The following is a 72,089-nucleotide window of genomic DNA, read 5'->3' on the forward strand; positions in this document are numbered from 1 at the left end:
CTTGGAATTCTCACCGTCGGACCGTGATGACGCCGAACATTTTACTTACTAGGCAAGGCAACGCTAGAATAACTTATTCATTTTAATAGTTTAGATTAAATAAAGAGAAGAACTAAAATAACTGCAAAAATCCAAAGTAAAATGCAGAAGCTAAAACCGCCAAACGTCTGCTAAAATTCCTGGACCAAGGGTCATAAGTGCACGAGCTACTAGAGTACATACAAGGATCTGAAATAAATATAAAGTTGTCTAAAGGAAAATACACAACTAAATAAAAGGGAGGAGGACTCCAGGAGATGCGGATGCTGACCAATTGTACCTCAATTCTCTGCAAAGTTGATCGGTCCAAACACACTAATAGTCGTCGATGGGACCGACTCCAAAATCTGCACAAGAAATACAGAGTGTAGTATGAGTACAACCGACTCCATGTACTCTGTAAGTGCCGAGCCTAACCCCGACGAAGTAGTGACGAGGCTAAGGCAGGTCACCTACTCTACAACATGTACGTAGTATATAGTAATGACAGAAAAGGAAATATGGAACGAAATAAGACAGTCAACTGAAAATAATAGCTGCAACCTCAAGAATTAAGTCAGTGTCGTTCAGAATTACCAATCCTTAGAGTTTCAAATGAAAACACCGAAAACCAGCACAACTCAAGAAAATAGAAATACATAGGTTGTTGTGGCGCGCAACCCGATCCCATTGTACAACACAAATTCCTCCCTTATTTCACCGTAAAAATATATATATATATATATATATATATATATATATATATATATATATATATATATATATATATATATATATATATATATATATATATATATATATATATATATATATATATATATATATATATATATATATATATAAACCCGATCCCACCATATATCAATATCAGTATCATAATTCACTCTTATTTCACCGTATCAATCCACCCTTATTCCACCTGTTGCGGCGTGCAACCCGATCCCACCGTATCAGTACAAATTTACCCTTATGCCACCATATCAATCCACCATTATTTCACCTGTTGCGGCGTGCCCGATTCCACCATATCAATACCAAATACTCATTGTGCACAGTCAAATCAATAATTCAAATCACATGAACCTCTACGATCAATGAATACAACGCTGAACCAGAAAGGAAACCTTGTACAACATGGGAATTCACATAGGTAATACTACACAGCAAGACAAGTCCCGTAATTGACAATTAAAAGGTGCAAGTAAGTGAGTTAAGGCAAGTAGCAGCGTATCATGAAAATATGAAAGGATCTAGCATTAATAACAGAAGTAAACACTGATTAACAGGTAGAAAATAAGCATGGAAGTCATTTAGAGCATATAACATTTAAGACAGGGAAGTAGTTAATTAAGAAAAAACGAAAAATCAGGAAAAACAAGTAATTCGGCGGCGTATAAGCACTCGTCACGTCGCATATACGCCGCAACACATGAAATTCACATAGCACATAGTCCGAGGGTTCCTAATTCCCTCAAGTCAAGGCTAAACTCAACACTTATCTCACTCCGCAGTCAATTTAGAGCTCTACCGGGGCCTTTCCCCTAGAATCCGCCTCCAAATTACTCGTATCTAGCCACAATTGACTCAATAATATCAAAATTTGAGGAATCAATTACAATGCATAAATTTAGAATTTCTAAACTTTTCCTCGAAAAGTCGAAAATAGAGCCCAGATCTACTTGGTCAAAACCCGATGTACAGACCAAAATCCATACACCCTCGAGCCCGATTATGTAATTAGTTTCAAAATTCGACCTCAAATTGAGGTCTAAATCCCCAATTTGCAACCCCCCCCCCCCAAAAAAAAATTCTTCCTAAATCCTTAGTTTTCTACCATGGAAGAACAAAGATTAGGGCTAGAAATTAATGGGTGGTGTTTAAAATAGAAGAAAATAAGTTAAAGTGTATAAACCTATGAATTGGTGTTGCGTTTTCTCTTCAAAATCGCTCCTAGGTCGAGCTCTAGTGGAAGGTTTATAAATAATGGGAGAACTACCGTTTTTGAAATGTTTAAAGGTTTGAGCGTCAAGTGTTCTTCTCGTTCGTGAAGGGCCTGCCACATTCACGATGTGCAGCAGCCCAAGTGGCTTTCGCGTTCGCGAGTCCTCTTCGTGTTCGCAAAGGCTGCTCTCCCTTGGCTTTCGCGTTCATGAGCCAGTGCTTGCGTTCGCGTAGAAAAAACGATTGTCCCCTCCCCCAGGTCGTTAAAGCTACGCGTTCGCGAGAAGCTGGTCACGTTCGTGAAGGGTTAGGCCCCCATTTCTTCGCGGTCGCGACCAAGCTATCGCGTTCACGATGAAGAAAATCCACCCAGCCCTAGTTCACTCTTCACGTTCGGGAGAGACCTTGGCGAATGCGAAGAAGGAAACCAGATGATAGCTGAAGCTGAGTAAAAATCAAATTTTCTAAGTCCAAAATCATCCGTAGCCTATCCGAAATTCACCCGAGTCCTCGGGGCTCCAAACTAATTATGCACACAAGTGTAAAAACCTCATACGAACTCGCGCGATCAAAATGCCAAAACAATGCCTAGAACTACGAATCAGACACCAAATCAAATGAAATGTTGAAGAAAATTTTAAAACTTCTATTTTAACAATCGAACGTCCGAATTACGTCAAACCAACTCTGTTTCTCACCAAATTTGATAGACAAGTCATAAATATAGTAATGGCCTTGTACCGGGCTCCAGAGCTAAAATACGGACCCAGTATCAACAAAATCAAACATCGGTCAATTCTTAAAAATCATTAAACCTTTAAACTTCCAATTTTCGATAAAAATCAATAACTCGAGCTAGGGACCTCCGAATTCGATTTCGAACATACGCCCAGGTCCCAAATCACGATACGGACCCATCGGGACTATCAAAACAGGGAGCCAGATCCGTTTGCTCAAAATATTGACTGAAGTCAACTCAAATGAATATTTAAGGTAAAATTCTTATTTTTACCAAGTTTTAACATAAAATCCTTCCGAAAAAATAATCGGACTATGCACGCAAATCGAGAAAAATTTAAAGAAGCTATTGGAGACTTCAAAACACAGAATTAGATTTTAAAACTATAGATGACCGATCGAGTCATCACATTAATCTTGTTTCTTTATTATTTTTTGGTTCAAATCAATTCGCTTGTCTATAAACCACGTAACAAATTTAACCGTACCATTTTACGGATAAACAATTTGGCACCCAATGTGAGGCTTAGACATTTTCATAATTGCTTTGATCCTTACGTTTATTACTAATTATTTTGATTCTTCCTTTAGTGAAAAAAGATATAGCAGCTAATGATGTCAACATCACACACAACGTTGAGGGGCACGAAGAATTATCCCAACATGATGACTCAATTAGTGAAACTCGCAACGAAGGGGATGAGGCGACACCGCTTCGAGATGGGCAATATCCTTGGCATGTGCGAGAACCGACTCTCAATGATGCGGAAGAGGAACATGTCGGGGAAGTTAAAATCCTGATAGAACAACAGAGCAATCATGAAACACCTCTCAAGGCAGGATCGAGCGATGACAGAGGTACCTCCAATAACGCGAACGGAAGGGGCCCAGTTCCTCCTAGTATTCCTTCAAATCAAACGGCTCAGAGTGTCGATAACAATACCCTAAGGGATGAAGCTGGTTTCGACGAAGCCGGAGGAACTGGTAGCGGATCTGGGAATAACAACGAGAATGAACCCTTCAAAATCGAGCTCATGAGGTTTATGAGGGAAATGAACGAACGAATAGATCAAAATGCGAAGGAGTTTCATGCTCGGATGACTCAGATTCAACGCGCGCCACCAATACTAAAAGGCCCAGATTCGAAAAAATACATGCAATTGCCGTTTCAACCGAGCGTAACACCAGAACTAATTCCAAAGAGGTTTGAGATGCCGGACATATCAAAATACGATGGGACTTCGGATCCGCAGGAATACATCACAGCCTACACCACGACCGTAAAAGGGAATAATTTAGCTCAACATGAGATCGAGTCGGTCATTCTGAAGAAGTTTGGTGAAACCCTCACAAACGGAGCCCTAACATGATATTCTCGCTTACTCAAGCATTCAATTGACTATTTCGAGATGCTTGGAGACTCGTTCATTAAGGCCTATGCCGGAGCAAGGAAAGTTCAAGCCAGAAAGGCAGACATATTAAGGATTGCGCAGGGCAAGTTCGAATTGGTACGAGAATTCGTGATCCGGTTCCAGAAAAAGAGGATGTTGTTACCGGCGGTGCCAGATGAGTGGGCAGCGGAGCTCCGACGCCTCCCGAAAGCTGAAGTAAAGCCTGCTCGAGTTTCAAGCAACCACATGGGTGGATGTCCATAACCGTTATGAGTCAAAAATAAGGATAGAAGACGATCAACTCGGGTTCCCGGTATCAACCACATGGGCGGATGTTCATCCCGAAAGCTGAAGAAAAGCCTGCATAATTTACGCATATGTCTATATTCACCATTCAGAGAAAATGCAATGTCTGTACAGTCGTAACAAAAGATCCTCCCCAACATGGTTGCTGACCTCGATGCAAAGGCGAGGTCATGAGTTTTTAGGAATTTTTCGGCCATGTTTGGGGAGTATACTATTACTGTGAGAACGTGGTGTGGTAGTCCTTTTGTTAAGTGGTGTACACTACCAATAATAGGTAACCTCCAAGGTTCAGGAGGCAATTTCGTGTTAACACTTCATTCTGAATTCCTCCATTTCTGAATTACAAGAAAGAGGAAGGAGAAAGGTCTGTCATTATAGTTGAATACGATTGCCTTAAACTTTTATGAGGCAAAATTGATAAGAAAGTGTCGCCAACTGTCTCGGCCGCAGAGGCGGATGGAGATTAGAATTTATGGGTTCGGCCAAACTCAGTAGTTTTGGTGCAAATTATGTATTTGTCTTAAAAAAATTCTTAAATATATACAAATTATTAATTTAAAACCCAGTAACTTAAAAAATTTGAAATCGTGAACTCATACATTTTAAATCCTGGCTCCACCTCTGATCTTGACGTGATTTATTCAAGTTTGGCCGAATCGCTTACGATAATAAAAAACTTTAGTCTTCGCTCAAGTGATAGAGTTAAAAGTTTAATTAAAAAGTGTCAAGATATAAAAAGTAAAGACACTAAAAAACTAAGATGATTATATAGGATATATACACAAAAATAAAACTTTTACCTAATTACATAATATAATTTTCTGACGAAGAGATGTCCGTTGCCGCTTCCTTCATTCTCGTTTTCTTGACCACTCTTCTCATGTTTCTCTCATTGGATAGGATAAAGACATTTTCTAGAAGACAATAAATATGAGTTTTCATCAATTAATTTTGTTGAAATTTCTCCTTATGAGGAGTAGTGGAATCTTTGCATATCAATGTTATGAAGATTAAATATATTGTACATTTACCTTCTAAAAAATATTTTACAAATACTACTCCCTTTCCCTAAGTAATTGAGACGATTCAGAGTACAATTTAATTATCAGTGTGAATTTGAACATAGAATCTTTAAGTATTTAAAAATAAAATTTACCTATTTAAAAACTACATAAAAATTACTAGTCACAATAATTAATAGTTTAAATTTTTTAAAAAACATATGGAAATATCACGATAAAAATTTGTTTGACTCTCTAAATGGTAATTGTTGTATACATAAGGTGGGATAGAGGGAGTATTCAGTATGTTGTCTGACCAGTGATACAGTTTAAACAATTGAAATGCTAATTAGCTTTTAATATGATCAACTAATTTTTTTATTTTATTTTCAAATATATTATTTATGTGAGACCACAAATCCTAACACTCGTATGGTACTCACTTAAATCTTCTTTTAAACCAACAATATTTGTGGTGGAATGATAAGTACTCATTTATCCTTGGCCAAAGGTCTCAGGATCGAACTATGGGTATGAACTCGCCTTTGTTAGGGAGCGTTTTATCCACAATGTGAGATTTCTTGGCGCGAATTCGAATTTAGTCGGACTCCAATATGAGTATCACAGTGGGAAATAGAGGCGAACTTAGAATTTTAATGCGACAGGGCACATTATTCTGCTCAACCAGTGCTCGCTAAAGATTTTGTTCAGGGTGTCAACTGCTTTAAATTAACCATTTTCAAAGTATACAAAATTTCATCCGAACTTTATGGGGTTCGGTGACCCCTCGTCCATACACATGGGTCCGTTTCCGGTGGGAAACCAAAAAATATCTTCTTCCATCGAAACACTGTATTTTTTATTTATTTTTTTTGCTTTTCAAATCACACTCTATTCTATTAATTAAAAAAAAATGTTCAACGTCCTCAAGCAAAGTTCCTTGCCCTCTAAATAAGCGACTTGCATCTCGTTTACTCAAATATTCTCTCTTCATCTCCTTAACTTCCTTCTTTGTAATTGTCCTTAAATCTTGAAGATCGTTAAGATTATCATTAGTATCCACTGCAATTTCTTGAATTGTGAATTACCCATTAAAGTTTTTCAACCTTGCATCTGATTTTTTTCCCCTCAAAAATCAAATCTTTAGGTCAAGAAAAGAAATGGGAGTTGGAATATCAGTGCTAATAGGCCTAAAGGCAGCAACTTTATTCTTATTATTTGCAACTTTCAAGAATTATGGCTACACATTATTGTCAATACCATGCTTATATGCATCATTAGTATCATTCTTAGTAGCATTAGCTGCTAATCCATCAATTAATCTTCCAATTCTATTAGGAAAAAACTCAGATGGGTCTTTTCCAATATGGTCATTAATTATGTTCAGTCCATATTTGTATTTTGTTAGAGGGTTTTCAGCATTAAGAAGGTTGGAAAGTGGTGAACCTCCATATAGTGAGATTTTTGAAGGGTTATATGTTGGAGGTTGGCCTTCTGAAATTAAGAAATTGCCACCTGGAAATCCTGCTATTATTGATTGTACTTGTGAGTTGCCTAGGATGTTGGAATTTACAGGGAATCATGCATTTTTGTGTATTCCAACTTGGGATACAAGGTCACCTCAGCCAAGTGATATTGAAGTTGCTGTTAAGTGGGCTTGTAGAAAAAGAGCTCAGAATATACCTGTTTTCATCCATTGTGCATATGGTATGATTCTTGAATTTTAGAACTTTGTTTCAGATCAATCTTTTTGTATTCATCAAGTCATAATTGTTTCCCTTAGATATTATAGTTGCTAACTTGCTTCACTTTCATTAGTGTCTGGTTTCAGGGGCGGAGTGAGAGTATTAGTTATTCAGACGAACCTAGTAGCTTTTGCTTAGATCCTGTATTTGTATTAAAAAATTTATTATATATATAGAGAGAGATACGCGAACCCAGTAACTATGAGATCGGTGGGAAATTCAGAAACTATGAACTTTATATTCTTGTTTCCGCCTCTGGTTTGATTATGGTATACTGTCAAGGGCGGAGCCAGTTTGAAGGGGGGGGGTCAATTGCATTCACTTTGTTGAAAAATCATTCTGTGCAAATAGGGAAAAAACTTGTTATTTTTGGTTATATATAATGTTGAATCACCTTGACATAGGGGAAAGTTCTAGTAAAGTGGCAAAGGGGCTTCAAATAAATCCTAGGTGTGACGTTTTCAATCCCCTCGTTTATATTCCTGGTTCCTTGAAGGTTTGCTATTGGGTTCATGTTTTTGGCTCACCTATTATATTATCACAATGAAAATTATAGGACTTATGAACAGTGTTGTCAAAGGCGCGCTTAAAGCGCTCTTATGCCCGAAAGCGAGGCTCAAAACATGTTGAGCGCTTCTCCTCGCTTAGCGGACACTTCAGTATTGTCATCAAGGCTCTAAGACATACTTTTCCTTGCCAATGAGCATAATTCTGAAAAGGCAAACCTAAACAATTGATATTCCACTTTATTGTAAAAAAAATTCAATTTCCTTATCCATATATTTATTATTCATGCTTCTAATTATTAGTCTTGGACTACACATATATATTTGTATTTTTTCTCCATTTGCTCCTTTCTTCATTAAAACCCAGATGTACCTTAGAGTTTTTTTTGTGCTTTTCACCTTGGATAACACTGCTCATGAACTGATATTTATTAGGAAGAAAGCTAAGAATCAATTTTCATCCTTGGTAGAAGATACCTCCTTTTGGTACCACCCCTATTATACAGGAACTTCAATGACATTGGCGTGCTGTGTGAGCAATCGATCCTGACTTGATATCTTTGTGATGAAAATAGTATTAAAAATATCAGCTGTCGGGCCTGATTGACTAACCTAACTCAACAGTAAGGAGGCTTATCCATAGATGAGTGCTCCTAGTTACAAAATGCTACTGAAGTCAGACTGATAAGGTTGCACCTCTTCGCTTTCATAGACAGTACAATTGGTAGTTTGCTTGCTGTATGCAAATGTCATCAGTTGCTTACATGTGTCATGTATGGAGGTGTCCGAAAGAAAGGATGAAGAGAAACAGACTGATAGGTCGTTAATACATTTATGTGAACATATGATACTTTGTTATTTACTGCAACTTCTTGGATAAATCAGAAAGTCTAGGAAAAATCATATGAAAGCACCTAAAGTTTATCTTATCAATATTTCATTCAAAAAATAGTTTGTCTTTTCAGTATATACCGGAAAAGAAATTGACCTTATTCCTAAAACTGTATATAGACATTGGTACAACAGGAGGCTCGGGAGACTTGAGCGCAATATGCACTACTATCGAAGAGACTTTAGCCACATCTTGATCCAAGAATGAGGCGATCAAGAAAGTCATGGGCCTCGTAGTACTCGCATACGACAGCTTTGTCGAGCTTTTTGGGTCGAAAACTTGTTCGATGTTAGAACCGATCTCAAAACCCTAATATCACCCTCTGAAGAGAAAGGGCTTTCTCTATATCTATATCTATGCAACTAGTTCATTTATAATCGTGAATACACTATTTCACGAAGAGTGATGGTAATGCATTTGGTAACCAAACTATGAGTGAGAGATGCACCTACCTTTGTCGGTTCAGTAAAATGTTGATACTGTTCTTTTTTGGCACCCTATTGGATTTGTTACTATGAAACCACACATTACGAAGAAACACTATAGGATTTCTAAAGTGATGTTTATTAAGGAGAAAGCTAGCATTTTTCTGGTATGGTAGACAATGCTGAATGGCATGAAGGTGTGTAATAGATATATATTTAAGGAAAATTGTCGCAGGCATTTAAAGAGAGGTCAAAAAGAAGTTGTAAATCACAGATGTTGCAACCCCTGTTACTGGAATTAGATGAAACCAGCATAATCATAAAAGTATAACTTGCTTTGGCTGCACTAAGAAAATGGGGACTCTTATTAGCAGCAAGTATAGCTCCAAAATTTTTGTTGGAATATGCCCCATGTTCCTTGGAATTGGCGCCTTTGTTCTGTATGAGCAATGTTAGTTTTGCAGATTACCAACATGATTTTCATGTTAAACTGTCTTATTGTTTTTTCATTGCTCTGGAGTTTAATGTGCTTCGCTTAAGATGCATCATTTATTGATATAACGACTACAATGATGAACTGTTCCTTATCAAAAAAGAAAAAGCAAATAGAGGACTACATGATGGACTTTCCTCAACTTCTTAGCTGGTACATGGATTGGTCCTAAGGTGCCATCCGTGGCACCCACTGTCAGTAGGGCTTTGAGTGAGTTCTCTGAGCGACCGTTGCTAATCATCCAGACATTGCTCCTCCATATGCCGCTTCTAGTCTTGAAGAGGTAGAGTGAGACGGAGTCTGCCCTGACACACAAATCACTATGATCATTGAGTACGCTGAAGCAACATATAGAAGAGGAAATGATATAATAGTAGTGAACGATCTCACAATTCTCCCGTATCGTGCCTTTACATCCCGCCCGATGTGTTTACCCTGCAAATTCATCGTAGATACGGTTGTCGCCTAAGTCACATACCCGAGCATGTATATCTCCTGAAATCAAGGTATTCCTTTTTATGCAGGTGTCAATATATGCTGATCTGCTGAAGGCCTAAGATCCAATTACTCAACTCCTCCTGCTATGTTGCCTAACGCTGACTCTTAGTACTCCTTTATGTCCTTCTGACCCCTCTCTTATATCAGTTTGATTTTTGCTGGGAAGGGCTCTTTTAAGCATACGGTTTTATGTGTTCCTCCTCTACGTGTTGTGTGCTTTTTCTTCCTTCTGCATGCAATTTCTTGCTTTTTCTACTTTCTTTCTCTTTCTCTCTCTTTTCTTCTCCTTGTCGCTCATGCTATCCCCCAAGTTGTTTGACAAGAAGGATGAGGCTCTTTATATAGCCTGTCGTTCTACTTAATACTAACTGGCGACCATTACGCAAGTGGTTGTAATTGTTCTTCAGAGGTAATGGATGCTCAACCACTCATTTTATCCATAGTGATTGGATAATCGATCATTGTTCATTGAATTTTCATGTCTTCGAGCCTTCCCTTGGGTTCTTCTTTGAATCTGTGGGCCAAGTGGATCATGGGCGTCTTCGTCCCATATATATCTTTTTCTTTAGGATGCTTCTAGATATCTTGAGCTGGTTCATTGGGTGTCCTTGAGACTGCCTATAAGGTACTATACCAATTATAGATTTCCAACTTAGTTGCTCGGACTCGGGTGCGGATATGCGATACAAGGACGGATCCGGGTATCGGATTCGGAAAAATCTAAATTTTAAGATTCGGGGGTGCGGACCCGGATATGGATACAGGTGCGGGGATTCGGCTAATAAAAAATAGAGCTATAAAAATATTGTAAATTTTGAGAGATATTCTGTGAAAAACTTACATGAATATTGTAGAATTCAATCTTTCATTCTCCAAGATGGACATTATTCTTTTATTGTCCTAAATCTATTTTATTTTTTATTTTTAGAAATCAAAATCTCAATTTTTCTCCTAAATTTGTCGATGGACCCCGGTCAAAGTATCCGAAGTCAGTTGACCGAATCTGGGACGTATCCCGTTTCCATCTTATATCGGGATGGGACGGCACCAAAATCGAAGAGTCCGCGCAACTTAGATTTCCTGGCAAATATAGGACTACTACTAGCGACACGTTCATGGTGGATGGGTGATCTGTGTTGAGAGTTAAAAGGTTGATGAAACAAATTGTTCTTAGCTCACAGTTACCTAAGAAATATCAATCCAATATTGAGACGTAACATTCCTATTGACTCTAGTTATAAAAGTTGAAAGCAATTGCAACTGGTATTTTATGTTAGTATAGCGAGAGTTTGGAAACGGATTACAGTTCCCAAATCTAGGATTTGGTGGGTACTGATCACCATCCAGCCTTGTGTTTTTCAAGTGCTCGTTACTGCCAAAGAACCTGATGATTACCTGGGACTTCTGTCCTAATGAGATCACAGGCTTCTGATTTCCTAAACGGAATACAGTTCCCAAATGTGTTCTCTTGCATGTAGTGAGAAGTTATGTACTTAAACTGCACCAATTAACTGCAATGTCTGTGTGGAGACTGTTTAGCTTAACTTCTTTGTTTTTTTTCCCTATGTTTTATTGGTTTAACTGCAGTCAACTGAGAACTTGTCACTGATATTTCGTTGTAAATTCTTGTACTGTTTCCGCTAGGTCATGGAAGGAGTGTTGCAGTCATGTGTGCACTGTTAGTAGCTCTGGGTCTAGCAGAAGATTGGAAAAATGCTGAGAAGTTGATCAAAGAAAAGCGGCCATATATACGAATGAATGCTCTGCATCGTAAAGCCTTAGAGGAATGGTCTAAGGATCGACTTTCTTCTCCAAAAAGAAATGAAGTTGGAGTCAGTTCTGTAATTCTGTCGAGTGCTAATGACCGTTCCTGATCAACTGACTGCATTGGCATGGACAATTGACGGTCTCCTTGTGGCAGTATATCAACAATAGATGATTGATTGTGTGTCCAAACTTTGTTTGCAGATAGGACTTACTGTTTGAGTGTTTTATGATTTTCTTTTTATTCAGTAGAAACTTTCTTCCCTGATACTGATGTCAAGAATAGCATGCACTAGATGCATGGCAGCTCGATACATAAGTTCTAGCTATTTGTGAGGTCTCGGAAAGAAATGGACTATATTGTGACTTTTGGGAGAAATTCAAAAAAAAAACTAGATTTACAAGTGGTCATTCAAAAATAGCCATAGTTTCAAAAGTAATCGAAATTTAGCCACTTTTCATATAAAGCTAAATCTAAACGAAAACAGTGTTCAAAATTCGGAAAATACTTCACCATAATATACTGAAGTTCCAGCATAAGTAAAATGGAACTTTAACATATTATAATGGAGTTCTAGCATAAGTATACTGGAACTCCAGCATAAACAGTATAATATACCGGTCCAGCATAATATGCAGGAAGTTCATACACAGGTGCTCCAATCTCCAGTATATTATGCTGGAACTTTTCGCGTGTTGGAGTTCCAACATAATATGCTGGAAGTTCATACACAGATGCACCGATCTCCAGTATATTATGCTGGACCAGTCCCTATTGTAGCAAAATAGTGGTTATTTTTCAATGACTTTGCAAATGCTGGCTATTTTTGAATGAAGAGTTCGAAAACTGGCTAGCCCGTGCTATTTTTACCTATTGTATGTAGTCTTATCTTGCATTTCTACGTGAGCTTATTTCCACCGATTATTTGCACAAATATGGCCTTCTCGGAGAATATATGTGTGTGTGTGTGTGTTTTGTATATATTTGTATTATATACATATTTATACACTTTTAGGCTAGAGAATGCAATTAGTTTCGATCAACTTGACAATTTTGTATTATATACAAGATTCTTCATACCAAGGACTAAAACTCATACCCCTGACTAATAAGGGAGAAGGATCCTTTCATGACACATTCCTAAGAGGTAGTCCATTAAGCTATCTGCTAATTTGCACTTCTTAATAAATTCTAAATTTTACATGCTAAATATGCGTGATCGTGAAACTTGACCTTTATAGTAATCTATATTATTTCACTAAGTGCAACATTTTATTATCCAACATTCTCATAATCCATACTAATGTAGATATTATTTGATATTCATTTTGAGAGAACATTTTCATATTTTCTTCTCGTCTTTTTTTCGCTTTTAATCAGCTTATTTCTGCATGTTATTAGGACAAATTCTTGTAGCTTCTAAAGATTAGATAATGAAGAGATTTTTCCCAGGAATAATTCACAGTGATTGCAATTACCAAATGAAGATTGTATTAATAAACACTGACTATTAATTTAATCCAAAAAATTAATGAAAAGAAAACATGGTATTTGCAGCCTTGCCTCGTACGATATTGAAAGGGCAAGGATGTAAATTAAGTCACGTGCTGTGCCCCAATCTGATCACGTGATGACGACAGCATTTTTGTTTCTTGCCTCACTTTTTTGCCACATCGACAGTTGGAAGTGAATGAGATTTCTTTCTGTTTTTGTTTGTTTATTCCAATTCAGACTATATATTATACATACATATATCTAGAACTAGGAAGAAGTGTGTAACCGAACAGAAATTGCAACTAAGCTCTTCATTTTTTGTTGAATTCAGCTCCTCAGATTATCATCTTCAAAAGGTTCATATCTTCTACTACTTCTTTAAGTACTAATCAATATTTTGAGTTTCGTCTATGGAATCATTTTTCTGTTGTTAAATACTAGCTGTGGTGCAATAATTATACCAACATATCTGTATCTCTAAGAAAATAAGGATATAACATCTTGAGTCATTAATAATAATCATTTATCTTCTGAAATATCTAACACTCATTCTCTATAACAATATTTCATTGTAGCGAATTAGCGACCAAGCTTTTTTGGAATCAGTTTTTCATGTTATATTATAACATAGTTTTCTATAATAGCATTTTACTATAGCAGCCAAAAAATTGTTGGAACAAACGAGACTGTTATAGAGATGTTTGACTCTAATAAATACAGACTTGACGGAAGAAAAATACTTTTTTTTATTACTTCGAAAGCAGAAAAGGAAGAGGAAAATGAATTTTATTAATTTACTCGCACCTAGTGTTTACAACAAACTGTATTAATTTAGCATGATTAAGTCACAAATTAAGATAACAATGGGTATTAATTAACTATGGTTTTCATGATAAGAGTGTATGTGAAGATATACTCCCTCCGTTCACTTTTGCTTGTCCACTATGAGACTTTATACACCCTTTAAGAAATAATAAATGAAGTGCTTAATTTACCATGATACTCATATTAATTGATGCATATTGTTAATGGAATTGAGAAAATGATTTGAAATGAGTAATTAATACTATGAGTATAACATGAAAAAAGAAATTGTATTCTCTTGATATACTAAAAGTGACAAGTAAAAGTGAAAATCTATTTTTAGAATACTGGACAAGAGTATGTCATTTATTCATCTAGCTTGTTTGGGGTAAGGTAACTTTAATTGTGCATTAAGATCTTGTTTTTCTTTTAACGAAAATGAAGAAAAGAAGTAAGTGAGTTTATTTATATTCTTTCCTGGCGCAATTTGATGAGAAAACGGCCTTTATCTTCGACTGTGTGGAATAAGAGCGGGTGCCTTTCATTTATCGAGACTATGATTGCCGGGCTTTTTAGGATTAAGCGAATCTCTCATTCCAAAAATATAATGCCAATTTTATTAGGTGAAAACATTCTTAAATCTTGATTAATGATGTTAAGAGGTTGATTTAGCTTATTGATTAAGTTGTTCTATGTATCGCAGGTGCAAGCATGTCAACTGTTAATGTTCCTTCGTCTAGCTTGCTCAAAGGTGCACCATCAATGCAATCCTCTACTTTCACTAGGCCGCGACGTGCTTTAACTTGTGTAAAGAGCATTTCCAAAGCATTCGGCTTGAAATCTTTCTCCAATTTCAAATTCTCAGCAATGGCAACGTACAGGGTGAAACTAGTCGGGCCTGATGGTAATGAAAATGAAGTCGAAATCCCTGATGATCAATACATACTTGATACTGCAGAAAATGCTGGAATGGAATTGCCTTATTCATGTAGGGCCGGTACTTGTGGAACATGTGCAGGACAGTTGGTTTCTGGATCAGTAGACCAATCCGAGGGCTCGTTCCTCGATGAGAATCTAATCGACAAGGGCTACGTATTGACATGTATTTCGTACCCTAGAGCTGACTCTGTTATTCATACACACAAGCAAGAGGAACTCATGAGTTAATATGTTTGTATGTGATTAGTCACTTTTTGATTTTCAGTGAACCTGAAAAAGTGAATGATGCAACGTTTGACTGTTTAATACTAACATATTTTTTCCCTCACTAACTCTGGTTCACTTCGAAATAGTAGTTATCTTGTACTAAATATAAATCTATTAGTAATCATTGTCCTTAAGGAATAGGTAGTGAACTAGTTGTTAGAAAAATAATAGAATGAAATAATTTGGCTTCGATAATGTAATTGTTGGGAAGAAATTCCCCACCGTAATAATATTCACGGTAATAAAAACGAAACAATAATGCAGTAATGAGACTCAAGGGTATGTCTCCAAACCTCTAACTTCTCGCTGACGCCGCGTCGTGTCTCGTCGATTAGGACTATGTCATCAACAAATAGCATGCACCATGGCACCTCCCCTTGAATATGATGCGTTATAGCATCCATCACCAGGGCAAATAGGAAAGGGCTGAACGCAGACCCTTGGTGCAACCCCGTAATAACCGGAAAATAATCGGAATCGCCTCCTGCTGTCCTAACCCGAGTCTTAGCTCCATCATACATGTCCTTAATCGCCCTAATGTAGGCAACCGGGACCCCTTTAGCCTCTAAGCATCTCCATAAGACCTCCCTAGGAACCCTGTCGTACGCTTTCTCTAGATCGATAAACACCATGTGGAGATCCTTCTTCTTATCCCTGTATTGTTCCACCATCCTCCTAATAAGGTGGATAGCTTTTGTGGTAGATCGCCCCGGCATGAACCCGAACTGGTTGTCTGAAATAGACACCGTCCTTCGCACTCTCATTTCTACCACTCTCTCCCAGACTTTCATGGTATGACTTAGTAATTTAATACCCCTATAGTTGTTACAGATCTGAATATCGCCTTTGTTCTTATACAACGGGACCATTGTACTCCACCTCCACTCTTCGGGCATCCTATTAGTCTTGGATATAACATTAAGCAACTTAGTAAGCCATTCCAAGCCTGCTCTACCCACACACCTCCAAAGCTCAACCGGAATTTCATCTGGTCCGGTAGCTCTGCCCCTTCTCATCTTACGCATTGCCTCCATGACCTCATCGACCTCAATGTCCCGACAATCACTTAGTTCATGGGGGTTGTCGGCATTCCTCAATTCACCTAGTACAATATCCTGATCCCCTTCCTCATTTAGAAGTTTATGAAAGTAGGTCTGTCATCTCCTCTTAATCTGGTCATCCCCCAACAAAACTTTGCCGTCCTCATCTTTTATGCACCTCACTTGGTCCAAATCCCGAGCCGTCCTTTCTCTCACCTTAGCGAGTCGGAGTAACTTCTTCTCCCCGCCTTTGTTCCCAAGTTCCTCATACAAACGAGCAAAAGCTGTCGTCTTTGCCTCCGTCACTGCCATCTTTGCCTCCTTCCTAGCTACCTTATATCTCGCAATGTTCGCTCTCTTCTCCTCCTCTCCAGTGCTCCCCACTAACCGCAGGTAAGCCACCTTCTTCGCTTCCACTTTACCTTGTACAACTGCATTCCACCACCAGTCTCCTTTGTGGCCACCGGTGCGGCCTGAAGATACCCCTAACACCTCTCTTGCCGCCTTCCTTATATAGTCCGCCGTCGTCGACCACATAGTGTTTGCGTCCCCACTACTTCTCCAAGCTCCCATTGCCGACAACCTTCCTTCCAACTCCTGGGCTTTAACCTTAGTCAAGGTGCCCCACCTAATCCTCGGGCGGCCTCGTACTGACCTCTGTTTCCTTCTTATCATAATAATAACGTCCATCACCAAGAGCCTATGTTGCTTTGCAAGGGTCTCACCTGGGATAACTTTGCAATCCTCGCACAACCTTCTGTCGCATCTCCTGAGAAGGAGATAATCAATTTGAGTCTTCGCCACCGAACTTTGGTAAGTAACCAAATGCTCCTCTCGCTTCGGAAAACTCGAGTTTGCAATCACTAGATCGAATGCCTTGGCAAAATCCAGCAGTGAGGTGCCCCCTCCGTTCCGTTCCCCGAAACCAAAGCTGCCATGCACCTCAGTATAACCACCTGCAGACGACCCAATATGACCATTGAAATCCCCTCCTATGAATAACCTCTCGGAAGGTGGAATACTATGAACAATGTCATCCAACCCTTCCCAAAAATGCCTTTTAATCTCCTCATCACAACCTACTTGCGGTGCGTACGCGCTAACGACGTTTAAAGTACACTCACCCACCACCAATTTAATAGTCATTAGTCTATCATTCACACGCCTGACCTCTACCACCGACTCCCTAAGATGGCTATCTACTAGGATACCCACTCCATTCTTACCCCTCACGACTCCAGAGTACCACAACTTATACCCATCCGCTTTTCTCGCCCTCGATCCGACCCACCTAGTCTCCTGGACACACGCTATATTAATCTTCCTCTTCTGAAGGATCTTCGCCAACTCTATAGACTTACTCGTTAGCGAACCTATGTTCCATGACCCGATTCTCAACCTATAGGCTCCCTTGCCCCCTCTACCTCCCCTGCCTCCCGACCCACCCCCTGACCCCGGGCCCACTCTTTGCCCCACACTCTGCCCCACCTGAGGACAAGCCTTTAATCTATCATCCCAGACTGCCGCCACTACACCTACGACAGATCTACAAAAGACTCGCTAGTGCACAACGGACAACGAATCAAACTAAAAGGAAACAAGTGACTACTTGTACACCTATTGAATGATTTAACTATTGTGAACTAAAGTAACATCAATTTAGCTAACACCAAAAGTAAAACAGTAGAACGGGAGGTACCAATTCCCGAGAACCAAACCTATGTTGATTTGCAGCCCTCGATATACTTGCAAGCTCACGCACCGCTTCCCACCGCCCTTTGCTGACGCTCGTCCAGGTTGCTCTCCTTTGCTAGTGCTCATGCACCCAACTTGTCTCCAACAACTTTGAGATTTTCCCTGAAAACACAGAAAACACCACGACCCAAAGACCAAAAAGGGCTATCACCGCTACCACTGGTGTAGCACCGAAAGTAACTAGCAGCCGAAATTAACTGAAGAAAAACAACAAGCAAGCTTCTAAAATAGGCGAGGAGATCCGGCAACATAACAACAACAAACCGGTGACCAAACGAGTGCAACTCGATAGCAATGGACAGCGATTGAATCCGCCAAATTCCAGAAATTCTTAAGCTAAAATCTATCTTTGTCTAATTTAAATGAATTTCTAGTGGTAGGGGTACAACCTCTTTCCTAAAGCAATGTAAGGAATAGAAAAGGTTCTTTTCTGCTATTCTTTCTACTTCCAGCGATTCATATGGTGTTTTATCATATAATCCTATTAACTCCTGTTTAGATTAATAATGATGAAGGATGATTTACTCTTTTACAAAAGTTTCATTCACTGTAAATACGTAAACTTTACCTAGTATTGTCACTAATTTTACTTTCTTTTATCACTAAGACTACAAGGACCTAAAATGAGCCCAAAATTGGAATAGCTTTAGATCTATTGGTTTTTGGAAAGAGATGATTAGGAGAAAAACGGCGACCAAAAGCGAAACAGAGTAGCCGCACCCACCAACTCAGTCGTATAATATTACTCCACCAACTCAGTCGTACAAAATTCGATTTTAAGCAAAACCCAGATGCTAAAATGTGATTTAGAATAAAACCAAGATAATGAATTGGAGCTTACCGGGTTTTTCAGGCTTCGATAGTGAACCAGATTTAGAAGAGAGGGAATATAATAAATGTTGTTAGAGCTATAAGGTCCCCCAAATGGAGTAGATGGCATATTGTAAAATTCCCCACAGTAATAATATTCACGGTAATAAAAATGAAACAATAATGCAGTAATGAGATACGGTAATCAACAAGAATAAAACAGTGACAACGACACCAAAGTTTTACATGGAAAACCCTTCTGAATAAGGGAAAAAACCACGACCCCGAGAGGAGCAACTGATATCACTATAATAAGGAATTTTTCACTTTGTAGGCCCGAGTAAAATACTACAAAGATCACTACAACACTCAAAAGAAATAACCCTCTTTTGATATATTTCCACCTCACTCAAATATCGCTCACACTCTCTATTTTCCTCACAGACTATTTTCTTATACCCTGTCTGTGATGCCTCATTCTTTTTTTCTCTCTTTGTTGGTGTGTTCAAAGAAGTGAAAGAGCTCTCATTTTATAGGAGAAAATACGTAGCATCCAAGAATGCTACAGGAGAATTGTTAATTCTCCTCCACAAATTTAGCCGTTGGCGCCAAGTCTCTTTGCCAACCTATCTATAGGCACATTTCTATTTCATTTGTTCTTTATTTGTTTTAACAACGCGTTGGACCCCACAATCTCCCCCTCCAGACCCATTCACCAGAAGGAGGTAATACCGGGGTTGCTAGTTTGAGTGCATGCCGATAAGTGCTTTGCATAGCTCGAACTTGTCTCTTGCTCTTGGTACCACCTTGGTAAGCATATCCGAAGGATTCTCACTTGTATGGATCTTCTTGTCCTGCATAGATCCATCCTCTATCCTTTCTCAAATTCAGTGATATCTCACGTCGATATACTTCGTCCTTGCATGATACATGATGTTTTTGCTCAAGTCTATTACACTTTGACTGTCGCAATAGACTGTATATTCCTTTTGGTGCAATCCAAATTCTTGAAGAAACCGTTTTAGCCATACCATCTCCTTGCCAACTTTAGTAGCGGCAATATACTCTACTTCAGTTATAGAGAGTGCGACACACTTCTGCAACTTCGACTGCCAGGATTAGCTCCCCCTGAAAATGTGATCAAGTATCCAGAAGATTTACGATTATCAAGATCACCTGCCATATCAGCATCCGTATTGCCCTTCAAGATTGGATTAGATCATCCAAAACACAAGCAATCTCCCGCGGTACCTCTTAGGTACCTGAGTATCCACTTGACTACTTCCCAATATTTTTTTCCTGGATTTACAAGGAACCCGCTAACAACACCAACGGCATGAGCAATATCAGGTCTGGTACATACCATTGCATACATCAAGCTTCTGACGGCTAAAGAATAAGGAACTCTAGCCATGTTCCCTTTCTCCTCCACTGTTGTAGGACACATCTTCTTGCTCAACTTCAGATGACCAGTAAGAGGTGTGCTGACTGGTTTAGCACTTTTCATGTTGAAGTGTTCCAGTACACGTTCAATGTATTTCTCCTCAGATACCCACGACTTTCTGCTTGTTCGCTCTCCAACTATCTTCATCCCCAAAATTTGTTGTGTTGGGCCCAAGTCTTTCATGTCAAATGACTTGGACAAATCTCTCTTCACCGTTGCAATCAACTCCTTGTCTTGTCCTACAATCAATATGTCATCCACATACACAACAACTTATTCATGTTTGACTTTTCATGAATGAGTCAAACTTCATATACCACTGCTTTGGTGCCTGCTTCAACCCATAAAGACTCTTATTCAATTTGCACACCATGTGTTTCATTCCAGCTACTTCAAATCCTTCTACCTGCTCCATATAAATCTCCTCTTCCAAATCTCCATGAAGAAATGCAGTTTTCACATCCAACTGGTCTACTTCAAGATCTAGGCTAGCTGTTAAGCTCAAGTTTGTACGAATAAAAGTAATTTTGACAACAGGTGAGCAAATTTCATCAAAATCAATACCTTTCTTCTTTTTGAAGCCTTTAACTACCAATCGAGCTTTGTATCTAACTAGCTTGCCATTTCCATCTTTCTTGAGTTTAAAGACCCACTTACATTTGAGTGGTCTTTTACCCTTTGGAAGTTCAATCAACTTGTACGTGCCATTTTTCTGTAAAGATTCCATCTCTTCTTGCATAGCTTTCATCTACTGGTTCTTTTCTGGATAGGACAGCACCTCCTTAAGACTTTCTGGCTCCCCCTCATCACTGATGAGTACATACTCTGTGGAAGGGTACCTCCATGAATCTACCCTTGGCCTTTCTAATCTCCTCAGAGGTTGAGGTTCTTCTTCTCCCTGAGTGGGGTGCTTCACTTGCTCGACATCATCATTAAGTTTCTCCCCCTGCTCAGCAACCTCGCCGGCTCTACTTTTTGCACTTGTGGGATTATTAGAAATAGAAGGAATGGTAACAAGATTAGGGATTATACTATTCTTGGACTTCTCTGACTCATTATCTACAACCCCAATTTCACTTTCTCGGAAGATTACATCTCTATTTCTGATGACCTTCTTCTTTACAGGATCCCATAATTTGTACCCAAACTCTTCATCTCCATATTCGATGAATATGCAGGGAACGGATTTATCATCTAGCTTTATTCTCTGCTCTTTTAGTACATGTGCAAAAGCTCTGCAACCGAACACCTTCAGATGCGAGTAGGACACCTCCTTGTTGGTCCAAACTCTCTTTGGGATGTCAAACGCCAACAGAACTGATGGACTCCTATTGATCAGGTAACAGGCTGTCTGAACTGCTTCACCCCAGAATGACTTAGGCAGTTTAGCCATTCTAAGCATGCTTCTCACCTTCTCCACAATGGTGCGGTTCATCCTCTCGGCTATGCCATTGTGCTGTGGGGTTCCAGGAACTATATTTTCATGTCTGATACCATGACTTGAACAGTACTCTTCAAATTCCCTTGAAGTGTACTCACCTCCATTATCACTTCGGAGACGTTTTAGCTTTCGACCTGTCTCCTTTTCTACTAGAGCATGAAACTTCTGGAAAACTTGAAACACCTGATCTTTGATTTTCAAGATGTAAACCCACAACTTACGCGAAGAATCATCAATAAAAGTAATAAAATATTTGTTACCACCCATCGATTTAATTTTCATTGGACCACAAACATCATAATATACTAAATCAAACATATTCAATTTTCTTTCAGGCGATGTCTGAATGAGACTCTATGCTGCTTACCAAATAAACAGTAGTCACAAGGTTTTACTGTTGTACCTTTGGCAAAAGAGATGAGTGATTTCCTGGCAAGAATATGCAATCCCTTCTCGCTCATATGACCCATTCTTTTGTGCCACAAATCTGCAGAAATCTCATTTTATGCCGCGTTAAATTTACCTTGGCATATTCCTGCATTTGTCCGGTACAACGTGCCACGAGCAACTCCTTTTTCAATCACCAATGGTCCCTTAGCGAGTCTCCAGTTTTGATTTGCAAAATAATTTTCGTACCCATCTCGGTCCAAAGCAATTCCTGAGATCAAGTTCATCCGCAAATCAGGTACATGCCGCACGTCTTTTAGAACCAATATGCATCCGACATTTGTCTTGATACAAATGTCATCAATCCCCGCAATCTTTGAGTAACTTATGTTACCCATTCTCACAATGCCGAAATCACCTGTTACATATCTGCAAAAATGATCTCTTACTGGTGTGGCATGGTAAGATGTTGTTGTGTTAACCACCCATTCTGACTTTGGACCTACCAGGTGCATGTATTCCTCTTCGTCATTTATGAAGAGAACAACATTATCATTGTTTTGCACCATAGCAATTGTGTTGTCGTTATTCTTCTGGCCACTCCATTCACCTTTGCCCTTCCTTAGATTTGGGCAGTCTCTTTTGAAGTGACCTGGTTCGCAATTGTAGCAATTTCTGGCTTTTGACTTGGATCGGTTCTTGGACTTTCCATGAGCTCCAAATCTACCATAATTGCTTGAACTCCTTTGGTAACTCCTACCTCTACCTTCTGTGATGAGAGTCTGTCCTTGATTTTCAGGCTTCTTTCTCATCTTCTCATTGAGTAGAAGAATCGATGTGACGTCTTTCAACTCAATGGTAGTCTTACCGTGCAGGATAGTTGTTGCCAAATTATCGTACGAAGATGGCAATGAGTTCAACAGCAAGATGGCTTTATTTTCTTCCTCAATTTTCACTCCGAGGTTGGCGAGCTGTGTGATTAGTCCATTAAACACATTTAATTATGACAAAAAATTCGTACCTTCACCCATGTGTAGGGCGTATAGCTGCTCCTTCAGGTACAATTTATTTGTTAGCGTTTTGGACATGTATAGGCTTTCCAACCTTGTCCAAATGTCATATGCGGTATCTTCATTAATGATGTTATTTACCACATCATCTGAAAAGTGCAACCTGATTGCATTAGCAGCCTTTTCATCCAAGTCAGCCCAATCCCCAGCTTTCATGGTATCAGGCTTTTTGGCATCAACATCTAATACCTTGTGTGATCCCTGTTGAATGAGCAGATCCCTCATCTTTCTTTGCCATGTTGAGAAACCGATATCTCTGTTGAATTTTGTTACCTCATACTACTCCGGACATTTTTTGTTCACCGAGCATAGTACTACCGATAGTGAATAGTATTTCTGTGAACGAGCAGAACTTGTACTCTGATACCAGTTGTTGGGATTAAATCCCCCACGGTAATAATATTTACAGTAATAAAAGCGGAATAATAATGTAGTTGTGAGATATGGTAATCAACAAGAATAAAAGAGTGACAATTACACTAAGATTTTACGTGGAAAACCCTTCTGAATAAGGGGAAAAACTACGACCCCGAGAGGAGCAACTGATATCACTATACCAAGGAATTTTACACTTTGTAGGCCCGAGTAAATTCTACAAAGACCACTACAACACTCAAAATAAATAATCTTCTTTTGATATTTCACCTCACTACAATATCGCTCACACTCTCTATTTTCCTCACAGACTATTTTCTTATACCTTATCTGTGATGTCTTACTCTTTCTTTCTCTCTTTGTTGGTGTGTTGAAAGAAGTGAAAGAGCTCTCCTTTTATAGGAGAAAATATGTAGCCTCCAAGAATGCTATAGGAGAATTGTTAATTCTCCTCCACAAATTTAGCCTTTGGCTCCAAGTCTCTCCGTCACTTGTTCTTTATTTATTTTAACAACCACAGTAATCACTGTCCTTAAGGAATAAGTGAAGGTTTTTGGGGTTTTGTGAACGATCCCGCGCATATACTAGTGTAGGTGAAGAAGTCTCCACAAACTAATGTTTTGGTATGAATATGAAGATGAAAGGACCATATATTTATTTTTTATTCAACAATTAAAACAATGTATATCTATTCAACTATACTTGTGTGTGTTAATGACCAATTAATTTGTGAAATTACTAAATTTGTGTATAGTCATGATTGAATCTGTTCAATATTCTGGGACATAAACATTCGCGCGAAAGGCGAGATGTCATATTATATTGTAGATAGAGCAAGTCTTGTATAGTATATCACCCACTTATGAGTGTTCTGATTCTTGCTTGAGAACTATTTAATTTATTATTTACAAACTAAATTGTGAATTTTATTTTACAAATAAAAAAATAATTTGATCTCAATGGAATATTATTATATTCTTTTCCAGAACAAAATTATAAATATGGAAAGAAACAATTCCTATTGGGATAGGAAAACCTATTCTATTTGGAATTGAAAAAGTTAATTCCTAATGTAATACAAAAGTTATGTGGTTGTTACCTACTTGGAAAGGGACAAGAAGTGGTATTATAAATACCGATATAGTAAACCCTTTTGTCCATAATTCGTCATAAGCAAGATTTCATACTCCTTTCTGTTTATTCCTATTTTCGTATATTAGCCTAAACAAATTGTACACTTAAAATACAGATCTTTGTTAGAATCTACAGATTTCATGGGTGGCAAGTGTTCAAAGAGGCCAAAAACCGGCGGATATTCAGGCAATCCGCAGTCACAATATACCCAATCGAGCTACAATTATCCGACTTATCAGGCATATTGTGGTCCACCTCCTGCATCAACGAAATATTCAAAGATCGACGATGACTACAACAGCTTAGAACAAGTTACTGATGCGCTTGCACGTGCAGGACTAGAGTCTTCAAACTTAATTGTTGGGATCGATTTTACCAAGAGCAATGAGTGGACCGGTGCAAGGTCATTCCAGGGGAAAAGTTTGCATCGGATTGCGGATAATCAGCAAAATCCATATGAACAAGCAATATCCATCATTGGAAGAACACTATCAAAATTTGATGAGGACAACTTAATTCCTTGTTTTGGATTTGGTGATGCCTCAACACATGACCAACAAGTCTTCAGTTTCTATCCTGATGAGAAAGTATGTTATGGATTCGAGCAAGTACTGAGTCGATATAGACAATTAGCTCCTCAATTACGTCTTGCTGGACCAACGTCGTTTGCTCCTATTATTGAAATGGCAATCAGTATTGTAGAGCAGAGTGGTGGCCAATACCATGTTTTGTTGATAATAGCAGATGGACAGGTTGGTCAATTAAGTCCTCAAGAGAATGGAACAGTTGAAGCAATTGTGAAAGCAAGTCAATACGCGTTGTCTATTGTTGTAGTTGGGGTTGGAGATGGGCCGTGGGATATGATGAGGGAATTCGATGACAATATACCTGCTCGAGCGTTTGATAATTTCCAGTTTGTTAATTTTACAGAAATCATGTCGAAAAATGTGGACAGGTCCAGGAAAGAAGCATAGTTTGCATTGGCAGCATTGATGGAAATACCATCTCAGTACAAGGCAACTCTCGAGCTGAACATTCTAGGTGCTGGTCGAGGACTGGAAATTAACACGATTCCTCTTCCCCCTCCTTGCTGTGGTGTAGCTTCTTCTGATACATCAAAACATTCACAAAGCAGTAGTTATAATGCAAGCGCACCATACATGTTGTGAATAGATTTGTTATTTTGTTTAAATTAATGTCTAAATAGGATTTATAGTCCGAATTATATAGGAATAAATTTGTTGTCTAAGATCTCTGGTTGTATAAGACTTTCTCTTGGCAGAAGAATATTTTGCTGTTATTCAGAAAGACTCTTATTCTCTTGGTCAGTGCATAAATCATGTCTGAAACTTTATATTTGGCATAACTCTTCACGGTGGCGGAGCCAGAATTTTCATCAAAGGGTGGAAAAATTATAAAAAATAACACCGAAAAGTTTAGGGGAGTCAACTTCTAGTAAATATACATAAAACAGAAAAATTTATCTAGCAATACAATTTAATTTTCCGGCAAAGAGGCGTAGAAACCCCTTGGTTGAAAGTGGCTCTGCCACTGACTCTTCATTCAATACTCTTTATGCGATGTTATATTTCGCAAAATACTTCTAGTGGTGGTTTCACCACAAGATTGGGAAGGAACAGAAAATATGGTTACAGCTTCACGTTAATTGAAAGTTTATTCCATATTAATGCATGAAGAAGACAATAGAAAGATAAAATCACTGTTTTGAATTATTAAGGGAATTACAGTGCTCTGAGGTCCAATACTGTTATTAGTTTACTAATAACCTTATTGTTCTCAAGTTATGGACATTTCATCAAGTACACAGCATAAGTACTAGAAGTACTAGATCATGGATCCAACACTTGATACTATATGTCTTTAGGTAGTGACTCAAGGCCTAAATTCAGGGTTTGGGAAATCCTGCTTGTATCTTCTCAAATGGTGCCAACATCGGTCTTCAACGACTTGGAAAGTACGATATCATCAATATCATTGCCAAAAATAGACAATGGCAATGAAACAGTGCCAGCAGTCGCGCTACCAAATGCAGAGATATCTGGCCACAGCTTGTTTATAATGGTTCCGGTTATACTGATAATGAACTAGTCCTTTAAGGAAAATAAACATGTCCCCGGCTCTGAGCTTCTGTTTATACAGAACGTTCTTTGTGTCGATAAATCCAACTTCTAAAACACCTTTTACGAGGAACAAGAGCTCAGATGCGCGAGGGTGTGTGTGAGGAGGGTTAACAGCACCCGGGGGAAATTGTAACATGGCAAGTGACACACTTTGGCCATTTAGAGCTGGGAATTCTGCTAAACTAGCTTTGATTACAGTAAAGGTTTTTGGGACTTTGTGAACGATCCCGCGCATGCCAGTATAAGTGAAGAAGTCTCCACATGCTCATGTTTGATTTTCTGGGAGAATGAAGTCTGAAAGTATGTCAGGATCACTTGCATTTGCAATTCTTGATATGCCAATAACAAAGAGTGAAATGAGTAAGAAAAAGCACTTAGTGAAGTCCATGACACAGTTGAATCAACAGAATATATTGTCATGAACAAATGTTGTTGAATTTATACATCTGCTGCAGAAACCAAACAAAATTCATAATTGCTGGCTGTTTGATATCACTATGGCTGCTATTTGTTCGTTCTTCTTTGGATTAATTGATGAAAGTGACTACTGTACTTCGTGAAAAGGATTATAAAAGCAATAAATCTCCTTCATATGACTTCTCACGACAGAACACAACAACCTCCACATTGTAGCCTTTTAGAGAGTTGTTTAGGGGAGACTATTCTGTCAGAAAATTTATTTTTTGTTTTTATATTAATAATAAATCATATATAGGTCTGATTGATTATTATGCCTAGTTTAATAGTTATTTTTTTTTGTCCTCTGATTTTTATTGAAGTCGTCTTGTAATGACAAGGGGTTTTGCATCGACCCCTATCATGTAAATTAATAACCAAAATCTGAAGATATGAAGGAGGGAGACATAAAACCTAACCTCCTCAAAATATGGATAAGATTTAGACATGCCCAACTTTTTACGGTAAGCTTGTAAAAAATCGATGCTATCAAATGTATGTCGTCTTATTTATTGTCGTTCAAAGTTTGGAATGTTAGCTTCCGCGTGACACCTTGTTATTTCGATCCCAACAACTATGAGGTCAAAAGAATGGAGAGAAGTCTACAAGACCATTGCTTTACAAAAAGGATGAAATCTTTCTTTCTTATCTTAAGCTGTGAAATCAAACCCGTGCACTCAACCTTGACAATCGGAGTTAATATGTTCTTAGGTTTAGTTAAAGCTAGAGTTGTTTCTGAAATTTAACTTGACATCACAGCAAATTGCTGATATCAAGTTACAGTAGAAGACACAGGACCATAGAACATAATCTTCATTAAAAAAAAAGGCAAACATATTGAATACCGTTTCGTCAACAACAATAACTACCCAGTAAAATCCCACATAGTGGGGTCTGGGGAGAGTAATGTGTACGCAGACCTTACCCCTGCCCCGATAGGGGCCGAGAGGCTGTTTCCGATAGACGCTCGGCTCAGAAAAACGAAAATAAAGTAAAAAAAACAAGAGGAGAGAATTCATTAGTAACTCCAACAGAAACCGTAATAGTAACATACACATAAAAACCGAAAGATGAATGACATGCAATAACATTAACCATAATCTAAGGCCCGGGGCTAAGACAAACAATAAGAATAGTGTGAGTCCAACATAAACTGCAAGTCATCTAAGATCAACCCTAATCCAACCCCGCCTCACCCCCGGAATGAAGTAAGGAAAGCTTTACTATCCCTATCCTACAACCCTAATGCTTGACCTCCAGGCCTTCCTATCAAGGGCCATGTCCTCGGAAAGAATACCGTTTCGTCCTGCTACCAAAATCCAACCATTTCCGCTAAGTTTATAATTACACGTTAAAGATCAATATACAGTCAGACCTCTCTATAACAACATCTCTATATAACAGTCATTCACTATAAAAGTCAAGTTTTTCTCAAAATCGATTTTACATTATGTTACAATATATGTACTCTATAACAACACTTCATTATAACGAGCCAAAAAATATCGAAACAAACGAGATTTTTATAGAAAAATTTGACCGTATAAACTCCCAGTTCACTAAATAATTCCCTAAATCAATTGCCAGCTAGCTATGAAGAATAAACTTTACAAGTTTCGAGTCCATTGTAACATTCATGTACCATTATTTACAAAGGGAAGTTGTAATTCTGATAGCCTCCTTGATTCTGGTTATTGTTTTGAGGAAGCAGAATATTGGCATCCACTGCAATGTCATGAATGCTGGACCTTTTCCTTTCTTTCTTTTTAATGTCTTCTTGTCTCTGAAAGTATTTTTGAGCATGACTTGCTACCTGCATAGGAGTCCTTGTTACCACTACATTTCTTGAAATGCTTCTCCAGTCATCCTTTCCATATCTCTCCAGCCCAATAAGGAATAATCTGAGACAAGAAATTCAAGGATTGTAAGCCAACATAACATTAACATCCCTTTCCTTTGGAGCAACAGGAAAGTTGTCTCCGTATGACACGAGTTCGAGCTGTGGAAGCAGCCACCAATGCATGCATTAGCGTAGACTAGGGGTGGCAAACGGGCGGGACAGTCGGATATGGGCGGGACGAAAACAGTATTGCTAAAACGAATAAATTATTTGACCCGATCCATATTTAATACAGATAAAAAAGGGGTTACCTACGAATAATTAGGATATCCATATTATCCATTACTTCTTGAATATGATCACTTTGGGGAGAATTCCGAGTCTCCCAAACTTGTCAATTAGAGGCTTAAACCCATTGGTCATCCATTTTCTAAGTGGATAATATGGTTCTTATCCATATTTGACCCAGTTCATTATACAACTCATATTTTAATAGATAATATGAGAGGATAACTGTTTTCTTTTAACCATTTTGCTGCCACTAGCGTAGACTGTCTATATCACACCCCTTGGTGTGCGGCCTTTCCCCGAACTCTGAGTGAACGCGAGATGCCTTGTGCACTGGGCTGTCGCAAAAGATTCTTTTTATTCATATGCCTACTCCCATTTTATGTGGCAAAGGTTGAATAAGCACCAAATTTAAGAAGAAAAAAATGAAAATGTTTAAAACTTGTGAACTGTGTGTCATGTCACAATATTTTTGTCATTACAAAATTTTGAAACTTGTACTCCCAAATCATTTTTGGGGCTATAAAAATCTTTTCATAGAGCTAAAATAAAAGTTTAAGTTAAACTATTTTTAAACATAAAAAGGGAGTAGGGAGTACCTTGACACAAGGGAAGCTATCAATGTAGCGGCAAAGGTGTTCGTTAAAGTGTTTTAGATTGTGAGTACAACCATAGGTCTGACACTTTAGTATTTTTTGAATTTCCTTGATGAAAATCTCGTATTCCCCTAAGTGTAACAAGTGTCAGCCAATCAACGGAGAAGAACTCATTGAGAATATCCTAGAGTTCTTTATTGTACAAGCAAAGGCCATTTACCCTACCACGAAATTTTAGCGAACCTATCTTTTGACTTGAGACCTAAATTTTAAATAGTGACAACTAGCCAGGTTTGTCATAATAAAATCTTTTAATGTAACATAGAGATAAGGATATGTAATTAGTTTAAATTAAAGAGGCTCATTTTGAGCCAAAGTCTTGTACCTGACTTCATATTTTTCTAAAGCAATCTTTAAACTCTTAAACGGTAAGAAGAGCGATAAACAAATTAACCCAGAATAGTACCCAATAGGTAAGAAGACTTTCATTATTAACATGTGGAAAATATTGAGGATGACAAAGATTATAGGTTGTACACTCACATAATTTTCCAAAAGTAAGAAAATTGTATGCAGTGTATCCCACGAGTGAGGTCTGGAGAGGATATTGTAAGCAGATCTTATTCCTATCTTGAAAAGGTAAAAAAACTATTTCTAATAGATTCTCGGCTCAATAACCTAAATACATAAATTGTACCCATAAACAAAAACCTAATAATTGAATCCAACACAAAAACCAAATTTGGTGATGTTTTTCTTCTAGGTCTTGGTTGACATAATCACCAAGTAGTCAGCACAGCCAGGCTTTAGTGTAACGTGTTTAACTGAATCTAGTATATTCGACACAAAGCATAGATATACATATGAAAACAACTACTATACAATTTAAACTTTTTTGTAAAATCTGATTCCACAATTCTAAAAGTAAAATAAATTTAACTCTAAGATCAACCTTTCACGTTTGAATTATGAATTCGCCTCTACCAATATATACTGATGGAATAATATGTACACACCCAATGAAATAGTATGGGCACAGATTAAGACACGAGTTGGGAAAAGGAAAAAAAAAGGGGCAGCCCGGTGCATTAAGCTCCTGCTATGCGAGGGGATACGAGAAGGGCTGGACCATAAGGGTCTATTGTATGCAGTCTTACCCTGCATTTATGGCATTTATGCAAGAGACTATTTCAACAACTCGAACCAGTAACCTATCTGTAATCTCCTGGTCACGTGACATCAATTTTACCATTTACGTCTACCTTCAGAAGGAAAAAAGGAAAAAGAAAGAATAACCTGTGTTCTTCTGGGGTCCAAGGGGTGCCCTTTTTCCTGATCTGTTCAGTATGGTTCTTGTAATTTGACATAAAAGAGATATTACGACTGGTTCCAGATTCAGGCTCCCACTCGGAAGAACGATCATGGTAACTCGGGATCTCGACTCGTCCCGAGTCAATCACGAAGACATCATGGACAAGTGCATCATAGTGAGCCATGACATCCTCAGGACTCTTACCAGGAACATGAATTGCAATTTTCTGCCATCTGTTAACAACACCTTCAGGGTACATAACTAAAGCCTCCTCGAATAACTTGTCCTCGTACCTCGTCCAAATCGACGACGTTGAATGAATCTTGTACATGGTTGTAGTAATTTTTGTTTAAGGAGTTATGTAGTTTTCTGGGCTCTACTACTTGTTTCCTGTTTGTTTGTTGTTTGCGTCAGAAGGATTTTGGTGAAAAGACCAAATGGATAGTGCATAGTAGGAAGATATAGTTGTGCATGTATTAGGGTATTTGGGGAAAAAAAAAATAAGAAATAGTCTCATTTCCAACTGGTAATCGAATGTTAGCAGAAATTATTACCTTAAAAATTTCGGAAATATCAATAGAACATGCTGGAAATTTATACGCAGAAATTATTATATTGAAACTTTCTGTGTTTCAACCGGGGTATTTTCGTCCAGATTTTATCTCCGTATAAAATAATAGTTATTTTTCAATGACTTTACAAACGTTACCTATTCTTCCATTATCCGTCCAAAAGCTGATTAGCTCATGCAATTTTCACTCGTTATTTTAGGGGTGTGGAAGTTTATTAACAGTAAAGTTCTAGTCACGCCTGGCATCTTTTGGATTGGTAAGTGAAAGGCTTCTATTCCTTTATTTTCTCACTAGGGTCATTTGGGTGATGATTTAGTTAAATCGGGATTGTAATGACGCAAGAATTGATATACCATGAATAATCTATATCTATACCGTAGGGCCGATCCAAATCGAAAATCGAACCAAACCGATTAAGTAAATCGATATTTTTTTTGATTTGGATTGGTTTTGGTTTTAAATTTTAAAAACCGATAATATTTGATTTGGTTTTGGTTCTATTATAAAAACTAAAAATTAAACCAAACCAAACCGATTAATTATATACAAAATTTAATAATTATTTATTTACAATATAATATCTTTTTCTAAATAATTTTAAATATTTTATGCAATTTAATTGTTATTCTGAATTTTGATTTATCCCACTTATATCTTAAAAGATTGTCTAAGCCCAAAATAATACGAATCGGCTAATTTTCTTTTCCTTTAAGACTTTAATTCTCTAACCCTTCGCACATACTTTTGCCTAACAGAAGAGTTAAAAAAAATCCGACCGTAAGAGTAAAGAAAACAAACTCAAATTGCAGGACTATAGTGGCTAAAGCTTGAAAAAGCAAACATTTAGTTTGTTTTTTTGTTCATTCTTTTCATATAAAGAGGTAAATAAACTTTCAGTTCCAGAAGAAATATACAAAAAGCATAAATTTAGCAAATTATTTTCAGATTATTGTATAGTGTTGTTTCACTGTTATCGACTTATTATTAGCTTACTAAGAACCGAAAAATCGAACCAAACCAATAACAATCAAACCGATGGTTTATATTTAATTTGGTTTGGTTTTGATTTTAAAATTTTAAAAACCGATTAAATTGGTTTGGTTTTGGTTTTAATTAAAAACCGATCAAACCAAACCGTGAACATCCCTATCTATATCTATATCTATATCTATACTATATTAAAAGCACGAAGGTCCTTAGCGAAATGGTGTTCGCTTTTTTTACCCTTTAAAAACAAAATTTACATTGGATAAAATTGTAAAATCAAAAACTTTCCTTATATTTAGGAATTCTAAATAAATAAAAAAATCTAATATAATTTAGTGTTTGATATCTTCTCCTAATAAGGATACAATATATTAAGACATAAAGGACCACAAAAAAGGTAGGAGGAAAGATTTTTGTTGGTTTCCAACAAGGAAACTTCACGTTTTATGTGGTATTTTTTTTCTTTGTCCTTGTTTAATCAAAAAGACCAATTTTTCTTTTCATATGATTTATTTGTTGTTTTTAAAATTTAAATCATAAGTATTTTATTAGAAGCTTGGTTGTTAAATTCGTTAAAATTTACTATGGCATTAAGTTTTGAAATAGTAATTATTGTTGAAAAAAATAGTAATCATTAATTTGTGATAAGAAACTAATTATCATAATTTAATTTACAAAAGTACCTAAATTACCTCAGTGCATATGTTAAAATAAAATAGATGGAAAATGACTTTTATTTTTTGGTCAAACAAAAACTAATATTATTACTGAGATATTTTGCTACATAATTTAACTTTACAAAACAAGAATTAGTTAGTAAATTCATCTTGTAGCTAATAGGATTTTTTATGATATATAGTTGATTCTGTCACTAAGTAGGATTAGCGATAAATTTTATTATTTAACTACATAATTTATCTATCGTTAATTTTTCTTCTCTTTGTAGTTAACTTGTCTTAGAATACATGGTACCTAGATGACTATTTTGATACGAAATTAATATAAAAGAACGAGATACATAATAACACTAAACTTTCAATTATCTTGGTTGTTGTCGTGCTTAGATAGAACATCCACTATTTTTTGTTACTAAGTAGGCTCAATATTTGTCATATTCAAGAGCTTATATTTTTAAAAATCTTATTGTTAAGGGCTTATATTTTTCATAATTTTATACGGATCGATAGAAGGTACACGCGCATCGCGCTTATCCTAGCACGAAGACCCTTAGTGAAATGTCGTTCGTCTTTTTTACCCTTTAATATAGATTTTATATTGGTTATAATTATAATTTAATTATTCTACTAATATTTAGAACTTAAAAGTCAACTAAATTTTGGTCATTAAATTTTCCCTTATTCGGACTACATATATAGAAACTCAATTTTAGGAATTAAACACCAAATAAATATTTACTTATAAATCTTTTCCTTAAATAAATTATGTAAAGTAATTATGACATTTTCACACGTGCATTAGAAAAAATGTGTACAAACGTGTTAGAAATCTACTAATAAAATTTTAGATCTAATTTTAGGTCTTCAAAAATTAAAGATTACTAATAATATGTAAACCAAACTTAAACATACTAGGTTGTGTATGAAAATATATATAAATAAGTTTAATACGATATGCTTACGTTTTGAAAATAATAGTAGTATTTTTAATTTGAAGTAATAAGTACTATAATGTACTTTAAGTTAATTATTTGAATTAGTTGAATACATATTGTAAATTTATACACATATTAAATTAAAAACCGATTACAATACTCGAAAAGTAAAACATATATAAGATAAATTTATATATTGAAATTAATTAAAATAAATTATATATATTTATTCATAAGTAATTTAAGGTAGTAGTTAAAATAGCTAAAAGAAAACATAGTGAGCGAAAGGTATAAATTAATATTCCTGATTGAATTAGCTATACAAAATCAACATTCTTTGTTGAAATAAATTTACACATTTATTTTAATTTAAAAATAATATTTATATAATTTTTTAAAAGTTTTATACTCATTTTGATAGATTACACGCGCAATGCGCGTACCGTAAGACTCGTGATATTAATACAAAGATTGTTATATAAAGAATAAGTAATACGAACTGTAATAACGCATAAATTGTTATACATGGAATAAATTAAATAATAAGGAATTGCTATTTAGGGATTACTTATTGTTATGTATTTTTGCTCTTATCCATGTATAACTAAGTACATATTACTAGGGGTGTGCATCATGAATTTCTAAAAATTGACTAAATCAATGTACCGTCGAACCGATTATTAAATTTTTTTTAAAAGATACAAAAAATTAATCAAATTGTACAGATAGCCGTTCGAGGGACCAGCCAAACATGACACATCCAATTTCTTTACAATCAATAACTTGGAGGTATGACTAAGCTGCTTAACATATCGATTTGTTAAATCAACGTACAAGAAGATTGTATCATGAGTTCGAAACTCATTTCCTTCGGTACGGAAATAGAACGGTAGGCAAAATTACGTAAGAAAAGCACCTCTTGGTGTAGTCCAGTCACCTCTGAGAACAAAATAGCACCTCTTAGTGACCAAGAATTAACCATATTAATTTAACAAAAGAACGTACGCCATACATTTATTAGTTTTGATGTGAATATTTAATATGAGTAGAACTTCCATAAATCAGGCAGCTTTAACAAAGAGTTATGGATTTTCTCATATCAACTCCCTCCAACACCTGGCCTCCATCCCAAAAAAGAAAAATTCGGAAACGGTTTCTCTACCTCACAAGACGTAGGGGTAAGGTTTGCGTACACCCCATGCTCCTCAGACTCCACTTGTGGGATCACAGTATGTATGTTGTTGTTATTGTAATGAAAGCTACGAACATTTCACTTTGTTGTAGAACACAAACAACTCGAAAAGTACACAATGGAAATGACAGAATACTATAAAAGGCAAGTTATTTTAGAGTCCGATTTTTTGGACAATTTTTGTCTATAACAAAGCTATTATAGAGAGGTTTGGCGATGATGGAACAAACAAAGCTATTATAGAGAGGTTTGGCTGTAGTATCCGTAACAAGACAGCCATAAATCACAGTTCTCTCGGTTCTATACTCACAAATTTAACAAGACACATTGGCTCATAAAACAAAAAACCAGAAACTTGTTCCGAATTAAAGAAAAGTTAAAAATACAAACTTTAACAACAGAAAGAAGTAGTGATTGATACACCAGAAACTTACTCTACAATGAAAGAAAAGTTTAAAAAACAACGTTTAACAACAGAAAGAAGAGCGGCACTAAATTGCACCACCGCGAGGAGGGGGAAGAGGAATCGTGTTAATTTCCAGCCCTCGACGAGCACCCAAAATGTTCAGCTCGAGAGTTGCCTTGTACTGAGACGGTATTTCCATCAATGCTGCTAAGGCAAACTCTGCTTCTTTCCTGGACCTGTCTGCATTTTTTGACATGATTTCCGTTAAATTAACAAACTGGAAATTGTCAAAGGCTCGAGCGGGGATGTTGTCATCGAATTCCCTCATCATGTCCCACGGCCCGTCTCCAACCCCAACTACAACAATAGACAAGGCATATTTACTTGCTTTCACAATTGCTTCAATTGTTCTCTTCTCTTGAGGGTTTAATCTGTTACGCGCATCTCTTGTAACGTTTCCATTTCCAACCTGTCCATCCGCGATTATCAATAAAACATGGTACTGGCCACCACTCTGCTCTACAATACTGATTGACATTTCAATAATAGGAGCAAACGATGTTGGTCCTGAAAGGCGTAATTGAGGAACTAATTGTCTATATCGACTCAGTACTTGCTCGAATCCATTACAGAATCTCCCATCAGGATAGAAACTGAAGACGTGTTGGTCACTTGTCGAGACATCACCAAATCCAAAACAAGGAATCAGGTTATCCTCATCAAATTCTGATAGTGTTCTCCCAATGATGGATATTGCTTGTTCATTTGGATTTTGTGATGCAAATTTTTCCCGTGGAATGACCTCGCGCCCATCCACGCATTGCTCTTGGTAAAATCGATCCCAACAATTAAGTTCGAAGTCTCAAGCCCAGCACATGCAAGCGCATCAGTAACCTGCTCTATGCTGTTGTAGTCATCATTGATCTTTGAATATTTCCTCTGCAGCCTTTTCCTTGATTCAGGAGGTGGCGGCGGATAATTGTAGCTAGATTGAGTATATTGTGACTGCGGATAGCCTGAATATCCGCCAGTTTTTGGACTCTTTGAACACTGGCCACCATGAAATCTGCAGTTTGTAATAACTGTCATTAATCTATAAGATACGTAGTAAAATTCAAAATATCAGTGGACTTGTGCATCATGTCTCCAGGCTTATTAAAGGTTTCGCCTTGCACTCCAGCCTTTTAAACATTAACTTAGATTAATTTTTTTTTAATTAAAGTACTTTTGTATAACTTCTAAATATCTAAATTAGATTTTAAAAATTCAGTAAACTTATTCTGATTTAGCTCCAAATATTGGTAAAATTGACCATCGCTAAGCCTAAAGCATCAAATGAGGGAAGGGTGAAAATTGTTGCGGAAGCCAAATGTATATAGTGTGAATGAGTCACAACTACTATACCAAAAATTATGGCAGCCGCTAAATAATAAATAAGACAATAATACGACAATAAAAGGAACACCAGAATTTATGAGGTTCGGCCAATTTTGCCTACTTCCTCGGATACAACCAATATTTTATTCCACTCCAAAATACAAGTGAAATAATACTAAAGAGAGAAGATACAAATGCCTTAAGAAGATGAGAAGGCAAATGAGAGGTGTATTTAAATCCTAAACATTAGGCCTCCCTTTAAAGGGAAATATTCCCAACCAAAAGGCTAAACCACCGATGTGGGATTTGATAATTTCAACAAATCTCCACATTGGCAAAATTCCACATCTTCAATTTTATCTCAATAACAAATTTTGGTTGTGTCTTCATCTTCAATTTTCAGTGTTCAACAATGTTGATCAAATCCAAACAATGTTGAAACTTGACCGCAATCACCACTTTTGTCAGCATATCAGCAGGATTCTCTGTAGTATGAATTTTATTCACCGTGACTCCACCTTCTTCTATGATTTCTCGTACGAAATGATATCGAACATTAATGTGTTTCGTCCTTGCATGATAAACTTGGTTTTTCACTAATTGAATGGTACTTTGACTATCACAAAAAATTGTGATACTTTTTTGTCCAATTCCAAGCTCCTTTAGTAACCCCTGAAGCCAAATTGTCTCCTTCACAGCCTTTGTAATAGCCATGTACTCTGCCTCTATTGTAGACAAAGAAACTGGTGACTGTAAAGTAGACTTCTAACTAACTGGTGCCTTTGCAAAAGTAAACACATAACCAGTAGTTGATCTTCGTTTGTCCAGGTCACCCGCAAAATCTAAGTCACAATATCCAACTACAGTCTGATTGCATTCCTGCTTAAAAACTAACCCAACATATACAGTATTATGAATATACCGTAGAATCCACTTCACAGCTTGTCAATGCTCATTTTCTGGATTATGCATATATCTGTTAATAACTCCAACAACTTGTGAAATGTCAGGTCTCATACATGCCATTGCATATATCAAGCTACCAACAACATTTTCATATGGTACCCTTGACATATACTCTTGTTCAGCTTCATCATTTGGCGACATAGTAGTACTTAGCTTAAAATGGGGAGCAAGTGGAGTACTAACTGGCTTAGTCTTTTCATCTATGCCAAAACGTTGTAGTACTCTTTTCAAATATTCTTTCTAAGATAAACAGAGTTTCTTTGAACGTCTATCTCTTATTATCTCCATGCCAAGAATTTTCTTTGCCTCACCCAGATCCTACATCTCGAACTCCTTCTTCAGTTGAATCTTCAACTTATCAATTTCTTCCGAATTCTTGGAAGCTATCAACATATAATCAATATATAGGAAAAGATATACAAAGGAACCATATTTAAGCTTGCGCAAATACACACAATAATCGTATTTGCTTCTCTTGTACCCTTGCCGCAACATAAACTTGTCAAATCGTTTGTACCATTGTCTAGAAGATTGTTTCAATCCGTACAATGATTTTTCAAGTTTGCACACCATATTTTCCTTTCCAACAACTTTGAATCCTTTTGGCTGAGTCATGTAGATTTCCCCCTCTAAGTTTCCATTAAAAACGTAGTTTTTACATCCATCTGAACTAGTTCCAAATCCAACTGTGCTGCCAAAGCCAACATAATTCTAGTGGAGGAATATTTTACAACTGGAGAAACACTTCATTGTAATCAATTCCCTCCTTTTGAGCATATTCTTTGGCCACCAATCTTGCTTTGTAGCGAACATTTTCTTGGTTAGGAAATCCTTCTTTCTTTGCAAATACCCATTTGTACCCAATCGCTTTCTTTTCCTTCGGGAGATTGGCCAATCTCCATGTATGATTCTGATGAAGGGATTGTATTTCATCATTCATGACAATCCTCCACTTATCTTCTTCTAAACTTTGGACTGCGTTTTTATAAGTGGTAGGAACATCATCAGCTACAATTGAGGTGGCACAAGCAACCGTCTCTATAAGACGAACAAGTTTTGTTATTGTCCTTTTTGGTCTGCTAGTTGCTATTGATTCAAGTTGTTGTTGAGGTTCCTGAGTTGGAATCTCCCTCTCTACTGGCTCTTCTTCTAGAGGATAATCTTCATTTGTTTCCTCCTCTGCTTCTTGTGTAGGAAAAATAAATTTTCCCTCAAACTCCACCTGCTTAGAAGCACCCTCATTTTGTTTGGTATCTTCTGTTACCTTATTTACCATAGCAGATTCATCAAAGGTAACATCCCTGCTGAATATTACTTTCTTTGTCATAGGACACCATAAGCGGTATCCTTTGACTCCAGAAGTAATCCCCATAAAAATAGCCTTCTTTGCCTTTGGATCCAATTTTGACGCTGTCACATGATAATATGCAATTGAGCCAAACACGTGCAAAGAGTCATAATCTACAGCAGGCTTTCCATACCATTTTTCAAATGGTGTCTTACCATCAATAGCAGCAGATAGTAAGCGATTAATGAGGTGGCATGCATATGTTATTGCCTCATCCCAAAAATTCTTTGCCTAAGCCAGCATTGGACAACATGCACCGTACCTTCTCCAGTGAGGTCCGGTTCATACGTTCTGCCACCCCATTCTATTGTGGTATATGTCTGACAGTGAAGTGTCGGACGATACTATCATTTTCACAGACCTTATTGAAATGATCATTTTTTTATTCACCTCCATTGTCTATGCGAATACACCTGATCCTCCTGCCTGTTTGATTCTCCACCATCGTTTTCCATTTGAGAAAAATTCCCAACACTTCATCTTTCCTCTTCATTGTATACACCCACACTCTTTGGGAAAAATCATCAACAAAGGTTACAAAATAGTGCTTCCCACCCAATGAAGGTGTTTTGGAAGGACTCCAAACATTTGAGTGTACATAATCCAAAATGCCTTTAATATTATGGATCGTTGTACCAAATTTAACCCTTATCTGTTTCCCTTTGACACAATGCTCACAAAACTCCAAGTTTCAAGTCTTTACTCCTTTTAACAATCCTTGATCTGATAGAGTTTTCAAGGATTTTCCTCTAGCATGTCCCAAACGCATGTGTCGTAGCTTGGGTGCTTCTGCGTCTTTGTTATCACTAGATGTCACTGTTGTTGTCCCAATAATTGTACTACCACGATAGCGGTACATGTTATTGTTCTTCCGATTGGCCTTCATTACCATTAGTGCACCGGAGTATATTCTCATCACTCCATTTTCTGCAATGATTTTGAACCCTTTTGATTCTAGGGCTCCCACAGAGATGAGATTCTTCTTCAAACCCGGTACATATCGAACATTTGTTAATGTTGCAATCATTCCATCATGGTTCCTTAATCGTATTGAACCAATGTCATATGAGGTAAGAGGGCTGTTGTCTGCTGTGTGGATAACTCCATATTCTCCTTCTTGAAAATCCACGAACCAGTCCCTGTTGGGACACATATGATAGCTACAAGCCGAGTCCATTAACCATATGCCTGATGATGTTGATGACTCTGTTGTAACTAATGAGAAGTCTGAATCATCACAATCAGCTACATTTGAATCCATAATGGCCTTTCCATTGTTATGTTTGGCCTTATTCTTCAACTTCGGACAATCTTTCTTCCAGTGCCCCTTTTCTCGACAAAAAGCATATTCATCTTTTCTGGGTCTAGATCTTGACTTGGAATTTCCCTTATTTGTCCTCGTTTGATTTTGAGGACGACCCCTCACAACCAGTGCTTCTCCTTCTCTGCCCTTCTGTTTTTCTCCCTTTCTTTTTTTCATAGCTGTACAAAGCCGAACAAACTTCTCTGAGAGAAACTTAGTCATTTCCATGGAGTAGAGTAGTTTGAAGATGCTCGTACTTATCAGGAAGTGACCCCAAAAACATCAAGGCCAAGTCACCATCATCAAAAGTTGCATTCATATTTTGCAAATTTGTGACCAAATTATTGAAACTGGTGATATGTTCATTCATTGTGGTACCAGGAACATAGGTGAAGCAAAACGGTCTCTTCTTCATGTACAATTTATTTTGACTGTTTTTCTTCAAAAGTTTATCCTCCAGTGTTTTCCATAATTTACTTGCAGAAGTTTTTTTTGTGTATAGATATTTCTGCTCTCTAGCAAGGTAGGATCGAATGGTACCGCAAGCAACACGGTTGATAATTTTCCAATCTTCTTCTCCAATAACATCTCGTTTCTTTTCTTCAATGGCACGATCTAGCCCTTGTTGAAAAAGGACATCTAGAACCTCGCCTTGCCACATCCCAAAATGTCCTGATCCGTCAAAAATTTCTACCGCAAATTTCGCATTTGACACAATTCTTGTCATAAGCGAAGATGCAAATGATGACGTATTATTGACACTTGATGTAGATTCTTCTTGTTTATTGTCTCCTATTTTTGACACAAATATTATTTAATAGCTGATGACACAAATCAAGATTATTTTCTTTCTGGTGTGGAAGATTAGACTAAGCTGCAACCACAGAGCATACTCAGACATAACTTTGACTCAGCTACCAAAATAAATCTTTTCTGATGTGGAAGATCAGATTATGCTGCAACCACAGAGCATACTTAGACAGTACCTTGGCTTTGATACCAATTGTTGCGGAAGCCAAATGTATATAGTGTGAATGAGTCACAACTACTATACCAAAAATTATGGCAGCCGCTAAATAATAAATAAGACAATACTACAACAATAGAAGGAACACCAGAATTTACGAGGTTCGGCCAATTTTGCCTACTTCCTCGGACACAACCAATATTTTATTCCACTCCAAAATACAAGTTAAATAATACTAAAGAGAGAAGATACAAATGCCTTAAGAAGATGAGAAGGCAAATGAGAGGTGTATTTAAATCCTAAACATTAGGCCTCCCTTTATAGGGAAAAATTTCCAACCAAAAGGCTAAACCACCGATTTGGGATTTGACAATTTCAACAAAAAGAACCCCATTGCGAAGTGAAATAGAACATGAAATAGAGAATACTAAAGATCCGAGCCATAGAATTTTTCTATTCTAACACAAGGTACTTATTAGATCGAATGTACTTACTCGATATACAATGATTTTGCTTTACTGACTAATACCAATCCAAGTCATTTTATGAATAAAATGTGACCAGTTAACCACCCAACAAAATCGCTGCGTGTTTTTCTTTTTTTGGTTTCCCACACGGTGTCTGGTACTCACATTGGGGTTCGACTAAATATGGATTCTCGCCGAAAAATTTCACATTGAGAGATAAAGCGATCCTTAACAAAGGAAAATTCATACTCACGGCTCGAACCCCAGAGCTGGACGAAGGATATTTGATGGAACAAAAGAAATACGCCTTTGACTACATGTTTTTTTTTTCCCTCTTTGACTATATGTAATATGTTTAGGTATTTATTTACTCTAGGGGCCGATCTAGTTCATTGTCTCCATGCAATATGTTCTAACTAAAACGCACAGAGAATAAAATGATGTAATTCAAACAATTCTCAAACAAACCACACTTCCATTTTTTTTTTTGTTTCTGAGTAATATAATATCGATAATTTGTGTTATGATTTCCTTACCAAAAGCATCAACCAGTACTGAGAATATGTTCAATTCCAATAATGGAAAATTGCATAATAACGTTTCTAAACATGCAATAGAAAATTAGAAACAAATACAAACAATTCTAACAAAGATCTTATTTAAGTATATAATTTGTTTAGGCTAACATGAAAATAAATACCTGTTGGAAGCTTTCTTGGGTTTAGATGTGAAATGAGTATGAAATCTTGCTTATGACAAATTATGGACAAAAGGGTTTACTCAATGGGTATTTATAATACCACTTCTTGTCCCTTTAAAAGTAGGTGACCACATAATTTTTCTATAACAATTAGGAATTAACTTTTCCAATTCCAAATAGAATTGGTTTTCTTATCCCAATAGGAATTGTCTCTCTTCATATTTATATTTTTGTTCTAGAAAAGAATATAATAATATTCCATTGAGATCAATTAATTTTCTTTATTTGTAAAATTAAATTCACAATTTAAATTTCAAATAATAAATTACACAATTCTCAAGCAAGAACCAGAACACTCGATCATAAGTGGGTGATCCATGCATATAGTATAGGTTTAACACTAAGACAGAGATAGGGGTGAAAAACAGGCAAGTCGGACCGGATATGGGCAGGTCGGAAACATGTAATATAAATAAAATATCCAACTTGCTCATATTTAATACGGATAAAAATTAAATAAACCGGTGGATAATATGAATACCCATGGCTTATTGAATGTGCTTATTTTTGGAAGAATTTCTATTCTCCCATATTTGTGTGTTTATAAATATAAAAGTTTAAACCCATTGATTATCCATTAAAAATTATTTTTTAAGTGGATAATATAGATGTTATCTATATTTGACCAATTTTTAAAATGTTCGTTATTCAACTCACTTTTTATCGGATACTATGGATAGATAATTATTATTTTTATCCATTTTGCCGCCACTAGACAGAGGTGATATGCTATACAAGACTTGCTCTATCTACAGTATAATATGACATCTCACCTTTCGCGCGAATGTCCCAAAATATTGAACAGATTCAGTAATGAAAATATAAAAATTTAGTAATTTCACAAATTAATTTGTCAATAACACATACAAGTATAGTTGAACAGACATACAATATTTTAATTGTTGAATAAAAACTAAATAAATGGTTTTTTCATCTTCATACTCAGAATCTCATACCATCGAATGATGTTCGCTTCACATTTTGACAATCTCAGACTTCATTCTTCCGCAAACATTAGTTTGTGGAGACTTCTCCACCTATATTGGCAGAGGCGGATTTAAGATTTAAATTTTATGAATTTAATTTTAAGGTTTTAATATTGAACCCATTATATTTTTAAAGTTATGGGTTTATATCTACTATTTATTTAAATTTTAACGAATTTTTACATATAAATTTTTTACCATGCGTCGAAAGTTATGAGTTCAATTGAATCAGTCATTCACACACTACATTCGCCCCTGTTTGCTGGTATGCCCAGGATCGTTCACAAAGCCCCAAAAACCTGTAAAGATAACAAAAGCTAGACTAGCATAATTTCCAACTCTAAATGGCCAAAAGTATATCACTTGCCATGTTACAATTTCCTCCGGGTTTTGTTAACCCGCCTCACACCCACCCTCGCACGTCTGAGCTCTTGTTCCTCGTAAAAGGTGTTCTAAAAGTTGGATTCATCGACACAAAGAAGCTCAGAATGTTGAAAGATGCAACAACAAGAATGTTTTTTAAAGATGCAGCAACAAGAATGTTGAAAATATATGGTTGAAAAATTGTCACCACGTATAGTATTCCGGACATTTTTTTTTTTAAAAAAAAATAATAATCTTCATTATCGTCAAATTGGTTGCAGCTAGAACTGAACCCGCTTTGAACCTCGCTCGGCATTCAAGTCATTGATTGCTTTGTTCAACTTGCTGACATTCTTGCTCAAAAAAAAATTTGAGCTCGGTGTACCAAGCTAGGGAAGCAAATGGATTTTTTAATATTTTATGTGTTGACTATAGGGAGAAAAAATTCCAAACAGTATCATCTATCTGTTTAATTTGTAAATTGGAGAAAATATTTTTAGGATAGGTCACTACAGGAAATAAGGTTTCAGTTACGACTTCCTGTGGCCACCACCAAAGGTAACTGCCGAATTGCCACAATGAGTGATGGTTTCAGCAGGGAACTATACGTTAGCGTTTTGAGTAGCGACCTACCTTAATTTTGTAGCAATTATTTGTTTACTTTTTGTCGCGACTCTAATAAAACAAATTAGCTTTTGTGGCGACCTAGTTGCCATAAAATGTAAGCAAATGCGTCACAAAATAGATATAAGGTAGGTCGCTATTCCACCAACGACATATAGTTCGCCGCTGAATCTGTGGCGACTCGACACTTAGTTTGGTGGCGGCAATAGGTCGCCACTAAAGGTTCTCACTAAAAACCTTACTTCTACTACTTCTAGTGGGTGTCTTCCAAAAATATAACATCCCTGTATAAATAGACTTCACTTTTGACAGGACCAAAACATTGTCGACAATTAAATTTGAGATTTGTTGGCATCTAAAGATTCTTGTTTGAGATTTGTTGGCATATGCAATGTGCAAAGCATCCCAGGCAGCCTTGGCAGTGGCTGTAGCGGTGACAGCAGCAGGAAGCGTAGGATAAATTGAGGCGATACCATGCAAAGAAGTCAGGATTTTTGATGTCGCGGTTGTTTTGAGACATTGTGCGAGTAGAGGCAAGGCGAGAACCATTGATATGGACATAAAGGTTGTGACCGCGCATAAGCATGGACACTTGAGCAGTAGTCATTGATAAACCAGAAACTTGTTCCACATTTAAAGAAAAGTTTAAAAAACAAACTTTAACAACAGAAAGCAGTCAGTGATTGATACTCTCAAGGCCATAAGATATAACCCTAGAAAAGTGACACTAAATTGCACCATAGGGAGGAGGGGGGAGAGGAATCGTGCCAAATTCCAACACTCGACGAGCACCCAAAATGTTTAGCTCCAGAGTTGCCTTGTACTGAGAAGGTATTTCCATCAATGCTGCCAATGCAAACTCTGCTTCTTTCCTGGACCAGTTCACATTTTTTGACATGATTTCTGTAAAATTAACAAACTGAAAATTGTCAAACGCTCGTGCAGGTATATTGTCATCGAATTCCCTCATCATGTCCCACGGCCCATCTCCAACTCCAACTACAACAATAGACAAGGCGTATTGACTTGCTTTCACAATTGCTTCAACTGTTCTCTTCTCTTGAGGGCTTAATTGACCACGCGCAGCATCTACACTTGTTGTAACCTGTCCATCTGCTATTCTCAACAAAACATGGTATTGGCCACCACTCTGCTCTACAATACTGATTGCCATTTCAATAATAGGAGCAAACGACGTTGGTCCAGCAAGACGTAATTGAGGAACTAATTGTCTATATCGACTCAGTACTTGCTCGAATCCATAACATACTTTCTCATCAGGATAGAAACTGAAGACTTGTTGGTCATGTGTTGAGGCATCACCAAATCCAAAACAAGGAATTAAGTTGTCCTCATCAAATTTTGATAGTGTTCTTCCAATGATGGATATTGCTTGTTCATATGGATTTTGCTGATTATCCGCAATCCGATGCAAACTTTTCCCCTGGAATGACCTTGCACCGGTCCACTCATTGCTCTTGGTAAAATCGATCCCAACAATTAAGTTTGAAGACTCTAGTCCTGCACGTGCAAGCGCACCAGTAACCTGTTCTAAGCTGTTGTAGTCATCGTCGATCTTTGGATATTTCGTTGATGCAGGAGGTGGACCACAATATGCCTGATAAGTCGGATAATTGTAGCTCGATTGGGTATATTGTGACTGCGGATTGCCTGAATATCCGCCAGTTTTTGGCCTCTTTGAACACTTGCCACCCATGAAATCTGCAGTTTGTAATATCTCTCAAAGACTTCAATTGATATAGAACTTTGTAACATTAACTAGCTAGTTAAACGATTTACTCAATTTTTTTACCACCTAGTAAATAATAGGTTCAACTTTGGCACTTCAATTCTTAATGGTCTTATCGCATAAATGATGATTTTCAACATTCTCTAAATCATGTCATATATATATACCACCAAGACATATAGCTTAATACATAGTCTCGTGGGAAAACCTAAGTTGCCTGGATCAGTGGCGAAGCTAGGAATTTACTCAAGAGTATTCAAATTTGAAAGAAATCAAAAAAATCCCGACAAAGGGTGTTCAATATGTGTTATATACTTCTAAAACGTAACATTTTATATACACAGTGCAATTTTTCGATGAAGCTTGTAACCATGTGGCTTCGCCACTGGCGCGGATACTTCATTTGTGGTGCCACACCCGTGTCGACACGACACTGACACTAAGTATGGGTGCGAGATACGTAGCAGATCTGGTCAAATTTTGACTGTAAACTATGTAGATATTAGATATAAGATTTGGCATTTTGATTTATCAAAACAAAAGCTATTGTCGATTTCTAGATGTCTACGTACAACTTGAGAATAAAAGATTATGTTACTACACTCTACATGCGACATGCAAGTTTTTCACATAATGTCTCATAATTTAGGCATATTTTATAGCTCTACTTTTCGATATACAGTCAAACCGCTCTATAATAGCCTCGTTTGTTTCGAATATTTTTGGATGTCATAGCGAAGTGTTGTTATAAAGAACATATATTATAACATAACATAAAAATTGGTTCCGAAAAAGTTTGGCTTTTATAGAGAAGTGTTATTATTTAGGAATGTTGTTATAGAGAGGTCTGACTGTTGTCGAATCCAATACAAGCACATGTATTCGTACCTAGATCCATATTCCTAATCTTAAAATTTCAATCATGATGGATCCGACATCTGGATTTGCACCCGTTTGGAATACCAACACCCTGAGTCTGAGGGTTCAATTGCGAAAGATTACATAATAATGTTCTAAACATGCAACAAATTAGTGTAATATTTTGGCTAATCTGAAAGTGGGAGTAAATACCTGTTGGAAACTTTCTTGAAATTCCTTGTCTTGTATATATGCTTCCCAAGAATTGTAGTGTAGTTCGGACGGTTTACTGCATGATATTTATAATATCAATTCTAATCCCACTCCAAGTAGGTAATTCCAATAGGAATAATAATATTTTTTGTACTAGGAAAAAAAAACAATCATATTCGTTGGGATCAAGTAATTTTTTCTATCTGATAAAAAATAATTATAAAGCAATAAACTAAAAAATCTTCCTACAAGAATCAAACATTTGTAAGTACGTGACTCCACGTTCAAAACTAGAGCCTATTTGACCAAATTTTGAGAATATGTTTATTTTGAAATGTGTTTTTTCATAAGAAATACTTTTCGAAAATAGTTTTGGATAGTAGAAATTTATGTTTGTCCAATATATTTAAGGATGTTAAAAAAAATTAGAATATTAATTTATATTTGACCAATCTTTTCAAAAAGTGCTTTTGAGTGTCATGTTACTATAAATATATATAAAAAAATTGCTTTACAAATAATATTATTTAACTAGATAAGGAGTTTTAAATCTTTGTTATGGAAGATTGTAACTAAACATTTTAGTTTTATTTAATCTAGTAAAAAGTAAAATTGCAAAGTGAATTAAAAATTTCAATTAATATAAATATAATTAAAACAACATTATGGCACTTAATAGTTTATACAAGTATTTTATTTTTCAAGATGATTAAGTAGGTTTAATTTTATATACATAATTTTTTAGTAAGGATATTGTTGTCATGAATAAAATTAAAAACAGCTTTTGCTTGTGCTTTTCGGAAAAAACTACTTTTTTGGTTTCTTCCCCACAACAGGAAATCAGCTTATGCTGCCACGCAAAAGCACCTTTTTTTTCTTTCTGAAAAACTTGGCCAAGCACATCAATTCTTCAAATTAAGCACTTTTGATTTACGAGAAGCTTGATCAATCGTGTTATAATATATAGTATTCTACTATATAATATTCCATGGATGATTTACACAAATAGTCTATTTCAGTACCAATCATTAAGTTTTGATCTCGTTTAAATAAATTTTGCAAAAACAAGGCTTTAACCCCTTTGTTTTGTTTTGTTATTTAGTAGTACGTAATTCACTTTAGAAGGAGGCAAAAGCCAAAAGCCAAAAGCCAAAAGCCCTGTTCGAAAAGCAACAAAAAGGCAGAAGCCCTATTCGAATAAACAAATCAAAAGCGGAAAGGAAAAAAAAAATAAAGCAAACACAAGCCTACGAAACAGAGGCAGCGCTGCTTACTCACGGAGGCCACGAAAAGATTATAGGATTCTTTACAAATCACTAATTTTTGAATTTAGGTATGTGAAATTCCCTATTGTCAATTATCCTACAATAGTAATAGGTAAGAATTGAATAGTTAATTCCCTTCTTTCTTTATATCAACAATAAATTTTATGTTTAGGTGTGAAACTTTAAAATTAATTAAAATGCACTGGTTGTTGTAGAATCGATTATTTGACTGGTGTCAATTGGACTGGGGCCTACGTATTGGCTCGAGAAGTTTTAAGGTGAGTTGATATAACTCTTTACTAAAGTGGTTTAACTCACAAAAGCACGCACACAAGGTGTTTGATGAATTGCATAAAAGAGTTAATATATACTTAATTGGAGTAGTAAGTACCTATTAGCTTAGAATTATTTTCTAGCTAAAGTTTAGATGATTATTTAGATATATATGCATAAATTTCAGAATTTTATGTTATTCTTATATGCCATCTTCATGTTGAAAATTCATGAAGGATTAAGAACCTTTATAAATACTTTTGAATGTTTATTTCATTCTTATGTCATGCCTTACATTTAAGGATACCAGTATGAGTATGTATAAAAGATTTAGACTTGCAAAGTCACAAGAAGAAGTTTTAGAAAGAAAAGATTTTTGGGAGCATCCTTTATTCTGAGAAGGGGTCATCGTCCAGGCCTAGGGTCCTGACCAAGGCGTTGACTTCCTCAAACTACTTGTGCCAAAGTAGGGAGCACACGAGTCGAGGGTCTCGTTGCTGAAAATTTACTTAGTCATGCTAAGGTATGAGACATGAGCGCCGAGAACCATGAAGCGAGTGGCACCTCGTGAATTGGGCCTATTCGATCAGGTTGGGATTGAACTTGTGCCGATCACACGGTGACTGAGACAGAATTAAGTCAGGATAGTTGGAACTCCCAAAGTATAAAGTGAAGTATATTTTTTTTAAGAAAGAAGAAGAAAAGAATTTCTTTTAGAATATTCATAAACTGCTATTATGCAATTATTTAGAATTATTCTTATAAGCTTTATGTTTTACATGCATTTAGAACTTTTGTTCATAATGTATATGTTATTAAAGTTTCACCCCTGTTGCTGAGACTCACTGAGTACAATGGATGGTACTGACGTTCTCTTTTGGGAACCTATATTGGTCTGCGGTACAACGTAGGAACCGGATTCGCAGGCGAGCAGGCTACGAGTTAGGACTTCCTTCTCTTCCAATACTATTGGTGAGCTCCGCTTTTGTTCGTGGAGTATTCGTTAGAGTCATCTTTATTTAGTTATTTCTTTGTTACTTAGAGAACTGGCCAGGTATCAGTAAAGGCTTGATAGACATAGTCGTTGGGTTAAGATTCAGATGTTTTTGATAATAACTTAACAGTATTTCATTGGTTACTATGAATAAAGTTTTGGAGTTAATTTATTTAAATGTTTAAATTAATCAAAAGTATTTGGTTAGAGTATTGCCTTGTTGCATATAAAGTTTGGAGTTATAATAGATTTGATAAGTAGAGATGGTTCGCTCGGTCATGTTTAGTGATCGAGTGTCGGTCCCGGCTTGTTCAGAAAATGGGTCGTGACAAACTTGGTATCAGAGCCAGGTTGTGTCAGCCATGCCGATGTGGGTCAGAGTTCAACTGAGTTTAGGCAAATCCCGGTTAGGCGGCTGAGGACGCTGAGTCCATAAGAGGGGGTGTATGTAACACCCCAGGCTTTAGACAGAGTCCAACATTGGCAAAACACAAGAGGGATGCTAGGTATATAAGTTAACAAGCCTTAGACCCTAGCGATGCGTTTTAAACCCGTGAGGGCCTAGGCCCAGAGCGGACAATATCACTAGCGGGCTGGGCTGTTACATATGTAACATTATTTTCTCAGTTAGTTGCAACAATCTAATTGTTACCATTATATATTCAATACGGTCAAATACAAGGCTAGACATCAATATACATCAAGACTGCTATTTTCTTTTTAATGACCGAAAAATTCATCTGGGCCATTCCTCAAGACCAAACGCGGCCTTCAAAACTTGGGGATAATAGGCCTGCCTCTCTACCCTTCTTCGCTTAAATACGAATCATAGTTCGCATGGCACAGGGATTAAACCTTTGAAGTCACAATTCCCTCAACCAAACTTTGCAACTTGAACTAAGCCTTGGGGGCAAGCGTAAAGATTATCTATTCTATATCACTGAAATTGAAGGGAAGAAAGAAATTAAGCTTCCATGAACTAGAAAGAAAGAAAGGCAAGAGGAAAGAGCAAACTGAGGGAACTTGAACATTCGTCTTACTTAACAATTCAAATGACTATTTTTCTCTTAATTTAAGTCAAGGAATTTCATTACAATATGACATATAAAGCATGATTCAGCCAATTCAATTTGGCACCTGCACACTGGATTTCCATAGAAGTGGTTAAGTATAGCTAAACAGATAGAAATGGTTTAGGTGGAAGTGTTCCACACGGACACTTTTAGAAAAGTTGAAGTTTCTCTTCAGTTATTTGCTCTTGTGCCTAATGCCAAAGATGTTGTGAATGCTAAACTTACACATCACACGTTCAAAATAATCTTTCATTTATGTGACTAATTCGGCAAATTGAAGGGGAGCATTAGCGTAACTGGTAAAGTTGTTGCCATAAGATCACGAGTTTGAACCATGAAAACAACTTCTTGCAGAAATGCAGAGTAAGGTTGCGTACAATAGACCCTTGTGGTCTGGTCCTTCCCCGGACCCTGGGCATAGCGGGAGCTTAGTGCACCGGGTTGTCCTTTTTAATTCGATAAATTAATTAACTTAAAGAACCGCCTCAAACTCATCGCTCAGCAGTTCAGAGTTGAGTGTCAACAAAAAACACCATAGCCACCTTTCAAGCTGGGGGTGGAAAAAGCTCATTCACCTCAAGTAGGTTCAGACTCAACTCAGTAACCAAGTATATGAGTAATTAAATGGCATAATACTAACATTATCATTAAATTGTTGAATCATTGTCAAATATAGACTTGTCAAGGAAAACTCTGAACCTTAGGACCAAAAAAGAGCTCCCAAGAGAGAATATCAAAACGCTTTGCTATACAAAACCACACAAGCTATGCTGACTACAACACGACCTTAACAGAAGCGCGACATTTTGGACACAAGATTTGACAAACCATATTACTTGGACAGGTTCCATATCCAAATACAAGTGAACTTCTCTATACAGCTTGCTCTTTTTATTTTTCACTTTTTATTGCAAATCCTGTAGATCCTGAACATAGAGTAGTGAATGGAGAACCAGAATGCTGCACCAATTTGGTGCAGGAACTCAACCATGTAGCAACTATATCAGCAAATGGCAGAGGAGAGGATAGTGCAGAGAGCGTAGCTGACCTCAAAAGTGACTAGCTGAGGTTCACCGTTTGGGCTCATTTAACGTCTTACCCTCAAAGAATTCACCAAGCATGCGGTCAAGATCTTCAGCTGAATATCTGATGTACTTTTGGGAGTTTTTACCACTCTCAACCAAAGGCCTGTTATGCAGGAAAAATGAGCATTTTACATCATCTCAACTTTCCTATGGAATTAACAACATAGGAAACACTCTTATGTTTCATCTCATATGCCACTATTACATATTTTGTTAAGTATAAAAATTGTGACTTATAGTACTACTTTATGTAGCTTCTAACTATGTAAAATTTATTCAGGAAAGAGTAAAGACTGGATTTACATAATTAGAAGGTTATACCCTCCTAGCAATGCGACTTATTTAAAGCATGAAGCAAAAGAACTCTCTCTGTGTCACACATTTGAAAGATGTCAAGTGATCAAATAATCTTATTTTTTCCGTTTTTCTATTTATCGTCTGAATAGTGAGATTGAATTTGAATGAAGAGTTAATAGAAGATGGAATCACTGAAATCTTGTTTCGTCTTCACTTGACTATCTAGCAACATCACGCTAGAGGTTTCAACAAACAAGCATGCAAGAGAGAAATAATAGCAAAATCAAATAAAAAATACCCAAAGCGTTTAATGAAAGATCTGTATGCAGGCAGCAAAACTTCAGCAACCGCAAGCCTCAATGACTCTCGCAACTCAGTATCTGGAACAGTCCATTGAGTTTGCCTTTGATGAAGCTCTTCGAACTGCACATTGAATGTCTTAAACCTGATAAAGAGTACCAAAAAGTTATTCATATCAGAACCAAGATTAGATTATCACTGTTAACAAAAGTTTCTAAAATAAGAAACCTGAGAACCTACCTGTCTTTCACAATCGATCTTGAAACTCCACTACTATTCTGTCCATCAACACTACCAGAGTTACTGCCTCCAGATGATGTTAGCCCTTGAATTGATAGGCATTGAAGGATCTACTCAAGAATAAAACAAAGTGTTGATTAGGACAATTATATGGGAATTTCATATTCTTTGTCCACAGTGATCATTCTCATGGCATGACATAATTCCACCATTTGAAAAGAATTTGACAGTTCAGAAAGATCAGTTAATTTGCACATAATAAAAATTAAAGCAAGGGTAACTTTATTATTTTAAACAAGTTAAGGTAATTATAATTGCACCTATTCAATGTTCTTCATAATTTTATTTACTAATCTAGAGAAGATTTTCCAAAAAAGCGCTTGATATGATAACTAGATTTAGCATTCTCAGATACTTTAACAAACTGCACACCTACTTTAACAAAAACGATGCAGGAAACTCCCCCCTCACTGGAAAACAAATAAGATAAATAGAGGTTCGCCGAACATTGAACTATCTGTGGTTGAATCTACCTAAGCTCTTCCTTCATAGAAACAATCTTGTTGGCAGCAAGCAAAAAGTAGATATGATGATGAAATTGGTAGCAAGGGAAGATTCTCCGAGTCGGTGGGACTAAGGAAATCGATGATACATATAAAGGTTAATGACCAAAGTGAGTCGGTCTATCCCTTTTTCTAATTTGCAGTTATTGTCATGCGGAAAAAAATGATCCTGCTCTATGCACTCACACAAGCTCTTAATATGGGGTAGAAAATGGAAGCTCATCAGATGAGGGCAAATGATTCAAATAATAGTACACTAACTGATCAATCACCATAATCATAAATGAGACATGAAGCTGCAAAATAGAGCATATTCAGTAAAAGCTATAACCCATAAGCAAGAAATGAAGCAGCGAAAAAAAGTAAATCAGGATGAATGCCCATTCAACTGCACCCCCCGGCCTTTTCTTGAGGAAGGGAGTTGGAAGGAAGAAAAGCGAGCTGAGCAATACCTTTGCCCAAGCAATTCTTTTATATTGATTTGCATGTTGTTGTACAACTCTCCGGTGTCTTTGCACCCAGTCATCCCCTAATAAATCTTTGGCTTCAGACCTGGAGGCAACAAAAGGATCAGCACCCAACCATAAGTAATCAGAAAACCTTTGAGGTCATCATCAGCATCCTGATGTATAGTTAATTTAACAAACCTGCGCACAGATCTGACCATATAGTGAATATTGTTCATAAGGAACAAGTGAGTCAGAGCAGGATCCTTATACTGCTTAGATTTCCCGTCTAAATTGGTTTGAAGAGCCTGCATTATACGCATAGTAACAGCAGCTAGCTGTGAATTTGAATCTCCTCCATTTTCAAATTCTTGGAATAGTTGCTTCAATGTTGATTGATAGCTGAAACAAAAACATTATGCAACTCGTCAAGGCAATTATGTCAACAAAGACTGACAGCTTATCTACAGGCAGTTCCTTTCCTCAAAACAAAAACAAAAAAAAAAAAAAATTCCAATTCCTATGTGCTCTTCTACCGCAGATGTTTGCTCCAGAATAAAACCAAAAAACCTGGAGAAGCATTTTCAGAATAGCCTCACAAGTCGTGGGTTCGAGCCCCACAGTGGGCGCCGTCCTTAAATATATAAGTGAATAAGCTTCACAAGTGACGGTGCCGGGAAAAGCTATTTGATTTTATTTATTGCTGTATAAAGTACTTCTGCTTACTGTATAAACACATACACACACACACACACACACACAGAGAGAGAGAGAGAGAGAGAGAGAGCAGCATATGATGGCGTGTCCTCAGTTACATATTTTGGAGAAAATGACACAAAATACTCCACGATTGTGCAGGTCAGATAATGATAAAGCAGAAACCACTCTACTGTTTCTGACCAAATAATTTAAAGACAGCTACTCTGCCCACAGAAAATCCAGGAATAAATAGTTTCTGATAACTTATCCAGGAGTAAATAATACTCACATTAGTATTTTATTCTTACATTCCAGACAAACGACCAAACACATCTTGCTATTGCCGAATAAAGGTTTCAATCGGTCTGTTGAATAATAACATGTGCATTATGATCAACTTCCTTTGAAATATTCTTTTTTGAACTTATTACCTCATTCCATGAAATGGACCTGACTTGAGTGTAATAGATACAGAGGATTCATAATCAACTTATTTGGAAGAGGCATCGTTCATTGATATTGCCTCATTCCACGTACCCTTTTTAGTCTTCTTCCTCCAGAACTTTTGCACTCACGATTATTTCATAAACCTAAAACTACAGAATCTACAGTTCTCTTAAAATAGGAATCAGTTGCCCTTATAGTACATAGTAATTGCCCATTTATTTTATAAATCCTTTTGAAATCTGACAAATGCTCTCATCACTAATCTCTGTGACCAACTAACTTCACACCTGTCTCATTGATTCCCTGAGATCTGAATTATGCAACCCACTGAACTAGTACCTCATCAGTGTTGTAAGGGAAAGTGCTACCCACCCTCTCACTATATGCAACCAGTCATCTTCCAGTTTCTACTAATGCCACCTCCCATCAGATACTGCCTATTAATCACTGAGCTTGACCACCTAGCTTATTCATCTTTAGGCATCTCCTTTTCTATAAAATTACTTTCTCATATGTAATGTGTATACTGAATGCCTTAAAGCTATGAAGAAGAAACTATTTCGACATAAGTATTATCAACAAAAAAAACTTTTGAGCTGATCGTCTGTTCTCTCTATGCTTAGCATTGACATAACAGCAACATGAGGTTCAAGACCTCATACTCTATTTGTTTCTCATAACATAAATGTTAAGTGCAGCTCAGCTCTGGAGGATGATCAAATGCAGAGAGGGAGGGGGGGGGGAAGGAGAGTCAAGAGCTCAACTTGTGCTCTATGTATTGAATCAACTGAAGGAATGAAATGTAAGGACGGTGATCTGTGAATGAATGAAAATGGACAATATATCTTCTACTTAACCAGTAACCACTACCAGAAATAAATCAGCTACCACTAACCTCCTAGCTTAACAGCCTAAATCAACTTCTTAATTTAGCAACGACTACTTGCTGCTATTTATAATGCATACAAGCATCGGTACAATCGGACTGCAACTGGCTGTCACTATGGCATTCCTCATCTGCAATAATAAACATCCCACCAGATTCATTGTTCCTTAAATCTGAGGCATCAGAAAACTCTGACCAAACAAAGCAAAAGGGTATTCTGCAATTTTGCAGTCAAGCAAAATTTGATTAAGGTCTTTCCTAAAATATACGCTAATCCAGTAGGTATGTGAATCCTCAAAACCTTAAAGACCCTTCACATTAACCCTCATGCCCAAAATTGTGATTAGTGTTTTACAGTTCTCCATATATGAATCCTGAGGCCCGACATATTGCTACTGCAGTTCTTAGTTTAAAAAGTTGCAACTAACCAGTTCCTTTGCATGGTTCTATATGGTATCATGAGTATAATGATACTTATTCATCCACCCTCGAAGCTGAAAACCCAAAGAAATACAGAGCTTATCCAGAAACCATGGCAATTAGAGCAAGTCTTGTCTACTTTGCTGCTGGCACAAATGCTCATATTATGGCACACTAAAGAGTCCCCGGGATATCCACTCGGAACGTCTTCATACAATTTAGTGAAGATGTGGTAAACTAGTAATATACCCTTGGAAGAAGGAAGCTACTATCTGACTTTGCCTCCATATAAACAAGCAAAAAAACATGTTATGTAGTTGAATGAACTTACTCAAACAGGAACTTCACATAATTAATCACATAGCTGGTCAAGGGATGAACAGTTCCATCTGAGACGGCAGTTTTAGTTGCATCCTTCTCAACTGCTTCTTCAAAGTCACTAAAGGTTTCCTGGGCTGTCTGGGCAAGTCGCTTTGTCAAACCAAAGGCAGATTCCCTAATTTCATTGCAAGCTTTACCTATGAAAAGTGATTCAATCTGCAGAAGAGCTCAAATTACATATTGTTAGTATATAAACCGTGAATTTGACCCCAAAGAATTAAAGACTTCAATGATTGAGTGTTTGCCCTTGGCCTGTCTTACATGTAGACATAATGTTATGAATCAAATGTCTGTTTGCTAGTATGTCTCGTACCTCTGAATGAAGTTCCCGCATTATTTCATACATATCTAGAAGCACAAACAACTTCTCAGGTGATCTTTTGCTTTTTGCAATTGCATCACCAAAACTAAGCAGCATGGCGACACTTGTGGTAGTAACTTCAGCAAAACATTGATCCTTGAGTGAATCAAATCCCTCAAATATTTGATCACACACTTTATGCTCCCCAGAAAACAACAATTTGACCTGTTCAAATAACACTATAGTCAAAGGCCAAACTTTTATCTAATTCCAGGGGTATTAGAGAAAACTTACAGCAATCCGCATAAAATGAATCCAATTTCCAATTTTAGCTTCCAGAACTTCCCATTGCATCTTCTGAACATCATCTTTGCTAAGTTTTTCCACTCCCAAAAGGCGAAGACTTTCTTCCAGGACAGGAGAACGTGTATCCCTATCGGGACATTTAGAATCAAAAGAATAAGAAAAAGGGACGAAATGAGGAAAGGAATCGTAGCATTTACTTCAATAACTGTTGCAACGTGGATGTAAAACTTTCCAGGAAACTTATGTTCAATCGTAAGAGAATAACCAAGAAACTTTTTCATGTATTTAAAATTTGCCTGAAATCACAGCTTTCAATTCCTCATTGATCTCTCTATATGCAGCTCCACTCTCTATTAACTCCAATACAACTGGTGAACTCAAAAATACCAAAAGTTGGCCCCTAAAAGAGTTCATATAATGAAAAGGTAATTAAACCACAACTACTTATTTCCTTCTACTCTTCTGTTCTTTGATAACTCCTTCTACTCTTCTATTTCAGGTTGGTTATAATATGAACAAATTTGAGGAAACTAAAAGGTCTCCCATCTATCAAGAAAAGGGCATCTTAGTATTTCACCTTTGAACTCTAAGTTAAAGGTGGAATGTGTAATGCTATAATCAAATTGGAGGCTGTAACTACACAATTTTTAAGTAATCCAACTATATTGGAGGTTTTGAGAAAGATTTAAGTTAGGATATATATATATATATATATACTTGTTTTTAACTTGCTTTTATGTGGTATTGATAGTTCAAACTTAGATCTATAGATATGTGGCTTCTTTTATATATCTTTCTTAAATCCTATACTTTTTTAAGAAGATCTCTTAAGGTTTATATATATATATATATATATATATTCTTGTTTTTAACTTGCTTTTATGTGGTATTGATAGTTCAAACTTAGATCTATAGATATATGGTTCTTTTATATATCTTTCTTAAATCCTATACTTTTTTAAGAAGATCTCCTAAGGTTGGCACTGTGATCCCTCCGGATCTACACTATAAGCAGTTTTCCTGAGAAAAGTGGATATGATAATTCTCAGTTGGCTTATAGAAGGTTATTTATAACCTTTGAGTCATCCTAAAGAACAACTTCTTAAGAAATAATTAGATTTAATTATTATATATAAGAGAAGACATATAACTATATGAACCCTCAGGGGTTGGCCTGGTGGCAATTGACTTGAGCCTTGGGGTTTGCTCCCTTTCAAGGTCTCAAGTTCGAAACCCACTGGGTGCAAACAATTTCTGAGGGTCATCGGACTGGGTAAAACCTGAATTAACCGTGGTGCACTTGCGGGAAACTCCTTGTCGAGGGCCTGTGCACCCCCGGGAATAGTCGGGGCTCGAAGAGACTCGGACATCCGATGCAAATCAAAAAAAAAAAAAGACATATAACTATATATTTGATTTTCAGATCTAACTTTTCTATCTAATATTAAGTTAAGGGTTTAAGGTTTAGGGGTTTGGGATGAAGATTTTGTGTCATCATCTTCAAGTTGGTTAAATTGTTGTTCAAGTTCATCATCAGCAACATCAGAAGTGTCACTATCTTCTAATAAAAGTTGTTCGATCTGGTTAAGAACAGACTCATCTAAATCAAGATTTTTAACTTTGTCAGACAACTTGCAGTATTTGGCTATATGACCTGGTTTGTTGCACTTGAAACATTTGTCAGAATTGGGAGTTTGGAAGTTTATTGGTTTATGTTTACTGGGAATGATTTTGGATTTAAGAGGAAACGGATTGGTCTTTCTAAACTTAGGTGCAGAAGACCTATATTTCGTAATCTCCATATCCTTGGTTGTTCCTCTCTTATGAGGTTTTTTTACTACAAAGTGGTTTAGCCAAATTGTTCACAGAAACTACCTAGATCTCGGCGAGTCTGTGTTCTATCTTTGGCGAATTGTCTCAATATCTTATCATGTTGACAGATTTTAAGAGCGACATGTTGAATGAGACTGGTAAGTTGGCCATAGGTGATTCGTTCGTAAGGAATAACATCACCAGAATGCTGATTTTGGAGTTCTTCTTTTACTAAATCCCTAAGAGACTTAGACAATGAATTTTTCTTTCCAATATGGGAGATTTCCATCAGGTTTTTCGTAGATTCGGGTAAGAAAGGAATCTTTATACCATCTGAAATCAGAAAGAGTTTTACACTTAAGGTTGTTAAGTATGTCAGAAGATCTTTCCCTAAAGATACCTAGACTACTTATGAATGTTTTAATAATGGTATAAATCAGGGTGTTGGTTGAATCAGGAATGGTAAGGCCATCGTTAAGAATTGGTTCTCCCGTTGAATCAACTCGGACACTTAAGAGAATTTGGTTCTTATATTCTTCACTAAGATGGGTATCCCACCATCCCTTAAGTTGACCTGTGAAACCTGCTACTAAGACATGGGTAGTAGGTCAGAACAGTTATGAGAAGTTCGGTATGCAGTGGCTACCATAGTCATTTGCTATAATTTGGCCAAAATATTGTATTCAGAACGACCATCTATGTTCCATTCATAGATATTATTGGCATTATAATTGTTTTGCATAACATTGGGTCTTTCTTCTAAGGCTACATCGGGATGGGCAGCTCTAGAATAGTAAAGTCTTTGGGGTTGACGCCAGTTGAAAGATCCTGTTCTAACAGAGGAAATTTCTAGGGGAGGATTGTCATGAAATTGTACTGACTGCGAATTGGTTTCTTGGTCAGAATAGACTTCTCGGAGAACTTGTACAGAAGAATCGTTAGTTGGGGTATCCTGAGCTATCAGGGGACCGGAAGCGAAGCCCCTAAAAAGATTAGGGAAAAATAAACAAATGTAAGGACAGGAAGCAAATGACAATGTGATAATTAAACCTGCAGAAGATACACTTAGAGTGCAAGCAAATAAATTTATGGGGCAGAGCCGACCATGTAAATAAAATGCGATAAAGTAAATTAGGAGGTTGAGCCGACCATAATGCAGAGTAATATAAATGTAAACTTGGACAAGAGTAAAATAAATATAAACTTGATTATTATTGAAACTAAAAAATTGATAATACAAGTTAAAAACTTATATTAATATACTAGAAGAGAGCTCTAACCAATTCTAGAAAGAGGTCGAGTATTCTTTCTCAAATGGTACTGTAAGGTGTGTATCTTACAAGTGATAAGGGGGCTATTTATAGCCAAAAAACTAAAAATTACATGGTGTTTTCTAATTTCATTAGGAGTAAGTGCTAGTTGATGTCATGGATGATGTCATTATGCTGTCTATGCTGATGTAATTTCTGATCAATTCCTCGGAATATTAAATCAGGGTTTTCTTCTGATGACGACGACGATTCTTCATATGAAGATGCTTGATTTTGTTGACCTGGAATTTGTGTCTTGAGGGTATCAAGAATTTTCTCCATTTGCTTAATAAAATCAAGTCTGCTACTGGAACCGGCTAGTTGTGCATTTGCAATGGACTTTAGTTGTAAAAATAAAATTTCGGCAGCTTCTGTTATAGCTAGATACTGCGGATGAGACACAAATCACTTTTCTACTGCTGGCACATAGGCTTCGGATGAATCCCACATTTTGTACCATTTGCAGTGGCCTTGGAAGGCTAACCATGGTAGTCCTGTCCTGGCTTGTGGAAGGAAAATTTCTATGAGTATATCCATGGGATATGAAATCTGTGGGAAAATTGGAGGAGTATGGGTATATTTATTGCTCACTATAAAACTTGTGGCAAAAATAATTATATCCTTCTTTTACTGGTGCTGGGAGGATTTCAGCTTTATGACCATAAGCAGACCACCACTGATGTATAAACCACTGAGGGAATTCAGAGGTTAATTGTTTATTCCAGAGGATAAACTATGAATTCTTTCCAAGTTGGTTTTGGAAGGTGAAAGCATTCATCCTTGCTGCTTGGTAGTCATAATAATTGTGGATCAAAAGGCTGAGAAAGTCTTTTGTATTTGGCTGGATGGGTTCCCCATTCTTTTGGTTAGATTATTTTGTTAATCCACACCGTAGTATGTGTGACATATGATTGGGTCTGCTTTACTTTGTGGGGTTTAAACAAGCAAGACCAGGTACCTGTGAGAATGAACTCATAGTATTTTTGGGTATTTTTGTGAGTATTTTGGATGAAATTTGCTGAAGGGCTAAGTATTTTCTTAGCTACCTCATTGGGGGTTGGAATGCCAGAATTCTAGTTCAATTTGAATGAGTGGGTAGACACTGTCATTTTTAATATAAGTGGGTTCCTCGGGGAAGGAGCCTTTGCTTGAAGAAATAGGTTGTGGCACTGGTGAAGAGAGTGCTTGATTAGTTGTAGTTTTTGGGATGTTGGATAGACATCCAGTACCTGCAATGGGGCTTTTAGCCTCCAATATTTTTTGCGTGGTGCGTCTAGCAACCACAGGAAGTGAAGAGTCTGTGTGACTTTGGGCCGCCACGGGGTTGGAAGAAGATGCGTGGCTTTGTGCCGCCACATTGGAATAATAATTTTTATATAATTGGGTACTGATCTCTCAGTTGTTTTTTAAATAGGCTAGGCATGGTCATTTGATCTTTAATTCCCATGAGTTGGCACCATTGCATGAATTCTTCTTCTGTCCAAAGAGACGACATGGTCTGTGCTAGTTGAGTTTGAGCTTGTTGAGATTCTTCTTCCTCAACTAGGTCTGCCCATTTTTTCGGACTGGAAATTGGAATGAGTCCTGAGCTTTCTATCATATGTACTTGGGGGACTCCACTCATGGCGTAGTCTGATGGCTTTCTGCATTTGGGTTGGCTTGGTCCAGTTGCGCCTTTTGAGAGTTGCTTGGAGGCAATTGAAATGGGTTGTTGTTTGGAAACAACATCTGTAGCAGACTGTTTGGGTACTGCTTCAGTAATATTTTCCTCCGGCGGAGGAAGAACATGTATTGAAGGATCTAAAATTTTTGCTTTCTTTTTTCTTGGCATTTTATCTCCCCTGCAAGAATTCTCGGGTAAGAAATTGAACTAGAAATTGGAATGGGTCCTAAGCTTTCTATCATATGAACTTGGGGGACTCCGCTCATGGCGTAGTCTGATAACTTTCTGTATTTAAAAGTTGGACTGGAAAAATGGGCAGACCTAGCTGAGGAAGAAGAATCTCAACAAGCTCAAACTCAACTAGCACAGACCATGTCTTCTCTTTGAACAGAAGAAGAATTCATGCAATGGCGTCAACTCATGGGAATTAAAGATCAAATGACCATGCCTAGCCTATTTAAAAAACAACTGAGAGATCAGTACCAATTATATAAAAATTATTGTTCCAATGTGGCGGCACAAAGCCACGCATCTTCTTCCAACCCCGTGGCGGCCCAAAGTCACACGGACTCTTCACTTCTTGTGGTTGCTAGACGCACCACACAAAAAATATTGGAGGCTAAAAGCCCCATTGCAGGTACTGGATGTCTATCCAACATCCCAAAAACTACAACTAATCAGGCACTCTCTTCACCAATGCCACAGCCTATTTCTTCAAGCAAAGGCTCCTTCCCCGAGGAACCCACTTATATTAAGAATGACAGTGTCTACCCACTCATTCAAATTGAACCAGAATGCTGGCATTCCAACCCCTAAGCGGTAAATTTCATCCAAAATACTCACAAAAATACCCAAAAATACTATGAGTTCATTCTCACAGGTACCTGGTCTTGCTTGTTTAAACCCCACAAAGTAAAGCAGACCCAATCATATGTCACACATACTACGGTGTGGATTAACAAAATAATCTAAACAAAAGAATGGGAAACCCATCCAGCCAAATACAAAAGACTTTCTTAGCCTTTTGATCCACAATTTTACAATTATTATGACTACCAAGCAGCAAGGATGAATGCTTTCACCTTCCAAAACCAACTTGGAATGCATTCATAGTTTATCCTCTGGAGTAAATAATTAACCTCTGAATTCCCTCATTGGTTTATACATCAATAGTGGTCTGCTTATGGTCATAGAGCTGAAATCCTCCCAGCACCAGTAAAAGAAGGATATAATTATTTTTGCCACAAGTTTTATAGTGAGCAGTAGATACCCATACTCCTTCAATTTTCCCACAAATTTCATATCCCATGGATATACTCCCAGAAATTTTCCTTCCACAAGCCAGAAGGACATAAAGGACTACCATGGTTAGCCTTCCAAGACCACTGCAAATGGTACAAAATGTGGGATTCATCTGAAGCCTATGTGCCAGCAGTAGAAAAGTGATTTCTGTCTTATCCGCAGTATCTAGCTATAACAAAAGCTGCCGAAATTTTATTTTCACAACAAAAGTCTATTGCAAATGCACAACTAGCTGGTTTTAGTAGCAGGCTTGATTTTATTAAGCAAATGGAGAAAATTCTTGATACCCTCAGGACCCAAATTCCAGGTCAACAAAATCAAGCATTTTCATCAGAAAAATCATCATCATCATCAGAAGACCTTGATTTAATGTTCTGAGGAATTGATCAGAAATTACATCGGCATGACAACACAGTGACATCACAACTGACATCATCCATGACATCAGCTAGCACTTACTCTTAATGACATCGTGAATGACATTAGAAAACACTATGTAATTTTTATTTATTGGCTATAAATAGCCCCCGTCACTTGTAAGACACACACCTTACACTACCATTTGAGAAAGAATTTTCTCCCTCTCTAGAATTGGTTAGAGCTCTCTCTTTAGTATATTAATATAAGTTATTAACGTATATTATCAATTTTTTAGTTTCAATAATAATCAAGTTTATATTTATTTTACGCTTCCCAAGTTTACATTTATATTACTCTGCATTATGGTCAGTTCAACCACCTAATTTACTTTATCGCATTTTATTTACATGGTCGGTTCTGCCCCATAAATTTATTTGTTTGCGTGTTAATTGTATCTTCTGCAGGTTTAATTATCATATTGTTATTTGCTTCTTGTCCTTATATTTATTTATTTATTTTTTCCCTAATCGTTTAGGGGCTTCGCTTCCAGTCCCCTTGGTATCAGAGCTAAGGAAGAGAACTGGTATCAGGTTTAACTAGTTTAACCCGTTCTCAATTTCTACGATCCTACGCTGAAGGTCAGAGAACTTATGATAGTCTTTAGCTTGGTGGATCCGAAGTTCTGTAGCGAAAGTTCTAGGGATCTCATAAGGTTTAAACAAAGGAATTGAAGAAGTGGAGGTTTCTGCTGGCTTAGAACTAGTAGATGTTGAAGATTGTTTTGTAAGTAAATATTCACCAAGAGATTGTAAATATTTATTTGTGTAATTATTTTGTTCAAAAATATTTTTAATATCTTTGCCTGTAATAGCTTCATTTTCGTTATTTAATTTGAAAGGATTAGCTATTACTGAAGTATTTGCATAATTTGTTGAAAATCTTTGTGTCGGAGGAAGTTGTGAGATGACTTCTTCTCCAGAGGAGGTTTTCCAAATTTTCGAAACGTTAACTGTTTTTTTTTTTTTTTTGATTAGAAAATGTTAACTGATTTTGAAAAAGGAAAATCTAATTGGTGATATTCAGCATAAGCTACAAACCATTCAAAGAAATTAATTTGTTATTTTATGAAGTTTAAAGATTCATAGTAAATATTTTGGAGAGTTTTTCGTTTCCTAGAAAATTCTGGAAAAACCAAGTTCTTTTGAAAATATTTTCTTGTGAATAAAAATTTGCTCGAAGTTTTTCTTTATCAATTTGAAAATCTTTTTCTAAAACACCTAATTCAGCACCTAACGCTGAGTAAGTGGGAGATTGGGGTTGTTCATAATTAACTTCTGTTGGAGGGGTCGTTTCTACATAATATTTGGCTTGTGGGATCCTAGAGTCAAAATTAACAGTTTCGATCCTAAAAAGAAATGAAGATATTGAAGTCTTCCAAACTGCATCTCAGACTGTGCTGAAGAGGAAGAGATAGAGACCCTTTGGCTAAGGGACCTTTGGAAGGAAATGGCTACAGATCCGCTAGAATATTGTTGGATCTGAGAGACCGTAGTATTTTCCAGTTTCTGCATCTTGTAGTAACCAGTTTTGTGGTAGAGAAACTTGGCTCCAAGAAATGGGTTTTGGTATTGACAGATGAGATCTTTGTAGTTTTGTTTTAAAAAGAATAGTTTCTCCTTTATGGAGGGTTTTCATGGCTCTAGTATTAAAGGCTGAACTCATGGCTTTATACTGTATCCTATAAATAATTGCTACTGGTAAGGATCTAGTCTTGGTTTTATAATTAGTTGTTTTAACATTCAAAATTAAAGAATCTAAGATATTTCTATCTCTAAGAGACACTGTAAAGTTAGGAAAACAATCAAAGTAAATTGGACCGCCACATAGGCTAGTTTCTACCATTCCTAGGAGAGAACCATTGAAGTCTAAAAATCTAGAATCTCTAAGATAGAGGAGTAGAGACGTGTCTAGACCTTCCCTGGACAGAGGTCTATTTGCAATTTGTACTAAACCAAAATGGAGATAATTGTATTTTCGCCTATATTTTTCTATAGACTTTGAGTTTAAAAGTTTGATTTCCTCATGATCTGATTCGAGAGGAATGGTTTGCTCAATTGTAGAAATATGGTAATCACTGATTAAGGTTTAACCAGTTTCCGGTCCAAAAACATAGTTATATATATATATATATATATATATATATATATATATATATATATATATATATGTATATATATATATATGAGAAGAAGAGCATCCTCTACTGCTATCATTGTTGTTACTACGACTAAAGAATACCAAAAGCCATAATAACCACTTTATGAGCACCTTATTTACTGTGTTGGACATTTAAACTTCTGCAACAAGCGGAAATTGTGTCCACAGCCCATAAGTTCGACTTTCGGTTCCAAATTAATCTACTCAGATTACGTGTCAAATTAAGTCAGACATTGTCAAAGCATGTATCGCAGTTATCTTAAGCTTCGCCTATTTCCCTGCAGTTGCTGAACTGCTTAGTAGAGAATAGTTCAGCTTTTAGGCCGGTAGATTGATCTTTTCTCCAGGATATTATACTTAAAAAGCAACATTGTCTGTAGAAGATGTCAAGATCATATAGTTCATGGCTAGAAATGGATATTTACCTGTATATTTTTACAAATTGCTGTTGGTGACCAGCTTGAACCATCTGTTGGGCTAAATCATGCAGTAAAGGCAGGATCCTTGGAGGTATAAGAGTTGGCGGTGTGAAGACAGCATTTTCTGCACCATTTTGCTCAGCAATGCTATTGGACAGACGGTTCTTACCACTAGACTCCTGGTGTCCAGGTGATCCAGACGATGGTCGCATTGAATTTGGGAGACACTCAAACAGCCGATCAGGTTCAACAGGTTTACTGAAAATGTAGAATTCAGATTTAATCAAAAAGCTCAATTGGAAGGTCAAATAGTAGTATTTGGGTGCATTTCTACTTCAATTTTGAAGCCTCGTTGGAGTATTGAAGATTAAGAACATAGGCAAGACATAGGATTTTAGAACTTGTAGCAACAACTTACAAGGATATTCCTCACAAGATGCCCCAAGAATCCCAAACCCGAAAATGGTACTAGGGGATAATCTCAACCTAAATAAAGGTTAACTTAAAGAGCACTGAAACAACCATTTTAACTTCCTTAAATACTTCACTAATCATTATATGGCAAATAGGAGAAAACTACAACTCCTATTAATATCGATACTTGAATTTCGAATCAATCATAAGTCTACAAATAGGTTTTCATGGAATTCCTCCTGGGAAAGAATTTACACGCAAAGTATCTAGGAAACAGGATCAGAATAAAGTGTAAAACAAGGTTTCAAGAATAAGTCTACAAATAGAATATGTTGTAAGCAGTAAAAATGTTAGCAAACCTATAAGATAACAAGAGCTGCTTAAACTCCTCTTCGAGCTTTGAGATAGCCTTGGCTAGCAAACTATTAGCATGATTGAGCACTCCATCACTACTCTTGAAGCTCTTGTTGTTGCTGAAGAAGCGAATATTGTTTCTCAGCTGTTCAATTGCTTGAAGATAACTTTCTAGGTCCTCATGTGGCCCTTTAAGTATTTTAACTTCAGCCTAAAATAAAGCTACCATTAATTAAGAAGTTCTAAATTAAAAATGTGCATTTAAGAAAGACCAACTTATCTGAAAAAAATTATCACAAAGATATAAAGGATTCTTCGCACCTGATAAGGCACAAAGGGACAACATTTTTAAAGTGGATTTTCTTTCACTTTCTCGATTTTTGGCTCCCAGAGAAGAGTGGTTTAACCAATACATCTAAAGCAGAATATTCTTTCTAAAATCATATTCCAGCTACACTCAACTTTTTACAGGGCAAATGTAGCAGGCTAGCAGCAAACAATTATTCTTTTCATATTCTACAGGGGCTTTTTGCCGGCAGTCTTTGGGTTCAACTTTTACAATCCTGAAGATTTGGGTATTGGAGAAATCATTCTTTTGCCCTTCTCTTTTGATCTTGTTACAAAATGGGAGAGCCCAAAATGATAGAAGCTGGAATGAAACACATTTTTTACATCATGAAACAAGAAGAAAGAACTGAAAAATTATATGATAAGAGAATATCATTTTTCAGTTCCCGTAGCTAATTGGATTCAAGAAAAAGCTACATTTGCTCCGTTGCGAAGCACCCTCACCCTCAGATGAGGAGCAGAGAGCCAACTTCAAACAAGAACGCCATGTTCTTAGACTCTGTGAGCTTGGGGTTAGGATTTGTTTCTCCTTTATTATTCTCCAGGTCCAGGGTGGAGGATAGAGGTTCATCATTTAAAAAATGGCGATCCTTTAAAGTATGCATGAGTTAGAAGATTTTTGTCCTAACAGTTTCAGCTTGATAGAACAAGTAGCGATGAGTTGGTGAATGAAGAGGTGAATGTGTGAGGTTGGAGTTTGAAGGAGAGGTCATGACTGGATGGTTTAGGGAGAGCTTTACGATCATGCTTCAAGTTTGAGCCTAAACTCTAATACCACAAGAAATTCAAGAAAGGAAATGGATAGTGAAAAATAAGCTTTTCTTTTCTGTCCTATGTTCATGTATAAGGGGTATACTTATACACTACACAAATGTTATCCCAATCACACTTCTAGGAAGATTATGCTCATCTATAATCTATATCTATTTGTATACATCTGAAAGACTGAAACTTATCACATATATATTGAGGGATAGTTTCAGTTCATCTTAAACACTAAGGTCCCATTTGTTTGAACTTAATGAAGGTCTGAATCTTAATCATTCGGATCTCAGTCATTAAGCGTGTTTGTTTTTTAGGTTAGAATCTTGATCATCGAGATCTCAATCATTAAATGCATTTGATTTTTTTTCTTTTCTTTTACAACCACTTAATGGTTCTGCCACATATTTGAATACTAAGAAATATACTAAGTTCTAATATTTTTAAAATGTTATTTATTCCAGGATTTCTGATAGAAAGTATTTCGCCACAACTCCATCCACTTTCACCGCTGCCCAACTACCACCACCAACGCCGATCACCACACTCAGCTGTTACCACCGTCAATCACCACATTCGTTGTCACCACTACTAACCACCATTTACATTATCACCACCAACCACCATTACCACGACCACCACAAATCACCACATTCAGTTGTCACCACTACTAACCACCATTTACAATATCACCACCAACCACCATTACCACGACCACTGGAAATCACCAGCATGAGCCAGCGTCATTTATCGCCAACCACCACTATCAGCTGCCACCACCATTATCTATCACAATCATCTACCAAAATCATCAACTGCCACCTTTAACTACCATTGTTACCATTGGCTACTACCGACAACCACCACCATCAGCCACCACCACTACCAATAACTGACCGCTAGCCAGCACCCACAACCACCACCATTAGCCATCACCACTGCCAATAACCACCGCCAGCCAGCACCCACAACCATCACCACCACCCACCACCATAATCATGTTCAGTTAGTTAACAAGAGCAATGTCTATCAGATCTAAGCAAACCAAACGATAAAACAAACAATAGAGGCCAAAGCAAAATCAAACCTGACGAGAAATATCAAATTGGGACAATATAACCTCAGCAGCCTTTAAAGTCTTATCAATATTTCCATGAGCCTTCCTAATAGCATGAGTCCTTATCTGCAAACAATAGACAGGAAAACTGATCAAAAATGTAATTGCAAATATTAGCAAGTACTGATCAAAATTAAATCAGGAAAAAGGAAAATTGCAGACCTGAGTGGGACGCATAGCAGTGTCAAGAGCAGAAAGACGGTGATCAAAGGAACCCAAGATGTTGACCACATTGTCGGTAATGGACTGACTCTTCTCCACTGCATCTCTCATCATTTTTGCTCTTTCACTTAGCATATCTACACCTCCTCCAGTGTTTCTTGGTATACCCATCTTCTTCGGTTCTTCTGTGGGTGTGGGGTGTGTGTTCTAAGGAAAGGTAATTGGGAAGAAATGAAAGCAATAATGAAAAATGGAGGAAAATTTTGGGTGGGTGGTGTGGGGTGAGGGGGGGGGGGTTGAATGGTGATGACTGATGAAGAAAGGGGTCCAAGATTAGTTGAAAATGGTGGACAGATGTTTTTTTTGTAAGTCTATTTTTGATATGTACAGGTGGGGGACAGATCCTGCCTTATATTTTTCTTTCTTTGTAAGTTAGATCCTTTTAAATAAAAAAGTTAGATCCTCTCTTCAATGGTGTTTCTAATATGGTCAACTTGGAAAATAAATATCATAGCCCATACGGGAATGTTTCTCTATTTTTTTTTTTCTTGTTTTGATTTTTGTTTGACTCGTGTCTTTTTATATTTAAATCATATTCTATTAAGAAATTTATTTGCTTCCACTTTGGAATTGATTAAAACTCTACAAAAAGAAGTCAAATGCTCGGACTTTGTTTTGTGTTGAGAGCATAATGCATAATGTATAGGTTTATGCGCACATCATATGTTCCAACTCTAACGCCGATAAAAGCATAATATTTAAGTTTGAGAGAATTTTTGGGAAAAATACTACTTTGTGGCTATTAGGAAAATTTTTAATGTATTTAAAGAAAGAGATTGTCACACAAATAGCTAATCATATTCAATGTTTACCTTTTTTAGACGATATACATATATATATATATATATATATATATATATATATTATATATATATATATATATATATATATATATATATATATAATATTTATACACGGTCAAAATCGGGCTTTCCTTTTTGTATGACTAATCGAGACTGGAACGTGGTAGGCCAAGGTTCAACCTCGTATTATATCGAACCATGAAGCAAAGTTAGATTGCTGAGCTCGTGACCCAGATACTGATCAAGATCGAGACCGAGCGAGATCCAGGGAAGTTTACCGAGCCAAATAACGGAAAGCCAAAATATTCGCAATCGGGCGAGGATCACGACGGAAATCTCGACACGTATCAAGAAGAGACCGATTAATTAGCTAATCAGGATATTTCTTATTATATTTAGAATTGTATCAAGGCTAGGACTCCCCTACTATATAAAGGGGGTTTGATCATTTGTAAAACATCATCACATTTACGCAATACAAAGCAATATATTGCCTTTCTTTAATTTTTGTTATCTTGTTACACTGTCCTCAGTCGAAACTTTACTAGGTTCAAGGGTGATCGAACTCGAGGGCCAAGGCTGTTCGATTCGTTTAGTTTGCGTTTATTTCTTTTGCAGTCAATTTCAATATTAATATATATATTCTCAATTTGTGCCAAGTTATATCATGTATCCTTAAAAACACGTATAAATTCAATTGTATCCGATTTTTAGGGTAAACAGTTTGGCACCTACTGTGGGGCTAAGGATAATAGTGGTTACTCGGTGCAGACTTTCATAACGCACACTATTTTTCACTTCTTCTTTGAAGTGTCTTTGATTCCAGGATTAGAATGTCAAACTCCCAGTCAGCACCCCTTAACGACGTCAACGGTTCCGGCCACCACGGTGAGAATGATAACATAGCACCAGGAAACGACATACCC

General features: G+C 36.8%; 6 protein-coding genes, 1 long non-coding RNA gene and 2 pseudogenes across 7 annotated transcripts; 4 read left to right on the plus strand and 5 right to left on the minus strand.

Annotated features, from left to right (window-relative positions):
• Window positions 1-6,350: 6,350 nt before the first annotated feature.
• Window positions 6,351-12,158, plus strand: LOC107759724 (uncharacterized). Its single transcript, XM_016577722.2, has 2 exons — window positions 6,351-7,123; window positions 11,620-12,158. The coding sequence occupies exons 1-2, from the start codon at window positions 6,577-6,579 to the stop codon at window positions 11,847-11,849; spliced, it is 777 nt and encodes a 258-aa protein (XP_016433208.1). The 5' UTR covers window positions 6,351-6,576; the 3' UTR covers window positions 11,850-12,158.
• Window positions 12,159-14,476: 2,318 nt separating this feature from the next.
• Window positions 14,477-15,205, plus strand: LOC107759726 (ferredoxin, root R-B1-like). Its single transcript, XM_075232389.1, has 2 exons — window positions 14,477-14,489; window positions 14,742-15,205. Exons 1-2 carry the CDS (start codon window positions 14,477-14,479, stop codon window positions 15,203-15,205), a joined length of 477 nt encoding a protein of 158 aa, XP_075088490.1.
• Window positions 15,206-24,745: 9,540 nt separating this feature from the next.
• LOC107759727 (E3 ubiquitin-protein ligase RGLG2-like) lies at window positions 24,746-25,951 on the plus strand. Its single transcript, XM_016577726.2, has one exon. It carries the CDS (start codon window positions 24,841-24,843, stop codon window positions 25,672-25,674), a length of 834 nt encoding a protein of 277 aa, XP_016433212.2. The 5' UTR covers window positions 24,746-24,840; the 3' UTR covers window positions 25,675-25,951.
• A 686-nt stretch (window positions 25,952-26,637) lies between these two features.
• Window positions 26,638-27,229, minus strand: LOC142170474 (putative germin-like protein 9-2; annotated as a pseudogene).
• Window positions 27,230-28,945: 1,716 nt separating this feature from the next.
• Window positions 28,946-31,664, minus strand: LOC107759728 (transcription factor SRM1-like). The gene is made up of 2 exons (XM_016577728.2): window positions 31,318-31,664; window positions 28,946-29,198 (listed from the first exon to the last, which is right to left on the minus strand). The coding sequence occupies exons 1-2, from the start codon at window positions 31,662-31,664 to the stop codon at window positions 28,946-28,948; spliced, it is 600 nt and encodes a 199-aa protein (XP_016433214.1).
• Window positions 31,665-36,187: 4,523 nt separating this feature from the next.
• Window positions 36,188-37,191, minus strand: LOC107759720 (E3 ubiquitin-protein ligase RGLG2-like; annotated as a pseudogene).
• An 8,676-nt stretch (window positions 37,192-45,867) lies between these two features.
• On the minus strand, window positions 45,868-48,406 carry LOC107759729 (E3 ubiquitin-protein ligase RGLG2-like). The gene is made up of 2 exons (XM_016577729.2): window positions 48,085-48,406; window positions 45,868-46,985 (listed from the first exon to the last, which is right to left on the minus strand). Exon 2 carries the CDS (start codon window positions 46,978-46,980, stop codon window positions 45,991-45,993), a length of 990 nt encoding a protein of 329 aa, XP_016433215.2. The 5' UTR covers window positions 46,981-46,985; window positions 48,085-48,406; the 3' UTR covers window positions 45,868-45,990.
• Window positions 48,407-49,278: 872 nt separating this feature from the next.
• On the plus strand, window positions 49,279-50,669 carry LOC142170800 (uncharacterized). Its single transcript, XR_012700377.1, has 3 exons — window positions 49,279-49,417; window positions 49,565-49,627; window positions 50,534-50,669. It is a non-coding gene; the product is annotated as an uncharacterized LOC142170800 (long non-coding RNA).
• Window positions 50,670-52,314: 1,645 nt separating this feature from the next.
• LOC107759725 (exocyst complex component EXO70A1) lies at window positions 52,315-70,734 on the minus strand. Its single transcript, XM_075233507.1, has 12 exons — window positions 70,301-70,734; window positions 70,109-70,204; window positions 67,917-68,122; window positions 67,150-67,401; window positions 58,049-58,187; window positions 57,767-57,979; window positions 57,404-57,609; window positions 54,822-55,022; window positions 54,627-54,726; window positions 53,612-53,721; window positions 53,370-53,516; window positions 52,315-52,877 (listed from the first exon to the last, which is right to left on the minus strand). The coding sequence occupies exons 1-12, from the start codon at window positions 70,469-70,471 to the stop codon at window positions 52,760-52,762; spliced, it is 1,959 nt and encodes a 652-aa protein (XP_075089608.1). The 5' UTR covers window positions 70,472-70,734; the 3' UTR covers window positions 52,315-52,759.
• Window positions 70,735-72,089: the final 1,355 nt, after the last annotated feature.

This window comes from Nicotiana tabacum, chromosome 16 (assembly GCF_000715075.1).
Source record: "Nicotiana tabacum cultivar K326 chromosome 16, ASM71507v2, whole genome shotgun sequence".
Lineage (NCBI taxonomy): Eukaryota > Viridiplantae > Streptophyta > Magnoliopsida > Solanales > Solanaceae > Nicotiana > Nicotiana tabacum.

What these genes read in the sequence shown, in the direction of transcription:
- LOC107759724 (XM_016577722.2), top strand. Translation starts at nt 6,577, where the DNA reads ATGGGAGTTGGAATATCAGTGCTAATAGGCCTAAAGGCAGCAACTTTA. An exon ending in TTTCATCCATTGTGCATATG is followed by an intron (nt 7,124 to 11,619) that starts GTATGATTCTTG and finishes TGTTTCCGCTAG; the next exon opens with GTCATGGAAGGAGTGTTGCA.
- LOC107759727 (XM_016577726.2), top strand. Translation starts at nt 24,841, where the DNA reads ATGGGTGGCAAGTGTTCAAAGAGGCCAAAAACCGGCGGATATTCAGGC.
- LOC107759728 (XM_016577728.2), bottom strand. Translation starts at nt 31,664, where the DNA reads ATGTACAAGATTCATTCAACGTCGTCGATTTGGACGAGGTACGAGGAC. An exon ending in TGGACCCCAGAAGAACACAG is followed by an intron (nt 29,199 to 31,317) that starts GTTATTCTTTCT and finishes TTCTTGTCTCAG; the next exon opens with ATTATTCCTTATTGGGCTGG.
- LOC107759729 (XM_016577729.2), bottom strand. Translation starts at nt 46,980, where the DNA reads ATGGGTGGCAAGTGTTCAAAGAGGCCAAAAACTGGCGGATATTCAGGC.
- LOC107759725 (XM_075233507.1), bottom strand. Translation starts at nt 70,471, where the DNA reads ATGGGTATACCAAGAAACACTGGAGGAGGTGTAGATATGCTAAGTGAA. An exon ending in CAGCTCTTGTTATCTTATAG is followed by an intron (nt 67,402 to 67,916) that starts GTTTGCTAACAT and finishes CTACATTTTCAG; the next exon opens with TAAACCTGTTGAACCTGATC. An exon ending in TATGTGAAGTTCCTGTTTGA is followed by an intron (nt 55,023 to 57,403) that starts GTAAGTTCATTC and finishes TTTTTGTTTCAG; the next exon opens with CTATCAATCAACATTGAAGC.